At 32.5% G+C, this 72089-nt stretch overlaps 4 protein-coding genes across 4 annotated transcripts in view; 2 read left to right on the top strand and 2 right to left on the bottom strand.

The window, feature by feature from the left end:
• Window positions 1–2658: 2658 nt before the first annotated feature.
• Window positions 2659–10191, bottom strand: LOC134273276 (lipase maturation factor 1-like). The gene is made up of 11 exons (XM_062755464.1): window positions 9986–10191; window positions 8484–8793; window positions 8003–8013; window positions 7733–7881; window positions 7372–7437; window positions 6461–6628; window positions 5754–5925; window positions 5078–5231; window positions 4378–4558; window positions 3668–3780; window positions 2659–2977 (listed from the first exon to the last, which is right to left on the bottom strand). Exons 1-11 carry the CDS (start codon window positions 10164–10166, stop codon window positions 2788–2790), a joined length of 1695 nt encoding a protein of 564 aa, XP_062611448.1. The 5' UTR covers window positions 10167–10191; the 3' UTR covers window positions 2659–2787.
• Window positions 10192–14432: 4241 nt separating this feature from the next.
• LOC134273275 (dual specificity protein phosphatase 4-like) lies at window positions 14433–20886 on the top strand. The gene is made up of 4 exons (XM_062755461.1): window positions 14433–14899; window positions 17851–17990; window positions 18868–19087; window positions 20012–20886. The coding sequence occupies exons 1-4, from the start codon at window positions 14485–14487 to the stop codon at window positions 20386–20388; spliced, it is 1152 nt and encodes a 383-aa protein (XP_062611445.1). The 5' UTR covers window positions 14433–14484; the 3' UTR covers window positions 20389–20886.
• Window positions 20887–25341: 4455 nt separating this feature from the next.
• Window positions 25342–61618, top strand: LOC134273274 (BTB/POZ domain-containing protein 16-like). The gene is given in 19 exon segments (XM_062755460.1): window positions 25342–25624; window positions 26048–26114; window positions 33693–33849; window positions 35373–35513; window positions 36003–36116; window positions 39851–39877; window positions 41303–41504; window positions 41710–41843; window positions 51253–51367; window positions 51714–51783; window positions 52090–52152; window positions 52623–52690; window positions 53088–53207; window positions 53603–53694; window positions 55019–55101; window positions 57947–58024; window positions 58773–58871; window positions 59166–59354; window positions 59967–61618. Coding segments are annotated over 19 exon segments (1962 nt in total). The 5' UTR covers window positions 25342–25550; the 3' UTR covers window positions 60036–61618.
• Window positions 61619–65006: 3388 nt separating this feature from the next.
• LOC134273271 (M-phase inducer phosphatase-like) overlaps window positions 65007–72089 on the bottom strand; it is an 8468-nt gene continuing 1385 nt past the window's right edge. Inside the window, exons 2-9 of the mRNA XM_062755458.1 lie at window positions 67609–67660; window positions 67175–67342; window positions 66619–66816; window positions 66209–66370; window positions 65777–65875; window positions 65495–65628; window positions 65260–65377; window positions 65007–65144 (exon numbers count right to left, since the gene is read on the bottom strand). Of these exons, the coding sequence (XP_062611442.1) occupies window positions 65010–65144; window positions 65260–65377; window positions 65495–65628; window positions 65777–65875; window positions 66209–66370; window positions 66619–66816; window positions 67175–67342; window positions 67609–67660 (1066 nt within the window). The 3' untranslated portion in view covers window positions 65007–65009. The remainder of the gene's footprint in view (window positions 65145–65259; window positions 65378–65494; window positions 65629–65776; window positions 65876–66208; window positions 66371–66618; window positions 66817–67174; window positions 67343–67608; window positions 67661–72089) is intronic.

The following is a 72089-nucleotide window of genomic DNA, read 5'->3' as shown; positions in this document are numbered from 1 at the left end:
TAACACCATAACCCCTGACCCTGGGGCCATAAAATTCACAATTTATGTAGAAACATTCTTGCTCATCATAACTATGTCCTTAATTGGTTTATTTAATACTCAGAAACAGAGAAGAAGATTTTCAAAGATTTAAAGCATTTTCACTATATAATCAATAGAGCCCCGCCCTAACACCATAACCCCTGACCCTGGGGCCATAAAATTCACAATTTATGTAGAAACATTCTTGCTCATCATAACTATGTCCTTAATTGGTTTATTTAATTCTCAGAAACAGAGAAGAAGATTTTCAAAGATTTAAAGCATTTTCACAATATAATCAATAGAGCCCCACCCTAACACCATAACCCCTGACCCTGGGGCCATAAAATTCACAATTCATGTAGAGACACTCTTGCTCATCATAACTATGTACTTAATTAGTTTATTTAATACCTAGGAGCAGAGAAGAAGATTTTCAAAGATTTAATGCATTTTTCACTATATAATCAATAAAGCCCCGCCCTAACACCATAACCCCTGACCCTTGGGCCATAAATTTCACAATTTTGGTAGAAACATTCTTGCTCATCATAACTATGTCCTTAATTAGTTTATTTGATACTCAGAAACAGAGAAGAAGATTTTCAAAGATTTAAAGCATTTTCACTATATAATCAATAGAGCCCCGCCCTAACACCATAACCCCTGACCCTGGGGCCATGAATTTCACAATTTTGGTAGAGGATTCAATACTGATTACAATCATACCAACACTTTGGCTGCTTGATGTCCGGGAGTAAAGAAGAAGATTTTTAAGATTGCACTAATTTTTGTGGTTTTTGCCCCACTACCAGGCCCCAGGAGGGCAGGGACCACCCATAGATGCTTTATGCCAAAATTGGTTGAAATTGGTTCAGCAGTTTCAGAGAAGAAGCTGAAAATGTTTAAATGTTAACACATGACAAACAACAGACGACGACGGAGGAAAACAGATGGCAATAGGTCACCAGAGTTTACTCAGGTGACCTAAAAATACTTATTTATAGGGCTGGGCAATAATACCGATATTTCAATATATTGCGATACAATGATAAAAGATATCGTATTGCAATACAATTTTGTAATATCGATATATTGGCAATATGCTTTGATTAAGGAATTTTGTCATTAAATATGAAAATAAATGTATAAAAGTTTGATATTAAGCCAAACAGTAAGACAGAAGTTGTTTTGTGGGAACATTTCAGAGCATAACTTAAATGAAATCAACAAGATTTTTTTTTCTGTGTTGGTTATTTATCATAGTTATGTACAGTCTGCATGTTAATCAAAGTAAATATAGTAAGAAAATGCCATTTAAATTACAATGAAAATATTGAAATACAATATATTGCAATACAGTTAAAAATATCGCAATATATCGCAATACGAAATCTCGGGCCAATACCCAGCCCTACTTATTTAGATATATGCTTGTGTGTAAAACCTTCAATAGGACAAGAAACAAGAGGCCCAGGGGCCACAGCGCTCACCTGAGCACATCGACTTGGAAAAAGCACACATCAGATCAGAACTGAAAGTTTACTGAGGTTGGGAGGGGGGGGGCTTGAATTTTAACCCCCCCCCCAAGGGGATCATGATTTGAATGAACTAGAATCTACACTACCATTATGATTCCATATAAATATTACTAATCATGGCTTTGAAGTACTTGAAAAGAAGATTTTAAAAAGGTTTCCCTATATATTCCTATGTAAAACTTCGGTCTGCCATTTTAGCCCCACCCGATCCCCTGGGGTCATGATTTGAACAAACTTGAATGTACACTACCTGAGGATGATTCCACATGAGTTTCATCTTTCCTGGCCTAGTGGTTCTTGAGAAGAAGATTTTAAAGATTTTTCCTATATATTCCTATGTAAAACTTTGATCGGCCATTTTGGCCCCACCCTACCTCCGGGGGTCATGATTTGAATAAACTTGAATCTACACTACCTGAGGATGATTCCACATGAGTTTCAACTTTCCTGGCCCAGTTGTTCTTCAGAGGAAGATTTTTAAAGATTTTTCCTATATATTCCTATGTAAAACTTTGGTCGGCCATTTTGACCCCACCCTACCCCCGGGGGTCATGATTTGAACAAACTTGAATCTACACTACCTGAAGATACTTCCATATAAATATGACCATTCATGGCTTTGTTGTTCTTGAGAAGAAGATTAATATTTTTAATGACTTTATCTATACATTTCTATGTAAAACTTTGGTTGGCCATTGTTGCCCCGGCCTACCCCCAGGGGTCATGATTTGAACAAACTTGAATCTACACTACCTGAGGATGATTCCACATAAGTTTCATCTTTCATGGCCCAGTGGTTCTTGAGAGGAATATTTTTTTTAAAATGGCATTAATTTTTCACTAATTCGTAATTATCTCCCCTTTGAAGAGGGATTGGCCCTTCATTTGAACAAACTTGAATCCCCTTCATCCAAGGATACTTTGTGGCAAGTTTGATTGAAATTGGCCCAGTGGTTCTTAAAAAGAAGATGAAAATGTGAAAAGTTTAAGACAACGACAACAACGACAGACGACGGACGACGGAAAAATTTTGATCAGAATAGCTCACTTGAGCCTTTCGGCTCAGGTGAGCTAAAAACCCTTACATTGCAACAATGTACCAACAAAAGAAAAACAGGGAAGATAAAAGTCCTGGAGATACTAACAGATTCATATATGGAGCATATATGAAAAAATAAATCATTAATAAAAAAAGAATAATTATAACAGTCTTTATATAATGAGATCATGGCTTCCTCCTTCTACGTATTCTAGGATATTCATAATCCATGTTTTTCATGAATTCTTTAACAGAGTCCAATGATATAGGAGGCAGATAATTTCCTATGTGTCTCCTCTTCCACCAGCGGCCCAGCTTTGCATCCTTGCTTCCGATTTTTGTAAAGACATATCGATAATGTTCTACTCTTATGTATCTGAAAAGTTGAATAATTTTCATGCAACAGTATATGAAGAATTTATCAACTCAGAAAAGTAATCAGAATGTCAGAGCTTCTATATTTAGGAAAAACCCAGAAGAGCTACAGTCTTATCACAGACTTTTGGTTTTTAAAAGCGTTGGACATATATAACATTAACTAGTATTATTGAAAAAATTTTCTTGCTTAAGAGTACCAAATTCCAATCTTCCTGAAAATACTTTAACATGTATTTGAACCCCACAACATAAACCTATACTGTAGATTCCTAGTTATACGCGAGGAATTAATTTACGGGTAATTTCGCGAGAAGCATCACTCGCGAAAAAATATTACCATACTCGCTTTTATTTTTATGGTGCTGAAATCTACGTAAATTCTGTTGATCAACTGTCCATTCGCAAATTATAATTCTCGCGATTTGATGTCAAAGACCCAGTTCGCGATAAAAAGTACTCACGAAAAATAAGGAATCTACAGTAACACATTGACACTTATTCTTTAAATGGAATGCATCCATTTATATATATGGAGTGTGCATAAACAAAGAAATTTGAAGTCTTTTTAACTGAACTTAATTCAACATCTAATTTAAAGGTCATTTCGCAAGGAAAATATTATGTAAGATATTTATTATTCTAATGATCACTGACAAATCTATACTGCGTTAGACAAGCCTATACTCACTTTGGTGGATCTCTTTCATGGAATGGATTGTAAGCTATGAGAGACTCTGCTCCTGGATCATTTGACATCAGTTTAACAGCCAGATGAACCAGCCAGGGATTATACTGATAATTCTACAAACACACATAAAATACATGTAGCAGTCAATAAAGGATAAAAATTCAAAACCTTTCTTCTAAGATCTCTGAGAAAAGAACTTTATAGTATCTAAGTTGTTTTTTAAGTCTCAACAATCAAAGATTTGAAGGCATTTAGTCTTCGCCTTATACGTCTGTCTGTTTGTCCACAAAAACTTCACTTTTTGTCCATATCTTTTGCTTGGTTTGAGCTATGGCTTTCATATTTCACAACCATTTGACCCTTGTATAATTCTCAACAATCTCTCTTGGAAGAAGGCTTTAATTAACTTGAATCCTCAGTCACCCAAGGATACTTTGACAGACAGATAAAAAGAGGGATGCCAGATAAATTATGAACAGAAAAGCTCAAGTGAGCCTTCAGCTCAGGTAAGCAAAATAGGTCAACTAGTAGGGGAGCACAATTAGTGCCCCTGAGCATTCCAACAGTTTCTTGGAAGACCTGCTCGTCTCCAAAGATGATATAAATGTTTTTGAATGAGCAACTCCAGAATCCATTTAAAATCAACTAAAATAATTGTCACATTGTCGTCTGATTAAAATCATCAGACATGGAAAGTTTTTTTTTTTTACCTGAAAAGCTGCAAACCACAGCAGCCAGTCCAGTCTATAGTGATATGGAGAAATGAGACATGGTCTATTTGTAATGTTGCCTGGCTTGCATTTAAAATAATACTCTTCCCATTTTGCACTAGGTTCATAAGGGTTATCATAGGTTCCCTGAAAGATAACTTCTGTTCTCTCCTTTGTGACACTGAAAAAAATCAGGAAAAGCTCATTTTAATAGAGATTCTACATTGTAATACTTATCATATCATATTTTATTTGGGAAGTTACTTATTTGTAATTTTATGCTACATATGCTAACAGGTATTCAATTTATTTAAGTTTCCTATAATTGGTTTCTATTGAAATTAACATATTTAAAGTTGCGAAAATTTATGTCTAAAAGATTATCAAGTAACTGGAAAAAAATATACATCACTACTAGCATTTTGGAAGTGGATGGAACATGAATGTGTTCAGATGAAAATCGAAGAACAACACATACTGCATACAGGGCTATTTTTGCCCCGAGTTATTTTTTGCCTTTTCACACTTACAAACAAATTTGCCTCTTTTTAAATTCACCCAGTCAAAGTTTTGTTTAATAAATAATACTGAATTCTTTGAATTTGCCTCTCTTTAAATTTGCCCAATGTGGGTAGGGCGAAAGGGGAGAAAATAAAGCTGGGAGCGAAAATTTCCTTCAATACAGTATTCATTGACAAACCTTCCAAAAGCCCCATAGGTGTTTACGATTCTGAGGGGGTCAAACGAGGTATTCATGGCCTGGCGGGGAGACAGGAGGTTCTGGACTACGGGGATACTGAGGTAGGCAATCAAACAGCCGAGGCTGATGTTAAACACCCGTCTGATGTAGTTACCTGTGTAGAGAAATCTAGACATTTGATCTGTATGATGTTTACAAAATTTGTGTCTGTTCTTTTCACGAAGGATTTAGGTAAAAGAAAAAATTACACTGTACTAAGTAGTTCATTTAATTTTTCTTAACATAGCAATTTTAAAGGCAAGTAAAAATATTTTTTAAAAAAACAATCTTCAATACTATATGTGAATTGCTGTATAAAAGATCCCCCATTCACCCTTTCTTTGCTCTCAATCTCAGCATCACTCAATTACTTCTTTATCTCTTTCACATATTGTATATGTCACAGATGGTGAAAAATCAAGGTCTCAACCGAGACTCAAACCCAGGGCCTCTGGCGTACCGTGCCAGCACTCTAACCACTGATCTATTGAGACCCGATACATTGACTGACTTTCACACACCTGTGAATCTGGTCACATATATTTTAAAATATACTTGTTACCTGTTCCACTCAAATTTTAATCACTACAGGTACTCTTTACATCATATTACATATACACCTGTAAAATGAACTGACCCACTTTTAGTGTCGGCGTTCCCTTGCGTTGTAGCTGATACACCTGGTCCCTGACAGAACCCGACTTACTGGAGAATAACCAAGCCAGACTGGCATCATCAAAACACACCAAACTTGGTACAATGGTCAGCCAATTCAGGAAACTCAAGTTCCCACTGATGATTAGCACAACCTAGTTAATAAAATCATAATTCAGTGAAGAAATCTCTGAGACAGCTCTAAACCTGCAGTAGTTTTGCAAGTTGTCTCCCTTGGTGCATTAACTCTCTCTAGTGCAATTTGCTTACAGCATAGTGAGCTGAAATAAATGCTCTAAGAAACGACACAATACTGGAGAAGAACAAATTTTCATGAGGATTAAATTCTGTTGATTTGTCATCTAAAAAGGTTTTGTGGGTATTTATTTTTGTAGTTTCAAAATAACCTTATTCAATATATAGTCAAATAAAATTTTCATGTGGGATTTAATATCGTTGATAATTGTTTAATAAAAACGAAAAACAATAAACAAAATTTAAGTCCAGATGACTATTTCTGCTTTAACAGTACATTATTAATTCATACAAAGCTGATAATTTTTGTTTGTATACCCACAAATAAAGATTTAAACTCTCACTTGTCTGAAACCCTTCCTTTCTCTAAGAAAGTATACGGACAACATTTTTTAAAAGATATATGATCTACAGGCTAAATCTTGGAAATTTTACCTGAAAGAGAATTTGAATGGCACCACCAACCATACATAGTCTTCTTGGTCCAATGAGGAACAATGGTGCCACCAGCTCCACAAAGTGATTGGTAAGTGTCTCAAATTTGTGAAAGATCTCAGGAGACTGATGCATGAAATAGCTGATAGGGTTAGGCACTGGCTGGGTCTGTCAAAATAAGGTGTCAAGGTGATTAATACAATTTTGTCATGTGTAAAACATATTCCTCAATGTTACATGTAAGGTACATTGGGGCCATCTGCTCACTTATATAAAATGTTGCTTTAACCTATATGTTTTCCTGAAAGAAAAATATTTTATAAGTAAGTTACAAAGTTACATCATTTATTAATACAATTTATGGCATATTAGTGTGTAGCTTAAATTCATCAGTATGCCAACAAATTAATACCCAGTGATTGTGCTAAAGATTTTGAATGGCTCACTTATGTACATGTACAAAATTTATCAAAATGTTGCAGTTTCTAGAAGTAGTTTAATATTTTAGTCTTCTCAAAAATTACCTTATGTAAATTCTGTTCATTGTACTTGTATATAACTGGGTAAGTAAAAAAAAAACTTATTATCCATATGAGGATTGTCTTCTCCAAAATATGACATTATTAATTCCAATTAAGTACGCCATTTTGTGTTACGTCACTATCTTTTTTGATAGATGCACCCAGTATAAACAATTGAAGACCCTGCTGTGTGATTGGTCAACTAATTTGATCAACATTGACATGGAAATAGTCTGTTGCATGAGCAAATCAGGGGTAAGAAGAAACTTCCAGTCAAAAAGCTTGCAGTTAGGAGGCGTGTACTATTTACCTTGAGCACAGCTGTCATCATAGGTTGTGACATAATGCAAAATGGCACACTTAACTGGAATTAATAATAAAAATCCTTACCTCATAATGGTAATTCATACAAGTTAAATCTCGCCAGCACTTGTCACCCCTTATCTTTATCAGTCCCTGCATAGAAAGAGAAATTTATAATGGTTAAAATTCATCCAATCTTCCGAGAGATGCTTGCCTTTTTTATTATTAATTGTTTGGCAGCTACCAAAAAACTTGATCCAAAACTTAATTCACTTGTTGAATAAAGAAATTAATAAAAATGATGAATGCAATTTTTCAGACATATGAATTTAACTACATGTATATGAACATGTGCTTGATTTAGCAGAAGCTACTTTCTGCAAAAAAACTACTAAAAAAGAATACACAGCCAAATGCTTTTACAGTAACAGTATATCTATGCACTCACAGCACCAATCATGATTCTAAAAATAAGCCATCTAAATCCCCAGATAACTATCATTGATGTGGGTGTGCCCTCTGGGACAGGACTGAAGTTCCAGACAGGACACAGAAAAGTGGCCAGAAACCCTGTTTCTAACAGCTGGGATTCCCAACCTGAAACAAACACAAGATTTCTTTCTTACTTTGCAATATTTTAAGATTGGAGAAGGTATAATTAAAGAATTTGAAACCAGTTGTGTTAAAAAAAAAGTAAAAATTAAATAAACATACTTACCAAAACCATACCTATATATGTAAAAAATCTCCAATGTAGTAAAAAAAAAACTATAGTCTTGAAGCATAACATTGTAAAATAATTAACACATCTGTAAACAAAGTACATATACTAGTAAGCAGTGTAAAACAGTGCAATCTAATTAAAATTAATTAGATGTTAGTTCTGCTCGCATACTCGCTACACTAACATCTAACAACATCCTATAGAGGTTCACATCAGAGTTCAAATTCTATCAATCAATCAATCATTCTTTGTAAATTCATTGTATATTTCTTGAAGCGAATAAGTCTGAAGTTGTTCCGAATTCGACCTCTGACATGACCCTCTATGGGATGTTGTTAAATGTTGTGTAGCAAGTTACGCCAGCAGATCTAACATCTAATTTTAATTAGATTGAGTGCACTGTATTGTACACATATCTAAAATAAGTTAAGAAAGTAGCAATAAATTAAGAAAATAACTTCTCATGCTTACTTACCAAGTGCTGCCAAGATTAACAATGGAATGGTACAGAACCCAAAGACCAATCATAATGAACCAGTTAGCCCCACCCACTACGATGACAAAGAGAGACAGAGCTAGTCCAGCGTACGCTGTGTAGTCCAGGAACTTGTCCAAGTTCTCCTCGTAATCTATCAGCCAAACCAAACTGGGGATCCTGGTAAAAGTCTCCATGTTGATGCCTTTTGTCTCTTGTTGGATTCTTTTCAAAAATTTGTGAGCAGGGATGAGACCTTGTTGTCCACATAGTTCTTTGTTTTGATGAAGAGCCACAAGAAAAGCGACAACTGAAAATAAGTGAACTGTCAGCAGATACAAGTTTATCATGATTTTTTTTTATTCCTTTTTAAATTTTCTGTCTCATACAGTCAAACCAAATTGTTATCTTGAGATTGATGGGATGAGAAAAAACTTCAATAAATAAGGTAGGAAAAAGCTTTCAATTGATTTATCTGAGGATTAAAAATACTTATAAAATGTATGGTTGGAAACTATATATCACTTATTACAAAGTCATGGTATTTGATGAGATATCTGTGCTCAGTTTATTAATTACAGCACCAACTGAAGTCTATATCTGACACATGATTATATTCTCCAATAAATAAGGTAATGATGTACTTCAATAATTATCCAATAAATGAAAGTTTTATGCTAACTTTGATAATTTTGAAATGTGTTGAATTAAATTCTCACGGCTATGTTACAAAATATATCAAGAGAATGTAGGCTTAATGAAGGAAAATCATTTGATTCTGGGTGAATGGATCATTTTGTAATGATTATCAATGGACATGAGTTAGGCATCATGTCAAGGGTGCCTGGATATGAAACATGTTGGTAGTGCAGACTATTGCCCTGTTCACACGACAAGTTTAATTCGCAGTAAATTAATGCGAAGTAAACTAATGCGAATCAAACTAATGCGAATTAAATTGCGTTCACACGACAGCTAATGCGAAGTAAACTAATGCGAATTAAAATTTTAAAGTCATGGAAGGGAAAAGAGCTATTATGAAATTTGCAAATCACGTCACTTTATGCAGAAGCAAATATATACATAATGCCACAGTGTCTGGAGACATATTTTAGTGATTAACATATTTTTTCTTAGAAAAATAGCACATTTGATGCTGAAACATGACGGATTTGACTTAATTTTGCCATTATTGCCCCAAAATTCTCACATGATTAGCTGAACACGGAGCTAATGCGAAGTAATTTAATGGCAGTAAACTAATGCGAAGTAAACTAATTCGCATTAAATTCTCCTGTGATATGAAACTAATTCGCAGTAAACTTACGTTTAATTCGAATTAAACTCTCCGTGTGAACAGGGCATAAATCTTAATTCCCTGAATGGTTTTATGTTTTAAATATTTGTTGCCATCTAGGAGGTATGTAGCAGCTAGGCTTGCAGTGATGACCTATATTTTGGTCCATAATAACTGATAACAGAATATTTGTTATTGTGTTTACAGTATATGAAGCCGATGTAACGCAATAAAACGATGCGTGTCAACCAAAATGTATTTGTTTGCAGTGGTTTCTCCTTCTCTTTGTCAATTTCCTCTGTTATTTTCTTGGAGTCTTTTTCTGATGACGAGATTTCAGCATTAAATCCTTTCCTTCTTCTCAATCCTGCATCACCATCCGCCATCTTGTCCCATATATCAAAGAAAATAAGCGGACATGTCTATCTACTTCGATACAGCATTGGAAAGAAACAGAAACTTCCTTTAAAATATTACATAACCGGATTTGATCATCACTACCTTGAGTTTTATCAGCTGAAAGAAAACGATAATTTTTTTTATTAATGTGTTAGGCATACTCTATAAAGGAGAACCAATTTATAATCGCTCAGCAGCTTGTATATTTCCGGAAAAAAAATCGAAAATTTTCAGATTAAGGTATTTTATGGGAATTTGGAGTATTCGTGGTATTTTATGTACTAATTTTTAAAAACCAGAGTGAAGTAGTACAGAAATATAAATTTAAGATTTGCTTCCGATGCTTTCATGAAAAACCGATCGATGAGGGGAATTATATTGAGATAACAAACAGTATTCCAGCTCAAAAGACCATAAAACAATACAAAATAGGAGCAGATCTAGAGCAAACTCGGTCCTCCAAAACACCAGAGGAGGGATCAGGTGCCATGGAGGAGTGAGCACAACAACCCCCCTGTGTGTTCCTTTTGATCTGGAAATAATGACACAAATATGTACTTTGTTACTACTCCCTTGCAAGAAAAGGAAGCAAGAAAAGATATTTTAGGAATTTAATATACATTTCATTATTTCAAACATTAATTAAAATAATAATTTCATATATTACAGGGTTCGACACTAACGGTAGCCCGCTGGCCCGGGACAACTGAATATTGAGGTTGGGCTACCAAACATGCCTTTAAACTTGCCCTGCAGGGCTACTGTTTTACTAATACTCACTCAGAGCAACAAAAATAATTATCAATTACACACAATGTATCTAATAATTATTAAATCTATTTTCAATTGTTTATAATTATTTTTTTGTATGTCAAAATTGTCAAATTTAAAGGTGATTTGAAATACCTTGAATGGTTATATATGTGGACTTTTTTGAATAGAAGAATGTCTAAGGTACAGTCATAGAGTGGCATAAAATTCTACCCAAAATACAGCCAGAATGCAGGATTTGGCATCTCTATTTTCAAAATTTTCCGGGGGAGGCCCCCCGTACCCCCACCAGCAGGAGGGGGAAACCCCCTCCCGCACCTATTGTTTTATAATATATTGAACAGGGCTACTTAGCCCTGCTGACACACTTTAAAAGTTACAAAATATTATATAAAAGTTGGTTAAAAATAAAGTGCAATAAAATATTAAATTTGATGAGAAAAATTTTATCACAAGCAGAGAGCCTTTAAATTTAGAATACATGACAGTGGTTGTTTTACTTGCAGCACTGTGCTGCACACTAACTTTATATTCATTAACATACTAGATGTATACTTTTCACTGTCAGTGTCAGTTGATCTAATTTTACTGTCAAGTTTTTTTTTCAAATCTAAACAGGAGGATTTTTGGACTGAACAGCATAGACATTGAATGTGATTGTTTCAAATACATTGTATGCACAACTTTGTAAACACACTCAAATACAAAATTATCTGTGGTAAAATGTAATAAAATTATTATTAATGGGGAGAAAAATTTCACAAAGATCCTTTCAATGCAGAGTAATACTATGCATAATTAATTCATTATTTATTTTTTAATATGGCAAATTAATTTCCTAAGATGACATTTTAATGTGAAACAATAATATATCTTGAAGATGAAGTCCATAAAAATATATAAATGACAAAGACTAGCCGGTACAAACTGTTTTGTCATCACGTAACATTTTGATAAGCTACCCTAAAAAATAAATATCTTTTTTCTATATCGGAAAATAATCTCTCTCTCTCTCTCTCTCTCTCTCTCTCTCTCTCTCTCTCTCTCTCTCTCTCTCTCTATCATCATCATCATTGTGTTTACTGACGAAATATATTTATTGTATGTATATAACTTGTAATATATAGATAGATTCTTTTATTTCCAAATCAGTGCCCTTGCACGATTTATACAAATATAAACAGCACAGACAAATGATAATATTTCAACCTCATTTGCGTTTGCATTTGTCCGTATGTATTTATAAATGTCAATTTCTTATATATGTTTCGTAAATAACAATTACCATAAAAATATAATGTACACATTGAGCATTACTTTACCACTGAGTCTAGGGGATTTTTTAAAGTGAAGGTGATTAATTATTCATTAAAATAAAAGTTAAAATCGGCAAGCGCCTGTGAATAAAAAAAATTGGAATTAGGACATGAGATACTATGAATTTACATCGTGTTTTTGAAATAAGCTTTTAGGCTAATTTTTTTCTAAAACACACTTTTTTTGTACTAAATTGCCTTTGAAACCATCTTTATTTTTGCATGCTAACCAATTGTACACATTTGAATCCATATCAAAATTTCATTGCAAAACAAAAAAAAAATTATAATATGGATCTACATGTATATTATATTATTATAATTTAATTCTGGTTGTAACGCTGTATTTAAATGGATAAAAAATTACTTTATATCGTATAAAATGGGTTGCCTACGTCACAATGACTTGTGTCAAAAACGTATCAATCCGCCTGACGTTACATTCAAATTTTGTACAAATTAAAGTCATTTTGTTTGAACAATCATCTCTTACATCAAATGGGACATCTTACATCATTCTTACATCAAATGAATGAAAATTAAATTATAAGCAATGAATTTAATGTGTATTCTCCATTTGCAGAAGCGGAAAACTTGGCAGATTATACATCAGTCGGATATATTTAAAATTACATTTTAAAAATATGATTATTGACACACACCCGCACACACACACACAAAATTATGATTATTTTTTCTTAACTTTTTTTTTGAAATATCGATTTTATTCTTTACTATGACGTCACGATTTGCCGCTGCATTCCCCATTGTGACGTCATTCTATTATTATAATATATAAATTTGCAAGATGATTGCAACGACGATTCTTCTTTTCCATTTTTCTAAATGGGTATATCAAAAAATGAAACACGCCGGTAAGAAATGTTTGTGCTTCAAAAAGTAAGCGATTTTTTTTTTCATTTAGTTCAGAATTTGTCAAAATATTCAAGATTTTCCTGCATTTGTTTAACAGACACATGTCCTCGGCTCCGCGGAATGGTGATAATTGACCCTTCAAATGTTGGAAGCTCTGTGGACCTCCCAAACTGGCGCCACAGAGGCGGAGGAGACAATTAAGGTATGAAAAATAATCAAAATTATCGGTAATACATTTCCCATTTCAATTTATAAAGATATTTTTTTTTATGTTTTGATTAATTGCATTATAAGAGAGGTTGGAACAAACTGAATTTGGCATAGGAAGAACCAATAACTTTCCCTTGAATATTGAATACACAGAATGTTTATTGTAAAACTTTAACCAGTAACAGTTTACTGGATATAGAGTTTTTTGCGAATCACGGTTGTTTTTGCGCATGGGAAAATATGCAAATAACTATTTACAATACTCATACTTCATTCAGTTTCAACTTTGTTTTATACCACTTGGTTTATATAATATATTGATTGCAAGCTTATTTAACATCGGATTTAACTAAATTATATGCATGTTGAACACATACATGTATACTGTATAAAACTATTTTAGCTCACAATAGAAATCCAAAATTTATTATTAAAAATAAAGGATATATTAAAGGAAGAAAACCACGATAAGTTATTTGAAATGAGAGGTTTGATGCACCCTATTATTGATCCTGGTTAAATGACAGCGATAATTCATGTCACGGACAGTAAATAATTATCCATATCAGTGTGTGACCGTTCATTCATCCCTGCAATATTCGTGACATTTTCTGGGTTCCTATCGGGTCATTCATAGAAATCCCCGTGATCTCTTTTCATCGGTGATGCGGCCGCTGCAGCTGGGGATTTTCTCACACGTCGCTAAACAATGGCTTGTTTATTGATTTCCGTTCCTTCCGCTATGAATGGGGTGGGAATGAATGAAATGTGGGATCGCATGTCAATTGTTTACTTCCGCTCCGTTTGCGGTTTGATAATTATCCATATAAGGCTAGAAGGCGGGGCTTAAGTGATCTTGTTCTCAGGCTCTATCTTTGTAATATATGATTTTTAACAAACTAGAGAAGGTTCATAATATGTTTTTTAAAACTGATCTGTGTTGATTATTCCCTTAAAAGTCGATCTTTTCACGAAAAATCAAACATAGGCTATATTTGATTAGGAATATTTGTTGACCGCGTATTCTTATTTTTTCCTATAGGTTGACCTGAACGAATTTGATTGGTTGGGAAAGAGATTGAAGCGGATAAATATATTACTGCGCAAGTCAAGCTTTTACTATCATTTATGAATGGAATGCTCAATAGTACGCACTATTTTACCAGAAACCACAAACGGTGCAATGGAAACTCTATCTTTTAGTGATTTTAAGCAGATGTTCGTCGAAAACAAATTCAACAAATCGTTGCGTCTTCTTATTCTTGACTCGAGGCCGTATATTTCCTACAATGATGGCCATATTGTTGGTGCTAAAAACATGTACTGCCCTCCCATCTCTAAAAGAAGATTTGCAAATGGAGGAAAACTTCACCTAGAGAAAATGTTAGATAGCGAAACCAGACATAGACTGACGTCTGGCGGTTATTCAGATATCGTTATTTATGGAGAAAACGAAGAAGAGCTCCTCCACTCAGATAGCAATGTTAACATCGTCTGCCATTCCATACAGCAACTGGGATTTGGGGGCATATGTCAGCTTTTGAAAGGTATTTTTCCTTTTTAATTTTCTATTTCATTAATTACGGTTGATTGAGCGTCTGCTCAATATGTACATTTTTTCAGGTTTCCAAAGGTATTTTATATATTCAAATTGTGAAAACAATTCATTTTTGTTTTTAATATGATGAAATTTACGTAGGCGTATCGTGATACAGTTATGTACAACCGAGACTCTACATTTGTTATATAGACAGAGTTGCTTTGACCTAGCTTGTCAGAAATAATAAATGTTCACCGCAGAATGTGAAATTATTTCTCGTTTATCTAACACGAGGTTCACATTTAATGGATTTTTTCCAACCCTTATTTGGGCATTTCTTTAAGTTATTCATGCATTTACCGGTATATTTATTTGTAGAAGTTATTTTACGAATTTTTAATGGAGAAATACTTTTAAATTAGTGTTCCAGTTATTGTAGAAATTGGTGGAAAACCTGATATTTGCTTGTGGATAGTACATGTATTTTCTTATTTAAAGAGAGTTTTTTTTAAAAAAAAAACTAAAATGAATATATTTAACTGACAATTTATTGGTTGAATATAAACACTATTTTAGGATTTTAAAATCACGTTTCTTATCTATACGTACATGTATATATTACAAAAGAAAATATTTAGTCATAGAAACCATTTAAAAAATTTCCGGTAAAGCTAATTTTAGAAATGAATAGTCCCATTTCTAAATATACAATAGATAGAGATTTTGATTGATAGAAATAGGAACAAAAAAAAATACAACAAAAGAAGTGTTTATATATAGATATCAATTCTATAGATAATGACTTTTACCAATGACACATGCATATTTTGATTAGCTGATTTTTACGGAAGGAAATTGTTCGTGTGTATAAAAAAAATATTCAGTGTTTTATAATAAAAGAAGTATTATTCAAAAGTATGATTCAATGATGCATTCTAATTATAAGCTAAAAATTTTCATTTTATTTTATTTTTTTCCTTATTCCCGAATGTCCATTTTCGGAATGTTTCCAGCGTTTAATTATGTTTTGATTTTAATTAATCCATGTAACTTAGAGGAGTGATGTTTACATTCGTGTTTACTAGACAGTGTACGAAGTCATACCTTATATGGCCAGATTAAAATCTTTTGACCCCTGGCCAATTTTTCTGTTGTGTGTTTATAGTTCGGACCCGGCCTATCCCGTTATGGATACAATTAATTACGCTCGTATATATGTAAAATATCACGTGTATATAAGTAAAAAGATTACTTATCTGTTCATTACTTCCTACCTGTGGTTTTATATCCCGGGATCCTGAAACCACAAAGGCGTGATCATGCGAAAAGGATGTGTAAAACAAATATATAATGCACAAGAGAGTACATAAAACTTTCAACATAAATTTTTTACAGCAATTATTTGAAAATGTTTTTTTTAATTGAAATAAACTCAAAGTCATGTAATCCACGATGTGTAAATTTTTCGTGGAAAAAAATAACCATGTTGCACTTCTTGTGGCTTTATCTATTATATCAATTTTATTAAATGTCACTTAAAAAAATATTAATTTTCAATAAAGTTGTTACATGCAAAAGAAAAATGCAATTGATATTGCAATTTTTTTTTTGCATGATTGGATTTCTCACCAATTGCCTTCTACCTTTCAAATTTATAGACCAATTTTGCTCTCTGCATGAAGGGGCAAGGAATTGCCACAAATTATTGGATTTTCACCGGACGTAGCTAGGGGTTACAAATACCGGAAATTGATTCAATTATCGGGAAAAAATTAATTGTTGGAAACAGCTGTGAGGTTATGGGGCAGTAGAATCGTCGAAGAGAGGAAATTAAGGTTTCAATGTAATACGGTAAAGGCGTTTACAAAGATAAAACAAAAATACAAAGCGTGTTCTACACACCCCCTGAAGCTACAAGGCAAGGTGCAAATTTACGCATCCCGGAAATACTAAGTCGATTAATTAGATTTTTTCAAGAAAAGATATTTGTGAGGCATTAATGAATGTGGTTTTCGTAGCGAGGAAGAGAAGGGGGAGGGGGAGTCGGTGCCAAATCTTACGTTTCATGCCGACATCAATGGGATTTAAAATATCCTGAAAGTATTCCGTAAAGTACATGGGAATGGGAAAAATTACAAAGAACGTTATGGATATATTGTAACTGTATCTTGACATTGTTTTTCTCTGCTGAGTTCAATAAACAGATTATTACGCTTCTAGCCCTTCCTTTTATTTCGCTTTATCATTTATCCAAACACGAAGAGGAAATTTTTGCCCATTAATCTCGGAAGTCGATCATAAATGCGGATGGAACTGAAATTTACGGCTCAATATACAAAATAATTCTTATCTCTAGAAATTTCTCTTTATTTCCGTATTGTAATACTGGTTTAAAATTGCATTCATGAAAAAAAGAATATAATAAATGTGCAATTTAAACTCTTGAACCAAAATATAAACTTGTTCATACTTCCTTAATTAAAATAAATAAGATGAACATACATGTACATGTAATTAATAATTAAAGAGAAATACGTGACTTATAATCTTCAAACATATCTAATTTATGATTTCAATAGCCAGATTAAATTTAAAATGGATTTTTATAATAGAACATATGCTTTAATTAAATAAGGACCAAAATTCTTTATAATGTTGTTAATTTAAATTGGTATTTTTCCCCACTTAATAAATTAAAAGTTTATTCAATATAAAAGTAACCAATTTAAAAACTGAAATAATAAGTGCATGTATTGTGCTTTTTTTTATTGAGAGAGAGAGAGGGGGGGGAGTTAGGAGGAGAGAGGATGAGGAGGAAAAAGGAGAGAGAGAGAGAGAGAGAGCATTGTAGCTTGTTATTTTGCTGATGCCAGGATTAAATTTGTTCTTGAGTGGAATCAATTAATTTTGATGAGCAGGCCTATACAGCCGTGTGATTACGCTTCTGTTTTGTTGCAGGCGGATTTGCCCAGTTTGCTCAGAGATTCCCCCAGTTCTGTACGTCAGCTGACGATAACTCGATAAACAGCTACCCACCAGAACCCACCGCCCAGGAAAAATCTCAGAGGCAGGCACTGTTCAGAACCAATTCCACTCTGGTATGTGTAAAATAAAATTGAAAATAAATAATTTATAAGATCATCTTCTTAACCGAATGGTTAAATTTGTTTGACTTAACCTTAAAAATAAATGTTTTTTTAACTTCCTGGAAACGACCCCCTGTTTTTTTTTTTTTTACTGATCTTTATCATATCGTCAACATATATAATGACATTTTCTAGTAGAAAAAAATTCCTACCCACCTACCGACCCAAATTTCTTTCTTCTTTTTCCTGACTAGGGAGAGGGTAAGAAATATAATTTAAAAGATGAACTAAACCATTTAAAAAAAAACTTTGAAAATTTCACATTTCATCAAATGATTGGGATTAAGATCTTTTTCATTTTTGACATTCATGTATTACGAAATCTTCAATCTTTCATTCGTTTTAAAATATTCCTGTAAATGTTCAACAGGACATCATTTAGGAATTTATTTCATTGACCCCATTAAAATAAAGTTTGCGGATGTAACATATCAAAATTAAATGTTAGTTTATTTTTATGAGTATAACTTCATGCACTGAAAAGAAATCAATTAATAAGATATTTTCTCTGTAAATTTTATTCTGCTTATAATGGCATATACACTTGAGAACACAGAGAATCATATATAGAACTTATTAATAACCAAAGACACATAAAATAGCATCCTGGGAATTCACATTCATTTAGGAACAAAACAATATCGATTCCTTCATTTTGAATTAATTGAAGTACCTATATTCGAATTAATAAACCACACAAAAATTGATTAAAGTGATTGCGACACACCCTGTTCTAACAATACTTCGCCTGTTATTTCAATTCCTTATAGAAGCCACACAAAAGCCCCCTATATCCTTATTCATTGTTTGATCTTTTATTTCCCCCTAGACGGATCCGGTGGAGATTTTCCCCCATCTGTACATCGGGAACGCCCTTTCCGCTGCCAGCATGTCGGAACTTCAGCGACTGGGAATCACCGCCATATTGAACGTCTCTTCCACGTGTAAAAACCATTTCACGACGCATTTTGTCTACAAAAACATTCCTGTCGACGACAACCACAGTACAGAACTCTCCGAATGGTTTACAGACACCAATTCCTTCATTGGTGGGTGAATTTTTATTTAGAAATAAAAGTCATTATAACTGGTCGTATAACCTGACAGCTTAATGTACAACCATATAATCAAGCTGTATATAATCATTTGAAAATTCAGGACAGATTTCAATTTAAAAATTTCATGTTATCATTTTTAAACATGTACATTAGCCTATATATTCATTTGTATATCTAATAAAAAAAATTATATTTCGATTTCCTAAAAAAAATGCATGTCCAGATATTTGAAAGTCACCATTCATTGTTTGTCATCATAAACTTTTAGGGAAAAAATATACAGGGTTAATTATTATTATTAATTTAAATTATATAAATGTTCCTTTGTTTAAAGAAACCCTTCATTACCACAAAAACAAATTGCGTAAAAAGTTTCTCAGTGAAATCACATCTTTTAAAGAAGAGAAACATCGTTAAAACCAACTGATGGATGCACTTTGTTATAAACCAGAAACAAAATAAAGCTCGATGTTTTAATGATTATCTTTAAAACTGGTTGGTGAATGGCATCATTATGACGGTGAATCACTCAATGAAAACATCGGAATCTTGTACTCGATCATTCAATGAAAAAGCATCAGAATGAATCTAGTACTCTATCTCATTAAGATGTTTTGCGTTGTGCTCCAAATAATGGACTGCATTGTACGCGCCAAAAACCAATACACAGCATCAGTCTCTCTATTTTTTGCCTTGGCCATCCTAAATCAAAATGTAATTTGTATTATAGTAATTATAAACCTAGATGAAATCAGGAATTCTGTTAACAGTATTGAAAAGAATTGAAAGAAGTAATAAGAAATTAGTGTCAGTTGACACATCATCAAACAAACGTTGATGGTCTGCGAAAAAAAAAACGAAAAGCTTTTGATGATTGAATTTGCCAATAACAATTTCTGTTTTTTATATTTATAGATGAAGTGAAAGGTGCGGGCGGGAGAACTTTGGTCCATTGTCATGCTGGAGTCAGTCGATCAGCAACAATCTGTATTGCTTACGTCATGTACAGCCGAAACTTTTCATTGGATGCAGCTTTTGAATTCGTCAAATCCCGTCGGAGCGAGATTTCGCCAAATGCAGGTTTTATGCACCAATTACTGGAATTCGAAAAAGAACTGGAGCAAAAGAATCGTCATAGCTCCCCTCTAACGCCCCCTAGCTCGCCTCCATGTCGATTTTTCTCTGTATCTTCCAGTTTTTGTAGTTCTATGGATACGAGTGTTTCCTCGCCATTTACCACGCCATTTTCATCGCCAACAGCTCTTTCTAGCCCAATGGTAGCATTTACCTGAGAGATGAAGTGAGAAATTCTTGGAAATGTCTACACCTCCCCAAGTGGTGATGCGATTTTGCGAACACTTTCTGGACAAGTCGACTACTCTTGTTGAAGATTTGGGTCTTATGGTTGTGCTGATGGCGAAACTCTGCGTTTAAATTGCATGCCGATGTTAGCGGTACAGCCGACGACAGTCAACTTATGTCGAATTACAAAGACTCAAGGGAGCAAAATCTGAAAAGAGTTCGAATTTTTACTCTTTGTTTTCAGACAATCGAACTTTTCTCCATTACATATATGCACTGTACTTGATTATGTTTAATTTACAGCGACATGATTTTTCTTTCTTTGTGCATGTCTTATGTTACTTTTATGTATAATTAGTTCATTCATATTGTTACTGTAAATATGGGGTTTTTTGTACAGTATACGAGCATATACCAAAAATTGTCTGATTGAAATACAACTGTGATAAAACACTTTGTTATGAAATGATTAAAAAATTGAAACGAAATATTGTTCCACTAGATACAAGTTTACTGAAGCAATTATTCCTCCCACGCATCCTATCAAATATGAAAGTGACAATTAAGGCTGTATTATCCTCTTTTGTGAGTCACACTGCATTCTGTTTTAAAACGCAACCACGACTCAGATGAAATTTACATCTTAAATTGAAAAGAAGAGTAAGTTCTCTGTTTTATATACGTGCATATGTACAGCACTTGACATTTTTCCGGACGATTATACGGTTTAATCGGAGACTGAGAGCTTTCATAGAAGTTAAGAAGTTAAAAATGTTTCCGCGATCACTTACATTTTCTATATAGGATTAAAGTACTTTGCCATAAGTTTGAGAGGCGGGAGAGATCAAGAAAATCAAAAAGAAAGGGGTTGGAAAGACACGTCTTTTATTTTTCTGGTACTAAGTATTATTATTTTTTTTATAGACCGGAAATTTTCTTGAACAAAAAATAGGCTATACAACCTTAATTGTTTTAGTTAACAATTTACATTAAGTAGAAACTGTACTCATTCGTGTTACAGATGAAGATCAACAATGTGGCCTATATATTCGAGTCAAAGTGACTCCTTATGTTTTTCTTACTCCAATGTAATTTCAAACGGTTCCATCTTCAGATGGTTATTTTCTGCTATTCAAGGCGTAAAAAGCAATTGAGAAAAAGACAAAAATATTTATGCAGCGGAAATGTAGAAAGTGCTCTTCCCTCCAAACATCCTGTTCATCTTGTGTTATAAGAATGTGAACAGAGACGATAGACAAGTGTAGTGTATCTTAAGGCCACCTACATATCTCTCTCTCTCTCTCTCTCTCTCTCTCTCTCTCTCTCTCTCTCTCAACCAGGGATTTCTGTAGCTATCTCGGGAATCTATGTACACTTGTTTCATGTACAGGGCATCCGCACTTATTTTTACTGATGTAAAAATAAGTAGGAATGCATTTAATTGTATACGAAACAAGTGCCTGTGGGGTATATTTCTCTTTTTTCTTCTCATTCTCTCCAAAAACCTTGGCACGTGGGGGATCGAGCTCTCTTTTCTAGAAGCCAGTTTTTTTTTTCCTCTCTCTCTCTCTCTCTCTCTCTCTCTCTCTCTCTTCTAGAAACCAGGGATTCTGTTTGCAGTATGTCGACTACAAATCGGCGTGGGCGGAGGACTATTGATTTTTTTCCAGGAGAATCCAAATAAAAACAAAGCTGCTCACATTAAATCGCGTGCCGACAAGAGCAAGTTGTTATTTGGCCTTGTTATAGGATAATTCATGCGCTCACGTTCAATACTACAAAATCACAAGAAAATAAGAATAGGCACTGTTTATATAATTAAAATTCTACTGAAATACAAACAAAAAGCACCCCTCTCCCAAGAAACATACACACAAGAAAAATCTAAATTGTGATGGAGGAAATTTTCATGAAGTATCTTATATATAATTTGCATGTTCATCCAATTTCTGTTACACATGTACATTAACAAAAATTGTTCCAAATTGTGTCAACACTCGTTTTTTCTACCGAAATACTGAGATAGGCATTGCGAAGGATTTAGTTGATTTTTATACAGCATAGGCGTCGGAATCGTGGAGGGGTGCTACGGGAGGGGGGGCTTAATTAGCCCTCCCCCTCCTCACTTTTTTGGCAAATATACATAATATAGGCATTGAAATTTGGGGTTTACCTTTTTTGTTGCTTTTTTGCTTCCGACGCCTATGTACAGTTATACCTTAACTTTCACAAGGGGGCTTTCGAGTCTTTCACAGAAAAACATCAAATTTTTGAATTCCATCAGCTCTCTGCTCCAACCTTTTGCTCTTTAATTTCCCCAGATTTGTTTCTAGGTTTATTATTTCCATACTGCGTCTGTTGTTCTGTAATGGTACGGAGAAATATGTAAAAGTATTAAAAAATTAAAAAAGACAAATGTCTATAATGAGTTTTATAATCTATATTCTGTATTATCATGGAAACATGCAGAGAGTTGGAAACTTAGCATATAGCTGAATATATTGATTTTTTTCTCACTTTTAAATTCATTAAATTTCTTTTTATATTAATTCAAATCATATCTGAAAAAAAAATTGCTGAAATAATCATTGTAATTTTGAAGGTAACTGATTATTCTTTCGCTAAAATGTCCATGTACATGTACTATACACATTGCTACTAATGCCCATAGATTCATATGCATGTTTAGAAAAAAAATCTGCAAAAACTACGTCCTCCAGGTAAGCTGCTCACCAAATATTTATACATAAATAAATGAATTTTTAGCTCTGGATCCAACAGTAAATGCACACACAGAATACCGTACACGAAGCTCTTTGAAAATATCTAAATCATTAAGAGACCCAGAAACATTTCTGCTGAATCACGAATAATAAAATATTATAATCTGCGAAAACAACCAACAGTAGAGAAGATGTCAAGAGTTACATGTACAATATATTCCAATTTATTACATACATAAAATATACATGTAATATGTGCGTCATTATATCTCTGTCTCTATTAAACCAAAATAAAATCAAATAAAAAAGAAATAAAGGAGACATAAATAAAACACAAGGAGCAAAAAAGAGGGGTACAAGAAATCAATTTTAAAGTGATATAAAAACACATATCATAGACAGACAGACGTGTGTATATACCTGTCTGATCGATAGTTAAAAATCTATATGGTTTTATCAATTGTACAAGCATGTGTATACTGTATATACACATTATTTTCACAAAAAAGATTTTACTACTGTAACAGATATGGTATTCATCTTTTATCATCTATAACATTAGTACTTTGTTAACACTGGTATTTGAATCTCTAGAAAATTTAACACAGCGGGTGATTGAGAGATCGGGATTGATCGTGAGATTTGTTCTGATAGTCACAATTTAGAGTACATAAGTTTCCCCCCTTTTTTTAAATTCATAAATTGACTTGCTACTCCAAAAGTGCAGTCAAGCGGAATGTCGCGAATTTCATTTTTTCATTGATGAGTCACTGTACAATGTTGGAATGTTGCAATTTAAGATTAGAAAAAAGTTGAATGACCCCCCTTGTTTTCTTTTCTTAAAACCTCGTGAACAATAAATTGCTTGTAAATTAAGTGTTTGAGATTTTGAGGGGAAGTTTATCAATGTTTTTACCCCCTTCTCAACTCTGTAAACAATTAATAAAATTTGTGAGAGAAAAGAAAATACAACCCCCTGCCAAAACACTTAAGGTTGAATAACCTTGGTAAATTGGATCATAGAAGTCTATATCTAAGGGAAATGAATACTATAGGGACTCTAATAGGTCAATGTCCAGTCTAAGAACGAATTCAAATGCATCTACGTACACGGTGTCACTTTCCATGCAACTATGTATTACATATAAATTTATAATTAAAAAAATCATTCCATTTTTGTCTATGAATTCACTTGATGATCAAATATTCTTTTCATTTATCAACATTATCAAAGTTTACGAATAAAGCAAAACGTGCAATTTTTGCACACATAGCAAAAAGTGTACCGGTAATACATTCAGATCGAAATAGCTAATTGGATATGGTTTTAGTATGATTGACATAATTCCATTTTATCTGGCTTTATCACACTGAACAGGCCAAAATTCATATGCATTATCTACGATCTGATGATTTTTTACATTTTATACTAAATTAAGTCATGACAGCTGTTCTAGCATATTAAATGAAGTTGTTATCTCGTGTTGAATCCTCTCTCTCTCTCTCTCTCTCTCTCTCTCTCTCTCTCTCTCTCTCTCTCTCTCTCATTTTGAACAAGCTGGAATAAAACTAATCGAACTGTAATGTAAAGATGAGATCTACATGTAGAAGAAGAATGGAGCGGAGGATTTATGAAGACCATATATCTATCGACGGCGAAGAATCCCCCGCAATGATTGACAACGGTTTTGAGGCTTTATAATCTTTTTCATCGCCCTAGAAACGAAGATCGAATTTTTTCCTCGTCCGATTTCTTCGCGGCCTCTCCAACCACCCACGCATTTGGTGCGGACGTTGACTTTAGTGGCATCTGTCACAGACGATGCGCACATGATCAGCAAAATTAATGATAAAAAGCCCGCATAACATCCATTTTAAGTACTGTACTTGTAAATTTCTTTTACACAGATGTTATATTTATCAGCCCTTGAATTTATGCTTTATTTTGTTGATTTTAACCCTTGATAGGCGGAGACAGATTAAAAACATTGTCTGTAAGTTCCAGATCATCGTATTCAAACTGGGTCAAAAATCAATATTAAATTTCTAACAGTGCAAGGAGCAACGAATTCAGTGTGTTGAAATTAATCATGGGAAATGTAAATATTCAATCTTTTACACAATATTATCATGCAGAAGATAAAATACTAATACCATTTAAAGGGAAAGAACACGTGCTATTGTTTATACCGGTTGTGACGTCACAGAGCGTCCATAGTAACATTTGTGGAAATTGGAGGGGGAATAAGCGCGCCTTTTCTGTGCTGTAGAGATTAGAAACAACCTATTACTGCATTTGGATGTAATAATGTGGTTATAGCATATTTTACTCGTTTGTATGACTCATCCAGTGCTGTATTTATATTTTAAACTTACTTAAGAAGTGCTTTAACAAATTTGAAGACTGTCCAGATAAAAATCAGCTGAGAATGACAGAATCGGCGCAGTCCTACTTTCCATCAATTCCCCCCAGTGCACCAAAGGCAACTATATCATACTGCAGGTATTTTATTCACGATATTTACTGTGAGTGGTCTGAGCAAAAGCTTCAAGATATGCAAGGACGCACGTGAGATTATCTCCTTATTTCGAATTTCCTCGAGAAATCATTTAACATTTGCAATATTTACATGCATTAAAACGATAGGTTGGTTGTATACGAAAGTTAAAAAATAACCTTTATAAATAAACTTATTAAAAGTCTACATACAAACCCTATGTTTTTCTACTGGATCCGAAACCTGAAGCATTGCCATAGAAAGAAATACAAATCTGATCAATTTTTTTTTTAACCTTTAATTGTCATGTCATATTTGTCATACAAAGGTGCATTTAATATTTATCTTTTTTTACTTCTTACATGTTAAATTCCTTATTGGTAGGAAAACATTTTATAGTTGGAAAAACTTTTTTTTTAATTTTGTAGGTCTGTTCAAGAAGCACCATTTTCTGCACTGACAGGGGTGGTTGTGGATGCCAGAATTCCAGAGCGTGTAAGTGAAGATATACTTTTCAGTTATAAGCATACAAAATGTACTGTACGTGTTAGAGGACTGAAATTTTCACAACTTTGTCTTTAATTTCGGGCATGGGTATGTCACCGGGTTCACAGGTGTGTGAAAGTTAGTCAATAGATCGGATCTTAATACCTCAGTGGTTAGAGTACTGGCACGGTACGCCAGAGGCACTGGGTTCGAGTCCAGGCTGAGACTTGACTTTTCAACACCTGTGACATTTGGCGCCCTACAAAAAAAAACACTGTTCCCTTGGAATATGCTTCACGCATTTCCTTAATTTGTAGAATTCGAGGACAAATTTCTACAAAAGAGGGGGAACATGTCACCGGGTTCACAGGTGCGTGTAAGTCAGTCAATATATCGGGTCTCAATAGCTCAGTGGTTAGAGCCCTGGCACGGTACACCAGAGGCCCTGGGTTCGAGTTACGGTTTAGGGTGACATTTGCCATTTTAAGAGGCCCTGGGGCTACATATGGAGGTTTCTATGCAAAATATCTAATTAAATTACATAATTGCTCTACCTAACGCAAAGAACATGTTAAGACATGTTTTCTAATACATTCTTACTATTCACCACCTGTGACATTTGCCATTTTAAGTTCCTTGCATTTGAACTACCTCCTACCTAAATTTCACAGTCAGTGTAAATCTTTTTTGTTTTATTCAGTGTCCAGTTTCCTAAAAATTTTTCGATTAAGAAAGTTCAAATTAATAAACTGTGGGTACTTAGTATGTATTAGAAAATCAATTTGAACTTTCTCTGTACATGAAATATACAGCTTATGGATTTTGATTAGCTCATTTGCATAGAAATATCCATATTTAGCCTTAACTCACTTGCGTACCTCTTACCTAAATTTCACAGTCCGTGTAAATCTAAAATCTCCTTGTTTTATTCGTGAGAACTTTTAAATTATTTTACATCAAACTACACAAGACAGTATGCCCTTAAAATTTCATTCTTGCATATAATAGCATTCCATAAGATTAATGAGAGCAATAACCACAACTCATGAAAAATCTGTATCTCTATTAAAGAGACAATGACTATCTTGTGAAAAAAAAGTTGTCACAAATTTTAGTGACAAGAACAGTTACTTCATGTAGATAAATTTGGGCAATCTCCATTTCAACATTTTCTTGTGAGTGTTAAGTCCTACTAAAAATTCTGGTATCAATTTCTGCAGATTGGACATCACTATAATTGCAAATCAAATACATGTACCGTGAAATCACAAATTTTTGTGGGAGTTTAATTTCGTTGTTTTCAAGGTATAAAGGGACCCACAAATTCAAGTACACCACATAATATTAAATATGTCATATATGTAGCTACTTAATATTTCCCTAACCATGAAATAAAATCCCCTCAAATCAAAATTTTTTTTCAAACCTTGAAAATTTGATCCCACCAAAATATGTGATTTCAAGTTGTACCGGTATGTACCGGTACATGTATGATCATGCAATGCTGTCATTTTATATCTATTAGAACTGATTAACATATGTCCCAATCATTATTTATCTCCAACCTGCTCTTGCTACTCTTTCATAATCTGGAATCTCTATTAGTCTGCAGTTAATTAACGCTCCTTAAACTTTATATGGCTGAAATTCATTTAAATCTCATTTTCAGTGTTTATTTATCTAAGTTACAGCATGAGTAAATGTATAAAAAGTCAAATTCTTTAAGTATTATTTTATATTGGTTGAAAGTTTTTTACATTGTGACAGATGTGAGATCTGTGATAAATTTGAACCAATACTCCAAATTTCATAAATTTTGAACATTTAAAAAAAATTCAAGACTTGATGTTTATCCCCAATTTATATAGATACATAATAGATAACTCTCCAAACAAAATGAAGAAAATGATAAAATCAAAATTGCAGAATGATTTATTTATGATTTTACAAGTTTTTGATAATGAATATCACAAAGTCCTATTTACGAATCTACAGTTTTACATCAACAAGCTTATATTTGGAAATTTTGCAGTTTCTCAACAAAGAAAAGATTTTTCTGCAACTCGACCTCTGAAATATGTATTACGCAGTTTGTCAAAAAGTGTTAAAAAAAAAAAATTACTACCAGTTTACTACCACCCCCTCTAAATACATCATTTAATTATTTGAAAACACCACATAAACAATGGAGTAATTACACTACCCTGTCAGAAAAACATGAATGGAGAGAAAAAAAAATCCCTTTTAGCGTTCAGTCATTATAGTGCGTAATTGTAAGGTTTCTCTCTCAATTAATGGGAGTTGACTTCAATCACCATTTTAATGGCCGCACCAAATAACTTTTGTCATAGAAGGGATTAAACGTAGAATGTTGTGATGTTTCTGATTTTTCTGAAGTTTCTATGAATTGTTGATTGATCAGAATACTATCCCAGTTGTCAACAAACATTAGACTCATTAACTGTGAAATATTACACTCGTTAACTGGGAAGAAGGAAACAATATATACTGAATTTTTTTTTTTGAACCTAAAAAGGTTATGATAAGAGATATTGGATTAAAGTTTTCACTGGAAAGTCTAATTAGCGCGTTTTGTCATTCCTCTTTGACTTTTCCCCTTTTTAGTGCAGTTTTCTCTATAAAGTAGCTGATCAAGGATAGGTTCTCTCAGACACAACCTAGATATTATATTTATCAATCATTTTTATGGCTTGCCCGAATCAAATGATCCCAGGGGTATATTGTTTTTTTCCTGTCTGTCTGTTTGTCTTTCTGTTGTCAACTTTAACCTAGCCCATAACTATTGCGCTGTGTATAAAGTGTATATACCACTTCAATCTACGTCCCACTCCAGAATTGTGTTACAATCAGAGCACAGTGTTTCACAAACAAAATCTTGTTATTTATTTATAATTATTAATGAATATTATCACCATCTCTCAATGGCCAGGAATTAATTTTCTACTGAGAGAAATAGATTTGAACAATATGTCTTTATATTTGCACATTAAAAATGTTTTGATGAGTAAAAATATTTTTGCAATTATATTTCATCGAGTATTTCATCCTAAAAACCAATGTCTCAAAAAATGCCAAACAATCAAAGGTGATGTTGCTTAACTTTTTTTGAAAGTCATGTAGTACATGTATAACATGTTTATAGTATCAATTACTGTATCAAAATCAACAATATAAATTACCAGTGAGAAAAATTTAAGAATAGGTTTAATATATTAATTAACAATATTAACAATATAAATTACCAGTGAGAAAAATTTAAGAATAGATTTAATATTTTAACATAACTAAAGGTTTGAAATTTTTGAAAAAAAATCGGGGAATTAGAATCTTAATTTTTCAATAATTTTAACAGATTTCTTTCCTTTTAAATTTTCTCACAGTTAAACAGCAATAAATTATTATTATTCAGTCTCTTTAGGTATATTTTAACAAAATCATTTTTATTTTCAATGTGCGCAAATTATGAACAACACAATATATTTTTTCTCTTCAAACATATTATTGTTATACGAACAGATCTTTTTTTCTTTCTTAAATATTTGAATGGCCACTTTTTTAAAAGTTCTATGCCAGACCTCTATTCAACTTTCCTACATATCAGATAAAAGTTTTTTCTAAGCTTTTATTTATCTACTGGTATATTGAAACATACATGTATTGATATCTCTATCAGTCTTTGGTTGTTTAGCGGGAAATGTAATGCCCAATTGAACTTTAATCGATTTAACTGTAATGTTTTACTTCATGAAAAAACAAACTTTAGAAGCACAATAACTGGTTTGAAAGGATTAAATTCTAAATGTGTCAGGCAAACCAGCCAACACTCAAGAACGTATAAGTATTATTTAAGACCAGAGTAAATATTAAGCTCTTATGGTATTGATTTTTAACAGATCTCGAGTCTTGGAATAAAGTGCTGATCAGTTCTCTCAGAGTAAATTGTTTTAAAAATATTGATCTTAAGATTGAGATATCCAGTTATTTTCCAAAGAGGCTTTACGATATTAAGGCTGCAGATGCTAAAAAAAAGTCTTTGACATTTTCTCTTTGTACACCCAATATCATTGTCTGGCATATCCAATAACTTAATTCCTCTTAAATATCCAGTATATCAGGTACAGCTAGGGTTTATGAAATATATATAATTATATAAAGGTACATTATTAATTAATTTTGTCATGAGATGAATGAAAGCCATATTAAGAATTCTGAATGCAAATTTTTGGGTTGTTGAGAAAATGAAATTCGATCTCAGGTAAAGCAATTATATTCTGCTGAAGATTGGAAATATTACCTTTAATTAACAGATATATATATACTGCACAGCTGAACTTGAGTATCTTGAACTTTAAATACTATAAATGTCTCGAAATGAGGTGAATTAGTCTCACCCACCTCTTTACGTTTTTATGCGCCCGGATCGATAGATCCCGGGCGTATATTGTTTTTGTCTTGTCTGTTTGTCTGTTTATCTGTTTGTCTGTTTGTCTGTTTGTCTGTTGTCAACTTTAACCTTGGCCATAACTTTTGAACAATAAGAGATAGAGACTTCATATTTGGTATACATACTCCACTAATAAAGTCCTTTCAAATGACATCAAGGTCAATGACCTTGTGACCTTGACTGTGACCTATATGCTAAAAATAGCTTTTTCCACTGTTTGTCATAACTTTTTAACCATAGGAGATAGGGACTTCATATTTGGTATGCATACTCCACTAATAGAGTCCTTTCAAATGACATCAAGGTCAATGATCTTGTGACCTTGACTGTGACCTATATGCTAAAAATAGCTTTTTACACTTTTTGCCATAACTTTTGAACCATAGGAGATAAGGACTTCATATTTGGTATGCATACTCCACCGATTAAGTTCTTTCAAATGACACCATGGTCAATGACCTTGTGACCTTGACTGTGACCTATATGCTAAAAATAGCTTTTTCCACTGTTTGTCATAACTTTTGAACCATAGGAGATAGGGACTTCATATTTGGTATGCATACTCCACCGATAAAGTCCTTTCAAACGACGGCAAGGTCAATGATCTTGTGACCTTGACTGTGACCTATATGCTAAAAATAGCTCTTTACACTTTTTGCCATAACTTTTGAACCATAGGAGATAGGGACTTCATATTTAGTACGCATACTCCACTGATTAAGTTCTTTAATTACACCATGGTCAATGACCTTGTGACCTTGACTGTGATCAATATGCTAAAAATAGATTTTTTGAACTTTGTTGCCGCCGGGCGCATAGTGTTTCACAAACACATCTTGTTTAACCTGGAAATCTCAGATTCTTCAAAGCCCATCCATTTACGTCAAGGGAAAATCGAGCAATACTATTCATTTTCATCATACTGTTAAAATGTGTATTTACCAGAGAATCTTATGAAAATTTACATATAAGAAGTGTCAACAGAATTTAAAAACAATAGGGAGAAAGAAATATATAACATTGCAAGGGGGGAATGGAATAGATTTAACAGAGAAAGGAAGATAAAATATATTGTTTTTAAACATCTCAATTTCTTTTTGTCCTCGAGAAGTTCAAAATAATAAGGTTTGACTGTATGTGAACTGTACTGAATATTCTTTATTTGCCCCCTATCAGTGGAATCAGAGGGGACTTATACTTTCCTCCTTATCTGACTGTCTGTCTGTCCATCTGTCTCATATGGTTTTCTGCACATTTTTCCCCAAATTCTTGCAGGTATTGAAGTGATTGAATGAATGTTCTTTAAAATTACAGATCCAAAATGCATTCCATTCTGTTTTGGTGTTTGTTTTTTTTTTATTTAGAATTATGGGCACTTTGAATTTTTAAGGGGAACTAGTTTACACTTGCTGGTACTCTGGGGGTCTAGTATTGCTTAGGCAATACATTCAGAGTGCTTGCTTCATATTATATTTCATAAAATGATTATTAAGTCTATACTGAAAAGTGGGAAAGCCAGACACTATAGATAAGTCAAATTAAATCCAAGGTATTGGGTTGTACAATGCAAAAAAAAAGAACAGTTTAGGACAATTCATAATACTGTATATGAATTCATATACTATGAAATATACTGTAAGAGTATATACATTATTTGGGGAATAATATTAATATGGATGTCAAGGTTGCATACCCGATTGTAATCAGTTCAAGCAAAATATGCTTTTCAGAAGATATAATCTACATGAAATCTCTTTATACCTTTTATTATTTGCTTTGCACACCATTTGAAAGATGCTGAGTTGGGGAATTTTTTTTTTTTTTTTTTTTGTGCTAATTAGGCAACGGAATAGTCATTACATTTCTCTGTTCTGTATTAAGGTATTTTCACTATGACATTGCTGTCTCATATATGTATATGTTAAAGGTGGGGTCCAAAATCCTAATTAAGGCACGATTCTGATGCATTATGACGAAAAAGTGCGTCATTACGTTGGATGTGTCCTACATTGTTCCTCTACGTCAGAATGTTAATTCTATCACCTAAGCTTCCTTGCTCTGGATGGCTTATGAAGAAGACAGATTTCTTATTTGTGGACAGAATTAGTTATACTCCAAGAAGATCTGTATTTTCACGTTTCTAAGCCCAATGAGCTTTATTTGTAATGAATACGACTTTGGCATGCTAATGTCTTGTAACTGCGTGATGAAAGAGTCGTTGCCAGTTACATTGGGTGATGAATTGAAAGAAGTTATTACTTCCCCAATAAGATGGACAAAAATGGAAAAGCAGGGCATTTAGGAATGCTAATAAGTTATTCTGTTCTGATAATTCATTTTATTACGCCAAAGCAAAAATTTGATCACGTTGGACTATTATTATGCTGACCTAATTGCCATCTGCTTTTTGTGGCCATTTGCTGTCAGAATGGTCATGTTGACTTCCACCCACCCAATAATTTTTACTCAGCATTTTGAGTTCACTCATTGTGGTATACATGTAGCTACTCTATGTCCAATGCAGCCAGTAATTGGTCTTTTTTGAAATAACTAACTTGCTATAAAAATATTGCATTGATCTTTTCAGAAAAAGGTACTGAGCAAAGCAATTTTTTGAATCAGTTGATACTCATATTCATACAAAGGCCTTTTCATATGTTAAAAGTGGAATTAGACTATTATAAATACTATTCATATGAATGATATTATTACATTTATGCAAGCAGCTGTATTATTTACACCATAATTCTTTTTTATGCAAACTTTGATGAAGTTCTACAAGACAAAATCCTCACATCATGATTCCATGATGCATTTTTTCACAAGTATTACAAATATGTAATAATAAGTCAAAAAAAGAACTTTGATATTAAATGAAATTAAGAAAAGAAAAAAATATGCAACTTCTTAAGCTTTAAATAGAACATTGATATTAAAAGAGAAAAGAAAAAAATCCAACTTCTATAAAGCTTTAAAAATAGAATTATTATTATAGCAGATCTCACTTTTTAAATTTAATAGAATGAAAAGAAAATCTGTCACTGTAGCATTGATCCCACTTTATAGCTGCAATCATTTCTGTGAAGCACATGTATATAAAAACTTTTATTTTTTTGTTTTAGCACCCAGTGACTCCAAGATGTCGCATGAGAAAAAACGTGGGAAGTACGAATCGCTGGCGTCTCCCGGAATCCCTCGGGAGCGACCTGTTGGGAAGTTCCCAGGCTATAAAGGCGGTCCAGATGAGCTATAATAATAGCCTGGTCAATATCATCACAGGTCAGTGTCTCAACAAAAAAGCCTCAACTCTGGCAGTACATAGTGTCATTTTATCACATTCTGATACCTCCTTGATCTTTGGACCAGAATAAAATTCAAAGATCCACATGAATTCATATCAAATAAAAATGACGTAATTTTTTCTCTTGTCCATGTAAGTGAGCTTTTCATCATTTTTCAAATCTTGAAAATTGTGTCTGTATTTGAATAATTTGCATAGCCCCCAACCTCTGATCTAAAATGTTCAATTATATTATGAACCACTGTTTCAGATCAATTGAAAATTTTTTTTGGAATGGAATATATGGATATAACAAACAGTATTCTGGCTCAAAAGTCCTTTTAAGGACAGATGAAATTTTTTTACAGGAAATGAAAGCACTGTCTCTACTTTGTGTTGATGTTCTGGATTGGTTTATATTTTTTGGCCTAATTTCATTGCAAATGAAGCTTTAAATAATAAATTTCCAGAAAATAAAAAAATTGTAAACCTTACATTTTGTGATGTTCAAATGTCCATCTTTCAAGTCCTTCTGAAACCATCCTTTTTAATCTATACAAATATTTTTCATTCAAGTTCCATTTTTGTGCAAATTTGAATAATTTACCTATAATTATTAAATTTATGTTACTTATTATTTATTTTCATTTGTTGCATTGAATGAATAAAGACTATATGTACATTGTATTAATATATGTTTTATTTTTCCTCCATAAATTGTCATATAGTTATTTTCAACACAATCTTTTATTGACAAAATAACTTTTACAAATACTCACCACTGAATAAACCATCTGTTACAATAAATAGAAATATGAATGTGCTGTAAGTCACAACTAAACACATAGTCATAGCCGTTTGTCATAAGGAAAACATCAAATTGGTAAAAGCAAGAGTCTAACCGCAACGGAAAATAAAAAGACAGATTGTATTTTTGAAACGTTCATAATGTTTTATGGGCATTTTAAGGCCCTCAAACCCACATTTTTACTTAATACATTTGAGAATTTGCTTTATTTTTAGCTTTACAAATTTTTTTATTAAAAAAAAAGATGAAACATCTCATCCTTTTTAAAGGGGAGGAAATTAAAAACAGTTTAAAATTTAAACAATAAAAATCTTTAACACAGAACTGTAAAACATCAGAGGTGGGATCACCATGGAGGAGTCTTCCCCTTCTGCTGTTGAACAGGTAAAAATTTAGGAACCTGGGGGGGCACTTATATATTAAAACTTGATTTTCTTTAGATTAGCTCAGGTGAGTGATGTGGCCCATGGGCCTCTAGTTAAAGAAAAATTAAAACTACATTTTAAAAACTTGTTTTGGATATATTTGCACGCAGGCATATTTCAGGACTGCATTTAAAGCCAAGATTTGTGTGTGCAAAATTCTGATGTTAATGTACATGTACAGGTGCATATTCAAATTTTGTGTGATTTTTTTTTTTTTTACCTGTAAAATGAACATATGTACCAGTTTATGTCTGATAATAATCATAATATATCTAATATTTCTTTATAGCTGAAAGCCCTGTTCTTAATATGAACCTTGATGTTAGTAAACCATACACTTTCCGTCAGATAGAGGATCGTCCAATCACGGAGCCCGAGAGAAAACTGAGTCAGCAGAGACTGTCTGTGGACGCCTTAGCTATTCAGTGAAGTTCAGAAAGTAAATACAATAAATTTAAAAAAGAAGTTTTAATGTCGTATGGCTTTTTTTTTTCAATCATTAATTTATCAATTTTACCAAAGAATTTGAGATTGAATTGCTGCACTTAAATATGGAATTTATACAAAAGAGGGGGGATTTATGCAAATAAGTGATAAGATAGATCTCCTGAAAATCAACTCCTCTATACATATTTTGATTTATTAAGTTTAAAGAATAGAAAAGTTATGTAGTACTGCTACTTTAGGAAGTTTCCTTGCTTATATATCCCTTTACATTTGTGAAATATTCTACTGAATGGTATGGAATTAACTTTATTTCCAAACTCATAAGAGCCCACCTATTTCAAGGCAAATCCATTAAGAATTTTTTATTTGAACTTTTAGTAAGGAGAATCGAGATAAATATAAAAGAGAAATAAAGGAGAGATTGTCATGTGATCAAATTATTCACAAATTATTAAATGTTATAATTTTAGAGTACCAACTCCGCTTGGACCAATCAAAAAGTATGTACCATCTATTGCTAGGCCAGCCACACCTAAGGACATATTTCTTTACCACTCCAAGAAAAGCCAGAGTCAGTTTGGACCGGGTATTGACTTTTTTTCCTATTAAACCTTCAAGCCCATATTTTTTAATTAAGTTCATTAAGTTCATATCCATTAATTATAATTGCAAATTGTGTCCTTGAGGTTTTAAATGTACCATTCATAACATCTTTTGATGATGATACATTTGAAGATCTACGGTGCACATGGGAAATGTAAATCTACATTATTTATTGATACATCAGAATCATTTTGGGGAGTCTTTTTGATGTTTTGGTTAGGGAGAAGCTAATATAATGAATAGCTTTCCATACATTTCTGCAGCATTGCCTCATGATAAATATGTAGTTTTTAAAAATTCATGATGTGGGATCAGTTTTTGATTTTCAGGCCACACCCGGTTTCAATAATATATCAAGTTGAATCAGTACATCATTTCACAAACAAAATGGCAAATATAATATTCTTAAAATTTCCTCTTTTACAGTACATGTGTACTATGATGTAGATGTTGATCATCATGAATGGTCAAGTGGAAACTGAACTCCATTAACAAAATTTGGGGAGGGAATTTTTTTATTCTTTTTGAAGCTATCATTTAGCTATAGCCTAAGTAATTGGACTTATTTTATGTTATCAGTTTAATTAGCTTCAGCTCAGTGTCACCGGGTTCACAGATGCGTGAAGATCAGTCAATATATCGGGTCTCAATAGCTTAGTTGGTTAGAGTGCTGGCACGGTACACCAGAGGTTCTGGGTTCGAGTCCCGGTTAAGACTTGACTTTTCACCGCTTGTGACATCAGTATGTTGCAAAAATAATTAATATTTAATTACTGTTAGATCATAATAAATGTTAGAGTGGAAACTGAACTCCATTCACAGAATTTGGGAGGGACATTTTCTTTTCTTTTTTTTTTTTTTGAAGCTATATAAATTTAATTAGCTATAGCCTAAGTAATTGGACATATTTTATGTGATCAGTTTTAAGCCTCAGCCTGTTGCCACAATAATTAATATCTAAATACTGTTACACACATGTTTAGCTACCTAAGAACAGATAATTAGGGGCCTCACCTGGTCACGAATTATTGATCTGGGGATTTTTACGGCAATCCTTGCCGGCCAATGATTGACTGGCTCAATATACTCACGTTGTAATTCATGATTTTTTTATTTAATGCAATTGGGAAAGGACAAGCATACTGATGTTGGTTTATGTTTCTTATAATGTTGACGCATTTGCAGAGAAAAAAGATGCTGCATATTGCGACATCATTATATAAACAAATGAGTAAGCTGGGAAAGTTTTCTAGCTCACCTGAGCTTTTCTGATCACATGTGGTATGTTGTCTGTGTCCATTCATCTGTCTGTAAGCTTTTCACCCTTTCAAACTTCTCAAGAACCACTGGGCCAATTTTAACTAAAGTTGGTACAAAGCATCCTTTGGAAGGAGAGTTTACATTGTTAAATGTCTAGTCCCTTACAAGGGGAGATAATCAAGAAAAGACAAAGTAGGGTGGGATCATTAAAAAATATTCTTCTCAGAAAAGCTGAAACTTATGTGGAAGCATGCTGAGTACATGTTGTGTAGAGTATAATTTGTTCAAATTATGACCCCCCTGGGTAGGGCTGGGCAACAACAGGTATTAACAGAGGGGAGAAACCTGGTGAAGAGCAGCAGAGCCAAAGTTTTTCAGGTGAGCATTGTGGCCCATGGGCTTATAGAGACAAACTTTCATTCATGTACATGTAATAAATGAAGTGGTGTGATAAAGGTTTTTATTTGTTTGAATTAATGCCATCGGTTGGTTATTATGGGAAGTCAGAATAGAATTACATGAGAATTTCTCACACTCGATCACAAAGAGTTGTACATAACAACACAATATGAATGCTGAATATTATTGTATTTCAAACCTCTTTCCAATTTCTTTCCAAAATAGTTAATTGTAAAATTGTTCATGAAGCAATCACCACTAGAATTGTATATTTGTGAGCTTTTCATAATGTTTCACCAATTTCGTTTCAGAATCATTTGGTTTGAATGCTCTTCATTTGCATGTCTAAAAAATATTAACTGAATATTAATCGATGCCCTGCAGTTTTGATTGGTTCAATTTGTTTTTACAACTTTCAGAAAAACAGTGTATAGGCCTACGCAATAAGGAAGTCATATGTATGAAAAAATATGTACGTAACTTACCTAAAGCTGTGAATTATGATGGAGTTAATCCAATATAAACAGTCAGTGTGAAAAATTAACATGCCTCTCTCCATTGTTTTAAGTTAGAAATCATGTTTGCAGCATTTCTTTGGGAATTTTAGCAGTTTGATAAAGGAGTTACAGGGGAAAAACAGATTAGAAAAAATGATTTTCCATTTAATGAAAGGATGGAGCAAATTTTTTTTTCCGATTAAAACTATGGTTCACCATTTAATGAAAGGAGCAACAGTTTGTTCTTTTCTGAACAAAATTTCATTGTCTTCTATCATTATTCACATTTAAATCAATTAATGTATATGCATACCATGTAGGTCAAAAAGTTCCTGATTTTGGTAAGTCCAGTAGAAATTGCCAGTAACCATGACAACATGCTTTTCAATGTTTAATGAAAGTAACAATGCCAGTGTATCAGTAGTAAGAATTTCTTCTTTTAAAAACCCAAACCTGACCAAATTGATATGAATCTGTTTTTCATATCTTTTTATCATTGTTTTTATGGTCATATAAATTCTGGTCCACTGAGTTTCTGTATACTGTATAAGCAGAAATTTTAAACGAGGATTTAGTTTTGGCATTTTTAGCGATATAAAGTTAAGATTGCTGAAATTGCTAACAATTCATTCCTACGTTTAAGGTTACCGTTTTCTTTCAAGACATCATAAAATTGCTAAAATTATTCCTCGCTAAAATTAAATACCAATATTAAAAGAAGAATTGCTAAATCTGCGTCTCGCTAAAAATTCTGCTTAATACAGTAAATTTGAAATATTTACTGATGCAGTTTTTTTTCATATTAAGATAGATATACCTAAATATCAATGATATATACCCTCTAAAAGAATATATATTAGATATTTACATGGATGTAGCTCATATTATTTTATGATAATTAACATAGCAAATTAACAATTACAATTAAACCTCATATAATTATATGTATCAAGTCCCTCATTACTAATGTTCATACTCGTTAAAGTATAATTTAATTTTTATTAGTTTTAGTTTAGTATTTAGCAGTCTCTTAGTTTGATGGCTAGTTTTTTTTTTCTCATATGAAATATGGTGGTTATAAGGATATATGAATCAGCTGTCATGTATCACATATAGTGTTCCATATATTCTTATGTCATTCATATGAGTTTGACTTTTATTTTTTATTTGCATTCTAATAACATTACTCATAAATTAATATTTTGCTCATTTTCATTCTTTAAATCAAATTAATTTGAAATAATACATAGGATGAACTTATTTTGAATATTTTTCGGGACCAAAAATATATATATAATTATACTGATATTAAATGTAATTCACACTTTCACTATCATTTCATGCTTATTAAGTTACATGTTAGGTACTTGACATCATAATTTATTTTATTTATTGATGCTTTTGATTCATCATTTGATGCATCATACTTTGGACATTTCTTGAATAATATATTGTAAATTTTTAATTCTTCATGGTAAGCCCTTAATTTAATTATTAAAATTAATACCCCGGTATGTATGAAGATAAATTACTTTTTTTTTTTATTCCTATGCTGTTGTAGGATTTGTGGGACCATTATCTGAATTTGGTTTGTTCCTTACTTTATTTCAAAGCATGTTTAGTTTGGTTCATCTGAATTAACTCTATTTATATGAAATATATGGAATTTGGAGGACAGACAAAAAAATTGAGTGTATGTTGGGTTGCTTTGTTTTAAAGCATTGAGAGAATTCCAAATCATGCATATGCTCACCTGAAAATGACAATTTTTAATATATATTATAATATATATATTTTTTGGAAATTGATAAACAAAACTATACAAATAATATTAATTTAAAATCCCTGCACCATGGGAATTCTGTGCTGTTTTCTGTTACATTTCCGTCTATTTCAATTTTACTCTGCAAATCACAAATTTTTTCACACTTTGCCTAAAAATCTTGCCTACAAGAAGTAATAATATTATTATTTAACCACTAGCATGCTAAGTCTTGTACTTTTTTCATCAAATGTCCGACGAACAAGAAATTAAATTGGTGTGACCATATATAGTATATATATTTTTTTGGAAATTGATACAGTCAAAGCTCCCCCTCCCTCTGTATTTCAATTTATAATAACAATTAGGAATGATAAAAGAGTTATATTATAATGATATAAAAATTTAATGTAAATGTGAAAATAAAAGAGTGCTATAAAATTTGGTTAAAAAAAAATAATGTTTGAAAATGATTATATTCAGTGTTTGAAAAATAATAATTGGTTTGAAATTGTAATCTGGGTTATGTTACAAAGAAAATGTTGCAGGATGTGTGGTTTAAAGGAAAAATAAATTATTGAGCTTTTAATATTAATATCTGATTGCATGGTGAGGGACTATGTTATTATTAACAATTTATTGCAGTTTAAATTGATTTTAAGAAATTAAAAGATATATGCTTTTATCTAAGACAACATTTGAGTACAATGTGTATTAGTTTTCCTAAAAGTGATATTTTAAATGAATATTAATGAAGAATTGAAGATTAAGGTGCATATATTAATTGAAATCATGTTTGGATGAGAAATCAACCAGCAACTAATTAATTAGCTCAAGCAAAGTGTTTAATAAATGAAGATGTATCAGTGTTCACAAATTCATTACGATTGTTAAAATTCAGTTGAATAAATGTAATGCCTAGTGATTTAGTAACTAATAAATTATTTCTTTATTATCTTTTATCTACCCCCTGTTTGGTTGAACATTTAAATCTTTAATCTAATAGTATAATGATATATATTTTTTAACATTCAATTTTTACATTATCTTAACTTCAATGCTTTTAAGCATTTTTAATGAAAGACAATTTGAATTTCTTCTTCATTGCTGCAGCAATAGAAATTAAAAAAAATTTTGGAAAGAAAAGGCAGACATAATTAGGGGTATAGAAGAAGAAAGTTAACTGATTCGCTGTACAAATCAATTATTACCATCATATTTGCCTCTAACTCCAAAACCATTTTATTTAAGATGTGATACTAAAGTGCCTAAATATGGACTGGGAGCTCCATAGGCCATTCCTACAGAAGGCAGAAGTCCTAGCCAGCCTACTGAAGGAGGCAGATGATCCTAGATTCCAGAAATACTACAGGAGTCCCGCCTCAGAAACACTGGACACTTACATCAAGAAAAACAAGTTTTACAGCAACGACTACAAAGAAATGAGTAACAGGTAAACAGTTTACAGGATCAAGTGCATGTTACATGTACATAAAATATGCTAATATGCATGTCAATGTGTCTGACCGTAGCTCGAGATTTCTAAAACAGTGTCTGCTAAAGTTCATGTTTGTAAATCAGGGTTTATGTCAACCTGCAAAAATCAGGAAACTTGTTATGTACAAAATGAATAAACCATAAATTTTGGAATGTAACAGATTGAGTCTGGTGGCGGACCCAGAGGAAGACGAAGTTAAAGGAGTAAGTCATCCAGCCCATGTTTCTGAGAAACGAGTGAACAATGTCACCATTATAAAACTGGACTGCAAGGACCCCCTTATAACTAAGACAGGTAGGCCAGTAACTGTAGGTAACCCATTTTTAACCGGGTAAACAGTATCAATAACCAATTACCAAAAGTCAGGCAAACCTTAACCAAAGGTAACCTAAAGTTACCAGCTTAACAGTAACCAGAGGTAACCAAATGGTGCCAGTTACCAGGTAAACAGTAAGTAAAGGTAACCAAATGTTACCAGTTACCAGGTAAACTGTAACCAAATGTAACCAGTTACTAGGTCAAAGGTAACCAAATGTTACCAGTTATCAGGTAAACAGTAACCAAAGGTAACCAGAAAACAGTTACCAGTTACCAGCTAAATGGTAACCAAAGGTACCCAAATGTTGCCAGCTTCACCAAAAGTAAAATCCATGTACTTCATGGTAACCAAATTTTGCCACCTATCAGGTTAAAGGTCTATCTGGTGTACAAAAATTTACTTTTTTATGTTTGTTGGTTGTTTAACGTCCCTCTTGAAAATTTTTCACTCATATGGAAACGCCACCATTTGTCAGTAGACAGCTGCTAATTTTGACCTATGGTCAGCACTCAGACCCATTGGGCAGTGAGGGATGAGCTTTTTTTTCATGCCAGCACCTACTGCAACAAGGGACCTCAATTTTTACTGTCTTTTGATAAGGACTGGTATCCTTATCCACAATAAGATCTGAACCTTGTGACGTAACTCCTTACTCTGCGACTCTAGAGCAGACACTCTAACCACTGCACCACACAAGTGACTGTATGAGTGAGGTTTTAATCTCAGGTGAAATAATGTATAGACTGCTACAGATATCCTGGAGGGATTTGTGGCTACCTGAATTATGCAGGAAGTTGATGCTGAATTAGCTAGGAAAAGGGGATTGTTTTGCTAATAAGGATATTTTTTGGTAATTCATTTAATTTGTGTTTTGTTATGTTCCTAATATTCTTGCTTTTTTTGGGTTTGTTTTATTGCCAGAACAGGAAAAATCATTATTTTTCTCAAGTATACAAGCATCGTCTTAATGGAAAAGGAAATGTATTATAATAATTGCATGATTTATACAATTGATAATTTCTTTAATCTCATTTGAGAGAAAGAAAATTCATGAGGTAATACATTCTTATTGAATTGAACTTGAATTATCCATGTATTTAGAATGCAAATTTTCATATTTGTAATTGATGATGGGTAAATTACAGGGGTAATTGCTATTTAACTCACCTGGGCAAAGTTGAAGTTAAACTTTTTATAGGTAGGTCCATTTATCCTAAAGTAAGCCTTCCTGGGCCACACTTGACTGATTAAAATGCAAACTTGTTTTGGTGGTCCTTTCTAATGCCCAATACAGACCAAACCAGGGGAACCATACTAGGTCAGACTTGCTGTGGATGTTGCACCTGTCCTATACTATCTGGTTGAGTGAGCATAGGTTCGAGTTTCTGGAACAGTTCCCTTTCAAAAGTAACCATAGGTCCTTCCTAATGAACTCAAGTGATTATGATGAATTTTTAAATGTAACACCAGTAAACTTTGCTTCAAAGTCTATAATTACATATAACTTGAGATTTAGTCCATGTAACCAGATTAGTTAAGTGTGTCTCCAAGTTAAGAGAGTCACTGGTACATACTCATTTTGCTTCAGATGTTGCAAATGGTTAGCCGATTTTTAAGCCTTTTAAAAATCTTGTAAATTGCTAGCAACCTAGATATTCATTGATTGCTAATTGAATGATATTGATCATTATGCATCCATATATGTACATGTGATAAAGTTACCAAATAAATGAAATGAATGGACAAAATTTTGTTCCATTTTCAAGGTAATTTTAAAATTAAGTTACAGTAATTTAAAATTTAGTCTTAAGTCTGTTCTCAGTAAATGGTCTTGATACCATATAACATGTATCTCTTGAGTTAAAGAGAAAATTATTTTACTGATAAAGTCAATCAATATTCTGTTTGGTGACTTTGCAATTCCTAGTGAAACATGAATATTAATAAAGACAAAACAATTAATGCATGAAAAACTGGACCACACCACTGGGATTAATTGTTATAAATCCTCTAAGATTAAAAGTATGCAGGTTACACTAAATCAAGATTTTATGTTCGTTAACGAGAAAGATAAATGGAAAAAAATTACACATGTAAAGTCAGCTGGAAAATAAAAATTAGAAAAAATCAAGATTTCCCTAATTAAAAGACAGCTTGTCGGCAACTCCCTTTGATGACTCATTAATCTCTATTTTTTTTTTTTTAATATTGATATTTGTCATTCTAGTCAACTTCAAACTTGTGAGACAGCTCATTCTAGTACAAGGAATAAAATCAAACAATAGAACAAAGTATCAAAAATAAGGCAAAATTCTAATCATGGGAAATATAGGCAAATGGAACATTTTTTTTTCTTCAATCAGACTACTTTAGGGTAAGCCTATGTAATTTCAGTATCCCTGTTGTGTCATTTTACCCATAATCCTCTCTGATTAATGGTATCTTGGTCTGTAATCCTTTATAAATGACTGTATCTTTATATGACAAGTCAGGATCAGGCTTGCGTTTTGTTATGTACAATTTCTAAGACAAGATCTATAATTAGCAAAATATTATTTCCCTCCTAAGCACTAAGTCATGTGATAGCAATTTTCTCAAATGGGAAGGATGCGACCATTTTCTTTCATCAAGATAAGGATTTTTTTTTCTCTTGGTGATTTCCATCCCAAGATATAAATGACTCTAATAAGCTTTCCTACCAGAAAAACACACTATCTAATGACACTTTTCAAGGTTATATACAGCTGCTTCTCTCCGGCAATTTTCCCTTTTTTTCTGAATGAAAACCTAAAATTGGAAATCAATATATCTGTAGTGTTGGGAGCCCTCAAGCTCAAGGTTTTTCTGTAGTGCGTAGCATGAATTTTTTTTCACCCCTCGTTAAAGCATCTCCATTGATGTTCTTAGTGCATGCAATGGGGATTAAGACTTTTTTTAATCATTCGTCAAAACAATACAAAGTTATACTTTCTGGGCATGTTTTTTAAACCCTATGCAGATGCTGCAGAAACGTACTATAAAACACAAACAGTTGGGTTGGGTCATGTATTATTTACGCGATCTTTGTCGTTAAGTGACAATCCAATGAATGGAGGGTTGGGAAACAAACGTGAAGATGAATGAATTAATCTGTAGGATCCCAGCAAGATACGTGGAACTCGACAAAATCAATAACGTGAAGTGCATTCTAAGTTCAGCAGGTTAAGATGGAAAAAAGAAAATCAATTACATCTCTCGTTTTTCATTAAATTTTTTTTACACCATATAAAGATTTTTCTTAAATGTAAAAAAATAAATTAAAGTTTAAGAAATGATTTGGGGTGGGGGTGTGTGTGCACAGCCATACATTTTCAGTTGTTGGGCACCATCAACTACCAAATATTCTTTGACTGGCAAAAAAAAAAAAAAAAAAAATTAATCATTTTATTGAAGTACATAAGCATATACATGTAGTAGCTATAGTTTCTATCATATTCTATATATATTGACCAAAAGAAAATATGGTTTATTCAGTGTTTGAAATAACCATGCGCCCGATCGCCCGAGACGCACAAATTTTGTTACGGGCAAACAGATTTGCATGTATTGACGCCCGGCTGGACGTGTGAAATTTTTCTATAAATTAAAATTTAGATATTTGACAAACCTCTCTCAAATCAAATAATATTACTGGCTTCAAAGAGTTACAAGCAGTAATATCGTGAGTACCTTGCAGTTTTTAGCTCACCTGAGCCGAAGGCTCAAGTGAGCTTTTCTGATCAAAATTTGTCCGTTGTCTGTCGTTGTTGTCGTCGTAGTCGTTGTCATTGTTGTAAACTTTTCACATTTTCATCTTCTTCTCAAGAACCATTGGGCCAATTTCAACCAAACTTGGCACAAAGTATCCTTGGGTGAAGGGGATTCAAGTTTGTTCAAATGAAGGGCCACGCCCTTTTCCAAGGGGAGATAATCATGAATTTGTTAAAAATTAATGGCATTTTTAAAAAAATTTCTTCTCCAGAACCGCTGGGCCAGGAAAGATGAAACTCATGTGAAAGCATCCTCAGGTAGTGTAGATTCAAATTTGTTCAAATCATGACCCCCGGGGCAAGGGTGGGGCCAAAATGGCCGACCCAAGTTTTATATAGGAAAAATCTTTAAAAATCTTCTTCTCCAGAACCACTGGGCCAGGAAAGATGAAACTCATGCGGAATCATCCTCAGGTAGTGTAGATTCATGTTTGTTCAAATCATGACCCCAGGGGCAAGGGTGGGGCCAAAATGGCCGACCTAAGTTTTTCATAGGAATATATAAGAAAAATCTTTTAAAATCTTCTTCTCCAGAACCACTTGGTCAGGAAAGATGAAACTCATGTGGAATCATCCTCAGGTAGTGTAGATTCAAGTTTGTTCAAATCATGACCCCAGGGGCAAGGGTGGGGCCAAAATGGCCGACCCAAGTTTTACATAGGAATATATAGGAAAAATCTATAAAAATCCTTCTCAATTACCACTGGGCCTGGAAAGATGAAACTGATAGGGAAGCCATCCTCAGGTAGTGTAGACTCAAGTTTTTTTCAAATCATGACCCCCGGCCCTTGGGATAGGGTGGGGCCAAAATTGCCGACCCAAGTTTTACATAGGGATATATAGGGAAACCTTTTAAAATCTTCTTTTCAAGCACTTCAAAGCTATGATTAGTGATACACGGGGTATTTATATGGAATCATCCTCAGGTAGTGTAGATTCTAGTTTGTTCAAATGATGAACGCCTGGAAGGGGGGGGGAGTAAATTCAAGCCCGATGTGCTCAGGTGAGTGCTGTGGCCCTTGGGCCTCTTGTTTAACTTACTACCGCTCTTTTGCGGGGGAGTCGAGAAAGCTCTAAATCTCGTGAGATCACTTGGGCACATGGCATTGTTTACAGTAGTGACAATCAAATGATTCTACCAATTTTACGCCGAAAGTACAATGTATTTGCAAGAATTGAACTCCAAATAGTAAATTGTCAAATAAGGAAAGTTTAGAACATTTTATCAGCTTTACAATGTGACGATTTTCAATAAATGTTTAACAAAAAAATCCCACTTAGTTAAAAATATCGTAAAAAATGTAACAGTTTAAGATTAGCTCCTCTCAAAAATTAATTCGACTGGGCCAGCGATTGTTTAGCAAGGTATTCCACCAAGATTTTTTACTTATCTGTCCTTTTAAATTCTACAATGATCGATCATGTATAGTATTTAAAAGTACATTTTCCCAATCCAAGACGTTTCCTACCTCCATCGCGAAAGAGTTCCGCTATGTTTCGTAATCGCGATATCAAGTTATTCAATATATAGTGAGCTGGCCCCATTCACATTACTGTTAAAATGAACTTTTGAAAGACAATTGCTTTTTCCGGGCTAGTACATTTATGGCAGGGCTGACAACTTCCACTGGCAATCAGCCCTGCATGTCTAGCTAATTTTACAGCAAGTTTCAAACACTGGTTTATTGCCATAAGTGAGACTTGTCTATATTCAAATGTTGTGTAATCCAAGATTTTCTCTAATACTGTGTATCATACTTCAAGTCCCTTACAGTATATTCATTTGTATTGAATATTTCCTATTCTTGAATATTGTCTAATCAATCTGACCAATTCCTTTGGAACCTGAAAGGTGTCTGAATTGAACAAGTTTTGCAACTGTTTTTTTTTTTTTCATTTAAAATAATATAATGCCACTCCAATACATTTCATGGTAGAGACAAACAATATAAAGTAGCTATCTTTGAAATATTGAAATCGATAAAGATGTTAAGGTAATTATTGACAGGCAGGTTACACACCTGGATCATTAAGTGTGGGTGAGTTAATTAATTAAGACTAATCAATGAAAGATGAAAGCCACTACGATCATGAATTGGGACTATGATTCATCGGCTTCTGTAAACAATCCATGAGGATCGTGACAAAAACCTGACTTCAGACCATTATTAGTCTAGTCATTAATGCTGTGATCTTCTTTTGAATTTAATTAAAACAAAATGGAGATATACACACAAATAAATTAAGAAATTTTGCAAGTCTAGTCTTGCATGATTGTCCAAACATGTATTGCTGACTGTCCTGATAAGACAATTTAAATGTATAATACAGTAACATTTGTCTACTCCAGACACCACAAGTTCCCTCAAGACACTTTTAGTTCCATAGATCCAGGCACCATTAGTTCCCAAGATCCATACACTATGAGCTCTCAGTAGTTCATGTCACTATTAATTCTCTAGTTCATGACACTATTAGTTCCCTAGATCCAGACACCATTAGTTCTCCAGATCCACACACTATAATTAATTCCGTAGATCCATACACCATTAGTTCCCCAAATCCATACACCATTAGTTCCCAGATCCATACACCATTAGTTCCCCAAATCCATACACCATTAGTTCCCAGATCCATACACCTTTAGTTCTGTAGATCCACACACCATTAGTTCCGTAGATCCATACACCATTAGTTCCCCAGATCCATACACCATTATTATCCCAGATCCATACACCATTGATTCCCTAGATCTAGGCACCATTAGTTCCCTAGATCCAGACACCATTTGTTTTCCAGATTCATACACCATTAGTTCCCCAGATCCATACACCATTAGTTCCCTAGATCCAGACACCATTAGTTCCCCAGATCCATACATCAGTGATTCCCTAGATCCACCTTAAATTACCTAGAAGTGGACAACACAATTAAAATTGTTATTCCTTCTTTCTTATATACTTTTAAAAGTATACAAATAGGTTCTGGATTAGAAACCATTTCAAAAAATTGAATATACTGAAAATATTGATAAAGACAAAAAGTTTTCATTCTAACACTGATTTCTTGTGACACCCTATTTTCGCAAGATGGACATTTACTTTTTATTAGAAGACTGAATTTTCACAAATTGTGGTTACCGCTCTCTTTGATCTTCTGGAAATCAACATGAGAGTGATATTTTTTTTTAGATTACATTCTCTTGTGGAATTTCGTGACAATAAAAATTTTGTGAAGAAACAGTGATTTGCAGTAAGCAAAGTTTCAGAATCCACTGATCATTCAAATTAGATTTTAATGTAGCTGTAAAATTATCTGTGAAGCATAGGAAATTTCAACTCTTAAAATGAATCATTTCTTTATAAAATTGATATACCTGGTAAAAACTTATAAAAAATTCAATTGCCAAAGAATAATTGGTTAAGACTAGGGGAGAGAGATTTCTTTGTTTTAAATTAAAATAATTAAGATAAGTAATTATAAGTGAGCAAGGACAATTGAATATTTTCTTGAAGAAAAAAGAAGTCAATTACAATCAGTGAACTGATGGTGGTGTCCTGGAGTCAAGAAGATTTAAAGTTATTTTTAGATTTTTCTTATAAAATTTATCACCTTACTAAAACTATTTCTGTCTTGCTGATAAGTACTGAAGTAACAAAAGAATCTGTAGATGTGTATACTCACATCCAAATATAGAAACTGTTCTGGAAAAAGCTGCGTTCTATTTTAGGTAATCGTATTGGCACTTGTGGGTTTCCCTATAATTACTTGTGCACACTCTATGCTAATTAAATTGATCATGTGTGGGCACGTGAATGAAAAAGGAAAAGAAATTTGTGCCGTAGTAAATTAGATCTTTAAATGAGACACAAAATTATGCAGTAATCTGATAAGAGATGATGCTGTGATTAATTATGTTAACAAAGTAAATTGGTTCATCAATACTTAATTATACAGTTTAAGGCTAGTCTAGTATCAGACTGGAAATATGACAGAAAAAATATTTGAAAATTTATTTTATATTTGTTAAGATAAGGTTTAAATTTGAATATAAAGTACAAGGTTACAATGAAAACAGCCATGCATATTTGACCCTTTATTTCCCCCACGCCCCCCACCCCACCGGCTAGTAAATTTTGTTTACATATGTAGATTTATATCAATATGGCCATTGTTTGAAAACAGCTTTTACTGTTAACATATTTCATTCTGTTCTCTTTTCTGTTTAGTGATTTGGGCAGAGAGAAATTTCCTCTAATTTAGTACAATGCTTAATATTTTGCACACAAGAACATTAAATTAGAAATGGGCTAAATCAAATCTACACTAACATGTTCAGAAATCAATTTCCACCATATATTGTACACGCTAAATGTACAATACATTTACAATATTCCATACATGTCCATCTAATGAAATTTTATCAAAATTGGTACTTTCTCTTTTTCAAAACATGGACTTAAAGCAATTGAATCTGAGATTTTTATATGATACATGTTCCTGTAAATTTAGTAGATAAGCAAATTTAAGAATTTTGCTGTGATTGGCTTAAAATTTGATAAAATATTGAAATAAAATATGAAATTCAGAAATTTTCCAAAAAATTACGACCTTTCTGATTTTTTTTCCCCACAATATCTTAATTATAAAATACAATTGAATTAAATACTCATTTTGAAATAAAAGCATGAAAACTTTTTTTTTTGGGGGGGGGGGGTTACAAATTTATGCTGAATTCTAAAACACTAAAGAACAGAGACGAAAAAGGTCCTTTATCTTATCTTGTCCTTTTCCAGTAAAAATTTCAAAGAATTCAATAAACTTTGGATCCTGAAGGCGTTATTTAAAAAAAAATCACAGATAGCAGACTGTCGCACTAATGATATTAAAAGAATTCTCCCACTGCTTTATTTGTTGAAACAGCTTCATCAAGATTGGCTATTAATCAAATCAGTAAGAAATTGCTTAAAATGGAATTGGGAATGCAGCCTTAATGTGGTATTAATCCTCCTGGGTTTTAATAGTACAAAACACTTCAGGTCCTGTTTCTTGATTGTTTGCTGCACATGCAGAGTAAAAAAAAAATCAACCTAAAAAAATATTGTCAATCAATGATGCATTCATTAAGGAATTTGATTGTTTTCCTATTTAAATTTTTATATAAATTGTACAACTTGGGTTGAGATGTGTATTTCAATATTCATGTCTGTTTTGAATTTAGTATGTACATGTACATTTATGTATATGGTCTGAGAAATTTGTCAAATATATACATTCCTGTAAAATGGTACATGCACCTGTATCATGTCAGCTTTAAGCTAAATTCAGTATGGTTTCATGTGACTTTTTTTTGTTACTTTTATACTGAAAGGCATTTTATATGGCATCTTACATAAATTCTAAACCTATTAGCACCTAGTATTTGGGTTCCAACAAAATGAAACACTTGGTGACTGTTGTTTATGAATTGTTTCCGCTTAAAAGTCTACAGCAGTAGTAAAATTCACCCTTTATTTCTTTTTGAGTAGACAACTTAGTACACTATAAAACCTTTAACTTCTGTGACTTTTTCATGAAAATCACTCAACTTTTTCAGCAATGGCTGTTGCCCTGGGCAACCTCTACCACGATGATCTAGAAGTAGAGCTTGAAGAAGTTGCCAATGTATTGGCCTCGGCCTCAGTCCTCGGGTTCAAGGCACTTCAGGATGCGTAAGTTTTATGGAGCCTCATTAGTATTGTTTTTAACTTTTCCATTTAAAAAGCAAGTGACAGAGTTAAAACAGAAATTCCTGAATGCCTTAATTTACACAGAACTTTATTCATGAAAGGGTCTAGGGGATGGGAGAAGGGTAGTTGATGAGTCAGGAAAAGGATAAAATTATCACTGCATACATTTTGCATTTAATTTTTCAAATTCTTGAGTAATGCAGGCATAAAACCATAATGTGCATGCATGTACAGAAAAAGAGACTAAAAACTGACATTTAGATATTTAATTTATAAGGAAGACATAAAATATGTGGCATATTCTCATTAACACTTATTCCCATTTAAGGTGTGGTAGAATGATGCTGGAAAACATCAATTACAGAACTGTGTGTATATATCACCTGGCGGCCTCGAAGGTGAGCAAATTATCAATAATAAATCATAATGTCACTTCTATAGATACACAATTTTATTTCAAATATCATCTAAATTGTTTTTTAATTAATTTTTTGTCCTCTCGACTGCTAGATATTAATAAATAACTTCTATTTAAAGTGGTTGCTACCAACAGTGACAGATTCAGGGTTCAAAAAAAGGGGGTTACGAATTGGAGGTCCAAAAGGAGGGGGGGGGGAGAGCACCTGGAAGTGTCCCCACTAAATCTGCCAGAAAAGCAATGAAAATGAAAAACATTCCAAGAAGGATAACTTTTGTCTTTTCAGTATCATCAAGAACAGGTGGTGTTAGCTTGTGAAAGATGGCTGGAGCTGAATCTTATTCCTCAGGTATTTTTGTCAAAAGAAAACTTTAATGAATCAATCCCTCTGGTATCTTTGTCAAACTTAAACTGTCAAATGATATTCCTCAGGTAATTTTGTCAAAATTTAAGTGAGTTGTATATTTCATGGAAGATTGACAATGCAGGGTTGTCTCTATGAATTAAAACAGCAGGACACATTTAAAAAAGTAGAATGGGATTTGGGGTCCCCTCCCTAAACAGATGGGATTAGAGGTTTTAAGATAGTACCTAATGGATGACATTACTATTGACGGGGAAATTCCCCTGCATGGCCTCAAGTCTTATGGACAACCCTGCAATGCAACCTTAAAGCAAAGGGGAAAATCCCATAAGAATTATTTAGGGAATATACACTGATATACACTAATATACCTGGTATTGGGATATCCTTTCTGTCTTGCAATAATATGGTTGAATATAAATGAAGTAAATTAATCCTTTTTCGTCTGTTTATAGCTGTCCTCTCAGATCCAGTTACGAGAAGTTCCAATGGAGCTTATCCAGAAAACCCTCAAGTCAAACAGGTATGTATAAGCTTTCAAATCAGTTAATACAGTGAAACTGGACTAATCTGGAAGTTGTATATTCTAAAACAGTTGGATGATCCAGATGTTGTTTGTTAATAATTCCCAAATCTTACCTAATATGATTTTAACTTTAAGTCCTTTTCAGTAACTTGAATTGTTTATATGTTTTATGTTTAAATGTTGTCTAATCTGGAATGTTGTCTAATCCGCCCAATTTCATTGAAACCAGTCATGCCCAGATTGGTTAAGTTTTATGGTATCTGTTTTGAAGAGAAATTTCAGGATTTTGAATGTTGATTATTAGGCATTTAGTAAATTGAAGAACAAATTGTTTCAACTATTTGTTTACTTTTTCCTGAATAAATAGATAATGGCCGATTCTGTTTTATTTCAGATTGTTTACGTTTAACGAGTACAGTATTTATCGGCTGCTCTCCTATTGGTTATTCCTACAGCTTAATCCTCATATACAACTGATGCCCTCGCACAGCACTGTTCTCTCCTACTATAACAGGTAAAACATTCCGTCACGTAAATCTGTGGAAGTTTAGAAAAATTAAACTTTGGTATCTCAAGTATTGCTATCTCAAATAACTTGGATATTTCTTTGAAATACATACAAAATGCTTCTCCTCCTACAGTTTTGGTCTGATTTCAATATAACTTGGCATACAAATAGACTATGCTATTATACCTAACTCTGTATATGAAAATAAATCAGTAGAGCTACAGTTTTAACAGAGATTTCTGTTTTTTAACTAATCAGCATCCAAGTAGATTTCCAATGACTGAAAATGATAGAAAAGAAGGAAAGATAACTCAGAGTACAACAAAAAATACCTTAAAGAGATGTGTACCATATAATTTACTACTGTTGTATATATTTTATTTACTGAGAATTCTTTACAGTTTACCTAAGAACTGTGCCCTTGTGGAGAAAGATGAAGGTCAGATGTATGCCCCCCTTTTCTCAGCCGTCAGACTTACAGGGATCACTGACAGTAAGTACCTGTGTACCTTATTAATACAGTCTGTAAATCACTTTATTTTTGCATAATTACCTGAGACCATCTGCTCATGAGAATTTTGCTATCTATGATACAAATTTTTTTACCCACTTTTGATAGACCTTTTAGCTTGACCAAAAATTCCAAACAGTCAGTGCGAAGGCTTTAATATTTCATGTGTGTATTCTTATGTGGAAGTAGTATATTTTACCTATTGACCTAAGAGTTTGACCTTCTGTTGAAAAACATAAAATTTGGCCATAACTTCTGCATGATTGGTGCAAAGGCTTTCATATTTCTCATAATGTGTGTAACTCTTCTGGTAAGACCTTTTTGGGGGAGGGGGGGGGGGGTTGTGGAGGGGATAACGTTCATTTTTGACCTTATAGAGTTTGACCTACTTTGCAGCTGTCAACAGTGTTTTACAAACATTTTTTTGGTATCGTTTCTTTAGCATTGCCATTATCACCATTATTTGCATAGAGCCTGTAAATTCATTGATATATTTTCAACATGTTGTATTGTGTTTCTTTTTTGTGTTCTAGATGTCTTGGTAAGAGTATGAGTCTATCAAATCTTTGTTAATTAGTACATTTATTTTTAATGAACTTCCATTTCTTCATTCTTCTTGCATGAATGTAGATTTTTTTTTTTCAGTTACAGTCAAGCATTTCTTCTGTCTGACAATTAGTGAACATACTTTTTTCTGTTCTATGTAAATTGTAGAGGAAAAAATGAAATCGAAATGGCAAATGTAATATGATGAATAGATGAACAATATCTTGAATTTAAATTTGCATTGGTGGATGCTGAAATGCAAAAAATTAGAACAAAATTTATTTTTGGGATCTTTCTTTAAAAGTAGATACTTGTAGTAATTGTTTTTGTCTTTCTTTAGTATATCTTTAGAATCATATAGGGCCACAATTAATGTTAGCATAATTTGTTTTTAATGAATGATTTCAAGTTTCTAAACCTTTATTGAAAGTATATTGCTATATTTTATTCTAAAACATCTATTGCACCTAAGAAAAAAATTAAGATATATATGTACACAGAAATTTGCACCCAAAAGCTCAACACAGATCTCTTTTGCATGTACAATGTATTACCAATTGCATCATTCCTTTCATTCATGCAGTTCATTTTCAAGACTATTTCACATTTGATCACATATTTGATCACACATTAGATTTATTTATGCAAATTTTATCAAAGTTCTTGAGAGGGGAACGAATTTGATTGAGTCTATCAGAATTTTTTATGTAAATTCTTTAAAATTCCAGTCATTGTGTTAATTGTATGCTTTGAATTTCAGCCAATCATATTCAGGATATGCAGATCATGAATATTCTGCCCCAATCACAGTTGATTGACCTTCTATCTCAACACTACCATGCAGTAAGTACGATCATCTTTATATATGTACAAACTACATTTGTCCTGTCTTTCAGTAGACTTAAAGTTCATCAACCCCTTTAACAAGAGAGATAACTCTTATTGGGATAATTGTATTCCCATGTTCCTTAAATAATGTATAATTAATAATTGTGTACTGTGACAGTAAAACACATTTCAGTTGATAACAAAGTGATTTTCAGTCCCCATGACTAAAATATATTGGAAACTTATTGGATGTAATGAATAACACTTTTAATGAAGCAAAATTTTCCACCTCTGGCACTTTTTTATAAGTTTTGCCAAATATGCATGTAATCGGTAGGGATATGTGATGCACTGAAAACTTTGGTGTGTTGTGGTTCATACGGTTCAATTCGTGATTGGTGCATCAATCCGGAATTTGGGAAATCAGTTCGGTTCAGTTCAAAATTTACACAACACATTACCGAAAATAGTAGTCAATAGAAGATCAGGAGTGTTTATTTTCATGATTTTAATACCTCTTACACTGATTGTGCCAATTTGAAGTCTGTGATGTAGTTTATAAAGCAGTGATTATTTTCATTCATGATGAGGAATATTTGGACTTAGCTTTAATCAAGTGGAATAAAAAAAATGTACCAATGTCATTCTGAACCAAACTGATTGCCCTGATCTGTCCCAGCCCTAATGTAAGAATTATTCTTTTAAAAATTGATGGATTTAATTTCAGTGTTTATTGATATAATTCACATAAATAATTTTATGAGTTAACTTTCCTGTTTTGAGATTCAAAATGGCGGTGATTGTCCAACAGCAAATAAAGATCATTTTGCAACTTTGGCAAAAAGACAAGGTTTTACAATGGACAGTTTTGTAAGTTGATGATAATTCTTGAGTGACATGGTGCTTCATGCATACAAAGGAATGGATGGTTTTGGGGTGTAATAGAGTCATATAACACTATAGTACTGTTTAGTTTAGAATTTATAAGAATTAATGGATTTGTATGGATTAGTTTAGATGCCATATTTTTAATATTAATAAATGAGCAAGACTGTATCCTCACCAGACTATAGTACATCAATTGAATTACACAGGTACTGTTTGCTTGAAAATCTTTTTAAGCCTCTAGTTTATCAACTATAAGCAATTAAAGACTTTAAATCATGTGTCAAAAAAATTTTCAAGCAAGCTTAATGGCTGTTCACAGCAGTCATTATTAATCAGTCATTTTGTGGATTGCATTTTATGATATGCAAAATCCAAATGTGATACGTGAAAGTTTTGCCCTGTTTTTAAATTTGCTTTGTCATGTTTCTATTTAGTTGGCCATTAACTTTTCTTTCAAGTCTGAAATTCTCCCTCCCCCCAGAAAAAGCATTGAAAAATTCACTCTACAAAATGGCTGGCTATAAACTTGTAGGTAATGGTGCTTTGTATGTTTTGTTAACCTGGTAGGTAGGATCAAGGCCACACCAATTTAATTTTTTTGCTCGTCGGACCTGCATGCTTGTATTTAAACAAAACTATACAAATAATTAGGGATGTCAACGAGTACCCGGTTAACCGGGTACTCGATCGAACGTCCGAGTATCGAATACTAAAATCGGTGCTCGGTTACTCGGTTGTATATTTCTGGATATGTCTAAGCTTATTTATTAATGCATTAAACAATCTTTTTTAAAACGTAAAATACTCACTTCACTTGTACATATAGTAATTAGGGTTTCCTACTCCTCTAAATGACCGTTATCGCCCGTGGCAGTGTTTATACAGTAATTATCGTGACCAAGCACCTGTTACCTGGTTTTTCTCACCTGCGGCTGTCTTCTACCCTTATTTTTTGAATTTCCTCTAATTATTTGTTTTCACTGAACATCGTTTAAGGTCTTTTATGATTGAATAAATAAGATAATTTTGTCAATTCTCCGAGAAGCCGTTAATTCTCGGGAAAAGAGACAGAATGATGATATTACACGTGCGATTGTTGATATGATTGTGTTTGATTACATGTCAGTTCATGTAATGTTTGGTTGATGGCAAAGGCTTTAAAAAAAAAACTGATGTCCGTCATTGCACTAAACTACAAAATACCGTCCCGTAATACTATAAAATCTAGGATCGAAAAATATACGAAAATCCTAAATCCGCTCTGTTAAAACTTGACCAAGTTCAAGTAAAACTGTACGACTGATACAGGGACGTCAAACGCAACAAAGAGTTACATTACAATTAAGGAGTAGATTATTTTTTTTAAACAAAAACACCGTGAACCACTTTCGATATTATTTCTTGTGTTTATCTGATAAATAAATTTTAAAAAAATATGCTCATCATTGTTACAACAGAAATGCATTTACGGGTAAACCTCCTATCAGGGCATGTGGTTTTATCTCTACAAGAGTTTACAATGTTTTAAATTCATCAATTTACTTGTTCATATTTATTTACACTTTTACCAAGTACCCGGGTACTCGATTGGAAAAACGTCCGAGTAACCGAGTATTAAAAATTGACCGATTTGACATCCCTACAAATAATATTGATTAAAATTTACACAGCCATGAAATGTTGTTCTAATCTGCTCTATTTCTTCATATTTGTATTCTATTTAATCTGCTTACTCTTCAAATCAAAAAAAGTAGAAAAAATATAAGTGTTGGCTAAAATTTTTTCAATAAGACATGTTCTGCCTAAAAAAAAAATTGCTAACATAAAAGTAATTATTATTTAATTGCTCGCCCGTTCATACTTTTTTCATCAGAAGTCCGATGAACAGGAAATAAAATTGGTGTGGCCTAATGTTGATGCTGTAACATTGTGTGTAATATATGTAACTGTGAAATGTGTGTGATATTTGTAGCTACAAGGTGGTGGAGATATGGGCTCTCTCAGAAACTTCAACGCTTACTCCGTTCGACAGGGCTTCATCATAGATGATGTAAGGATCTTGTCCTTATATATTTACACTCTTAACCTGTATTTTTAATTTAATCAAGAAAATCTGAGATTTTTGCAAATACTATAAAATCACTCTCATTTTTGTGGGGTCAAAATTTCATAGTTTGAAGATAAAAAAAATGGTTCAAGATGATTTAATTTCGTACAATTTTATACCCGGGCTAAAATACAAAAATAAGATTTAGATATATGTTTGTGTTATGTCTGTACCATTTAGTTCTTGTTAGAAACTTATACTGTACATGCAATTACTAAGATTATAGTTAGAAATAATCATTACTAATTAATGTATTATTATCATATTTTATTTCCCTTCTAGTCCTATCAAGTCCTAGTTGTTACAACATGATTTTAAATAGCCAAGGGTCAATGAATTTCAAGAAGTAAAAAAAGTAGTTGATAATGAAAATAAAAATCTGTTGGTCTACTTTATAGAATACTGTAAATGCATTTAAATCAGCATGTACAATATTTGGTGGAAATTAATTTTGGAACAAGTTAATAGAAAAATGATTTGATTTAGTGCAGTTCCCTATGTTCTTATTCATATCTTCATTTGCAAAACATGTAGCATTTTAACTGAATTTGCAGAAGCTGCTTTCCGCAAAAGACATTAAAAAGAATACACAGCCAAATGTAACACATTTACAGTATGCATGTAATTAATGAATCATACATTGTCTAAGCCCATTCTTATCATTGTAAAAAATACTTGTTTTTGGCTTAAGGAACCCCACTATCACTCCGAAGTTCTCTCCCTTCACGGATTCCATTTTGAGCTGAAGGCCATTAGAAGCAGTGCAGGTTATGTGACATTCTTTATGCAGGTATTTATACAAATTTTATCTTGAATCATGCCAATTAATTTATGAAATAAGTGTTAACTGCAAAGTTAAATGTATATTTCAGTTCAGAAACAAATCCATCTTCAAGGATTTCAAAATTATTTGAAAAAAATTATTGAACATTTCTTGAACAAGGGCAATTACATGTATGCTTATTAATGAAATAAAAAGTGTTAATTGCAACGTTAAATGTAGATTCCATTTAAAAAACGCATGTGTCTTCCAATTTTTCTAAATTGTTAAAAAAAATTTAAAAGATTGAATATTTTTTAACAGAGGCTTCGCCCTGGTGACCCCATTTTGAGTTTCCGTCAGTGCGAGAGACACACGTTCTCCATGAGGCCAGACAGAGAGGTGCGTTACTGTATTACGGTACAGCAGTACAACAAGGGAGATAACTCAGTAAGAACCACAGGCATCGTCAGCCAGAAATTCGGACTGGGAGACAAAACAAGCAGAAGTGAGGTAAGAACTTTTTAAGGCCATAAAAAATTTATTTCTTGGTTCTCAGGCCCTTCCTCAACTCTTCCAAGGGTGCCTCATTGACCGTTTTTATTGCTAAATCAATAAAATAAAAAAAATTCCTCCCTCCCTCATCATATTTCTTTAAAAAAGGCCTGAAAACCAAGGAATTAACTTTGCATGGCCTAAGATTTTTTTTTTCAAGTGAATGTTATAGTCTCTTAAGGCTAGGGCTTACATGTACAATTAGCTTCTTGTTGAAGGGGGGGGGATAATAAACTTAATTTAACCAAACTGAATTTCATTTATTGCATAGCCATTTCTCTAGAAATTTGTACTAGGGTTTCTCCCATGCACTAAATAGTATCAAATGAGAAATAGATTGAATCTTTAGTATCCTGAACAGTGTGACTAATACCAGGGATATTTGAAAGCATGCATCAACAGCTTTGAAGTTTCAGATATCTTTTAATTTTTTCTGATATTTTCATCAGATTTGAAAAAAAAAAGAATTATGCTGCTTTTGATGTATGAATATACAGTATATTGTATTTCTTTTATTCTGTTTTTTAAATACATTTATGCTGTCATGTTTAATGTTTTCTCAATTGACAGTGCTTAAAGATGGAGAAGTTGGATTGCCCCGCGTACGTTACTTTTGCTGTGATGTTCCCATCTTCTTGAGAGTTGATCACTGCAAAATCCGAAGGAAAAAACCTAACTGTGACTTTAGAAATATTTGCTCAAATATTGGTCCTTAAAAAAAAAGCTAGCTTCCATTGCCTTCTATCAATACTCCTTCTAAGAATTTTAAGTCAAATTATTTCCTATTCTTGTATTCATTGTTTTGATATAGTGTGGTCATTTCCTATTGCACGTAAATGAAATATTAATTTTTGTTGTCATCACATTTACCTCCCTTTTATGTGCCATTATCAACTGTGATAAAATTGTTGTTAACTTTGTGTTGTTCTTGATATATATACAAATATATAATAATTATATAAGTGCTTATATATATCCTATTGTTGCAAGTGTTCAGTACAGTACAACCTCATTTGCTCGATTCCAATAGTTGTTTTTAATTGTACTGTAAGGTTGTGATTCTGTGAATGTTACAGTGAAATTGATGTATTAAAAGGCATTTTATATAAATCATTAAGTTGATTGAAATATAAACAATCGAAAATAATGCTAAAACATTGAAAGGTAAGAGAAGAAATGCTTAAACCTGCCTGTCAAAATATGAAATAAGTCTTTTTGTGCCAAGTTTGCTTTAAACATTGTATGTGCATAATTTTGATATCAATATTTCATATAGAGAAAAAATATAATATCTTTCTTAAAAAAAAAAAAACAATAAAAAGTTTTGTAATATATATATGTATTGAATTTTCCAAGCATTATTTCTCTGTGTAATATTGAATTGAACTCGGCGTTTGCCCTCAGTAAAGAACTGTTTCTGGCTGTTTATTGGTAATTTGTTGTGTTCACACTTCCCACTTTGAATATGGTATTACTATAGTGTCGGTGGCACATCCTGTTGTGTGAGTCAGTGCTTTTTACACTTTTCGTTTTATTGGGATAGGAGACAGTTTGTTCTTGATTTTTATAAAATGTGTTATAAACTATATACATGTATGTATATTACGGTTTTGTATTTATTTGTTAATGATGATCTTGTATGACGTACTACATGTACTTTGAGCAGTTAGAGTATTAAGATAAAGGCCAAAAAAGACTCCTTATGGCCAAAAAATAAAAAAAAAAATTCATGAGAATAATTTTCAAGTATCTACTTTATATTTATTTACTGTTATGAAAATGTTTTAATATAGATATATTTATACAGAATATATATTTTTATTTTCTTCATGAGAAAATGTGCTACACGAACTTCAGTGCTGAACAAATATTTCTATAATTCAGGATTTGCTAAAATATGCTTTTTGAATTTTATTTTCATAGCTTTTATGATTAAAATCATATTTTTGAATAAGATTTAACACCTGGAACAGATATATTTCTTCAAAGCACTTTGTACTTTGAAATTCCATAATCATATGGTATAATTTTAATTTAAAATCAACAAATACAGAAATATATCAACCAAGCAGAGAGGAATTCAAATTAAAATGCAGTATATAATATGTTTTTTATTATTTTTCTTATATATACATGTACCTGTGATACTTTCAAGTGGCCATTTTGTTGTGTATTTCTATAAACTATTTCTTTGGTTGTTGTGAATAAATGCTAAATTAAAATATTTTCTTTTTGTATTTGAAGAAACATGCTTATTTCTAGATTGGGCATGAATGTAGAATTTTCCAAAAAGGAAATTTAAGAATGCAAAAGAAATATGATAATAATACCATATAAGCAAAACTTTGGTGAGGATTCAATTTTGGCAATGTTACCAAGGATTTTGAGATCACTTAAATTGAATTTCACTTACAAACTGTATAATTACTACCACCTTTCTAATTTTCATGAATATCACTTAAGTCACTTTTGCTATATATTTTGATTTTTAAGGAAAAATAGCTAATTGCATCTTGCTAGAACTTCCACTAAATACCGGTATACAGTTAATGTATTACATATATTTATATTATTGTGGTACCCTTGAATAAGCAAGACTTGGTGAATCAGAATGAAAAGCTCAGATGTCTTTATTGTTACTAAAGAAGAAGCCATAATTAATTATCTACAAGGTAGAAATGAGCCTTGCCTTTTATTGAGATAAAGGAATGATAATATGCAATTGTTGTATCAAAAACAATAATGTTTTAATATATGATTCAATGATTAATTGATACAAACTCATTAAGCACTTTATGCCACCTTACTTGTTTACATTTTCTGAAGCATTAGCCAAATGCATTAATTTGGATTGATTAAAATCTACTTTAGTTGATATCAAAATAAGAAATGATATTGGGTTCTTTTATTGGAAAATTTTGAAAAAGAAAGGGGGAAAAAAGAAGTAATGTCAGACTCTTTTGTAGGACAAATTTTGGAATAAAAAAGGGGGATGGGGTATTGGGGAAAAAATATGTAACAGCTGAAAAAAAAAATTATTAGTCTTCACGAAAAGAGAATTCTCTTAGCTGTAGATTTTGTTTTGGGGATGGGAGAATAAGGTCAATTTATTGGGGACCAGCCTTCCAATGGATAGTTTAAGTCAAAATAAAAAGTTACGTTTAGAATTTTTTTGAGGGGGAGTGGTTCCTCTGCACCCCACAACTACCCCATCCCAAATTATAATTTCACTGATGTTATTTTCACCTGTTTGGAAGTCCGTAGCCAGTGAAAGGGAATTCTAAAAGTAATTGTATCAATTAGGAACTTCCCAATCTATTTTGGACGTATGTAGAGGAAATTAATCCTTATATTTACCTGGAAGGTCACGTTCAGGTGAATACAACGTAGTATTTTGTCTACATTGTTGGATCAGTCAATCGGAGAGATGGAAAAATTCAATCGTATAATAAAATCTCTTTGTATACTTCACGTATTCTTCAACCATATTCATTTTATAGCACCATATTGCATAGGCATTGTCGTTCTTCTCATGTTTAGTTATCCTCATATATCTCACTCCTATGTGTTGTACTCACATTCTCACTCCTATGTTTTGTTGTACTCACATTCTCACTTCTATGTTTTGTTGTACTCACATTCTCACTCCTATGTTTTGTTGTACTCACATTCTCACTTCTATGTTTTGTTGTACTCACATTCTCACTTCTATGTTTTGTTGTACTCACATTCTCACCTCTATGTTTTGTTGTACTCACATTCTCACTTCTATGTTTTGTTGTCTTCACATTCTCACTCCTATGTTTTGACCTCACATTCTCACTCCTATGTTTTGTCCTCACATTCTCACTCCTATGTTTTGTAGTTCTCACATTCTCACTCCTATGTTTTGTCCTCACATTCTCACTCCTATGTTTTGTCCTCACATTCTCACTCCTATGTTTTGTAGTTCTCAGATTCTCACTCCTATGTGTTGTAGTTCTCACATTCTCACACCTATGTTTTGTTGTCCTCACATTCTTACTCCTATATTTTGTAGTCTTCACATTCTCACTCCTATGTTTTGTAGTTCTCAGATTCTCACTCCTATATTTTGTAGTTCGCACATTCTCACTCCTATGTTTTGTAGTTCTCACATTCTTACACCTATGTTTTGTAGTTCTCACATTCTCACTCCTATGTTTTGTAGTCTTCACATTCTCACTCCTATGTTTTGTCAATTCTCACTCCTGTGTTTTGTTGTTTTGTTGTCCTCACATTCTCACTCCTATGTTTTTTAGTTCTCACATTCTCACTCCTATGTTTTGTAGTTCTCACATTCTCACACCTATGTTTTGTAGTTCTCACATTCTCACACCTATGTTTTGTAGTTCTCACATTCTCACTCCTATGTTTTGTAGTCTTCACATTCTCACTCCTATGTTTTGTAGTTTTGTCCTGTGTTTTGTTGTCCTCACATTCTCACTCCTATGTTTTGTAGTTCTCACATTCTCACTCCTATGTTTTGTCCTCATATTCTCACTCAAATGTTTTGTTGTCCTCACTTCCTATGTTTTGTTGTCTCTCACATTCTCACACCTATGTTTTTTGTAGTTCTCACAATTTCACTTTTGTTATCCTATGTTTTATATTGCATTGTTTAACATTTTTCACAGCAAAATTTGGGTATGTTTAATTCCTTAAACTCTGCACACATCACCTAGCACAGACTGACAATACTGAAGAGTTTGTTAAAAATGCTTTCTCACATTTCTACTCTGAATTTCCTATATATTAAGTTTTAATATTTTGAAATTCAAGATCATGATAAATTTACTTTGTGAAATTCAAGAATGTTTCAATCAAACACGTCCACAATTTTGCAGTTTCAATAATTTCCAGATAAATGATAAAACAGACTTTTCACAGTATGTAGTATACCCCGGTACAACGATGAAATTAAACGGAAATAAAATACCATATACATGTATAATGCAGAAGCAGTTGTCTTCAAATGTCAGGGTCCCTTTACTATTTAATGCTGATCAACTTGCAGTAAGAAAATGTTCAGCTGGATCTTTTATTCTTATTTCCTGAAAAGATATACCAATATGATATTTGATAATTTTTCATTTATAATATTATTAACTTTGAGGAATACAATGCGGTAAATGCGCACTATTTTGTGAATTTGGAGAAATTTTCTGTGAGTATTGTTAATTATCTGATTGCTGATTACCAGAACATGTGGATTAGACCACTTTAAATGAAACAATCTCCATTTTCCCGAATGTTTTACTTGTTGTCCCTGAAACTTTTAAAACTTTCTAGTCACACATCCGGTATTTTACCCAGGTACAAGCTCAAGTATGAAGCTGATTTGTACCATTAAATTCCTTCCAAACGGAACTGAAGAAATAACAAATGTCAGTAGTGATTTTCATATTTTATTTATCTCAAATATTCTATTCACAAACACACACACGTGACAAACACGCTTCACATTCATACAATAAATTAGATAACAATGCGGAACACACGATGGTTCCAATAAATAGACTATGGACAAATCAACAGATAAGTGAAAATAATTGAAATCAAAATAAACATTGTATAAATTTAGCACCAATGTCATTAAAAAGAGAGACGGCTAGCTTTCTTCCTTTTCTCTCCAGCAGCGAAGGACTTGGATTTGGCCCGGAAGTGACGTAAGTCCTGAGCATGTTCCTTGTGAAGCATTGGCTTGTAGTCTTCCGGCTCACAAAAACTCTGCAAGAAAAAGGTTCAGTTGAGTTTTTTTCCGAATTATTTTTTTTATTTCGCAAATTAGTCTCCATTAATGAATCACATTTTGAGGAAAATATACGTATAAACGAAGACTGACCTTTTGATTCTCAAAGAAGCATTTATATCCATTATGCATCAAGTACATTTCTGGAAAGTTAAGCTTCGGATATTGATCCTGGTTTATGGCTCTGTCGGCTTTCCTTACGTTTCTATACCTAGAAAAGAAAAATGTAAATGATTAAACAATATATATACACGTATTATGTATTGCAGTCAAATAAACCTTGAAATAAAATATCAATTTTTATATATGTACAGATTTTTAAAATTACATTTTTGGGCCTCTTTCAGACGAGAACTCGCAGTAAAATATCAGGATTTGCCTTTTTCCTTCATCGTCTCCTTGGTTCTCTTTGAAATTAAGAATTGTCTCCACGTCACTTTCCTTATACAGATTCAAGGCGTTCTGAAAAGTATAATTTGGCATTTTAAATGTACATCTGTGTTAATAAAATATGGATTATTTTGCTGCCATTGATATGGTATCAGAATTAAAAAAAAATTTTTTTTTTACAAAAACTATGTAAAAATTAAACAACATCATGATAATTTACCTTAACATGTCCAGCCTCGTATTCATATGGATAACGGCAGTCTATAATCTGATAACTTTCAATTACGTCGTCAAATTCCCCATTCACTAATTTTGATACCTGAAAATAGATGTAGAATATTGAGCACAAGAAAACTTTTAATGAGAGAAATGACAAAAAAGGTGAAAAATACAACAACAACAAAAGTCAACACCACGATTCTTTCCTTCATTTTTGGGGGGCATGTGTATTTCAATTTTCGTTTTTCGTTAGATCTGAAAATCTCATATCATTTAATAAAACCCATATTTCCTTTCGTTTTAGAATAAGAACAAGGACAATGTTATGGAACTTATTAATTTACAGTTTTCCCCAAACTGTGATAAACGGACACTATTTACATGTAGTCTGCACACACAGTTTAACAAAAGAAACAATCGCATTGGCACGTACCGTCTCATTTGTTACGCTCTTAAGGTCGGCATGTTTGCCAGGTATTGTACGTAGAGAGTGGGTTGCACTTCCGTCGCCAACCAGATCTTCCTCCTGCGATACACGTTCAACAAACTGTAACACTTCACTTTGGTCTGTAGATGGACTCTTTCTTGGGCAGTCCTGAGATAATTGAAATATTTGAATAAGCCACAGTAAATTTCATTTTATGAGAATCTATGCATACATGTACCAAATACAAGTGTTATGAATTTTTAAGGTTATTTTCTATATTTTATGCAGTAACATTGTCAAGATTTGTTGCCAAATTGAAACCATTTCTATAAATTTCTTGATTAGTCAGCGGTTGCAAAACTGCAATTCCATCCACCCAATTCTTTTTAACTTTACTGACAAATTATAGAACCTACACCAAAAGACAGGGATTTCTGGATGCGCTTCCTGCTAGGGGTCACGTGCTTCCGGCGCTTGGTTAAGGGGGAACCCTTACTGTCTCTTCGATGGCGCTTCTGTAAACCAAACAAAGATCTTCTAGAACATGGGGTGTCTGTGATTTGTTTAGCGATGTCAAAAGACAAGTCTTGATCTGTGTATTCTTCTTGTATTGTCTGCCGTAAGAGAAGAATACATTTAGGGATGTGTAACATTAAATGTTTGGACTTTGTCAAGTTAAACTTATCTACATGTTTATACTAGTAGATATATTTAACTTGATAAAAGTCTAAATTTTTAATGTAACAGATGTATTAAAAATGTGTTAGTGTATGAAAAGTACCGGAATGCGAAAGTTAGTGATGAATGGATAACATATAGAAAGGTTACGTATGTTTGTTCTGATAAATATTACAATTTGTTTATATGATTTTATGTATTAACAATTGATGCTTAAGGTATTTCCACCCTCTTGTGATGTTTAATTTCGAGGTGTTGTTAGTGTCCTTGTTCACTTTAATTGTGTTGACTTACATCAAACGTGTCCATTCCTAGACCGGAGTCTTCGTCCACCGGGAGGGGCCTCATTCCTTTCTGTTTAGGGGTTATAATCTGAAACACGTCCGTGGAACTGAGGCTGAGGTCATCGAGGTCAAACGGAAGTTGCTCCAACCGGAAGGGGGACATCTCGTTCATCGTGGACTGTAAATAAAAAAGCAGAAATTTAAGATGTTCTTCAATGTCTTATTTTTGATGGATTTAGAACACGTCTTTATAAATAAAGTCAAGACACATTGTTCTCTTCAAAAAAGATTTTAATACTGGTTTTTTTAAAATAAAAGTTCAGTAGTGTCCATATACCTTAGATACTTAAAAATTCAATATCGCAAAGATGTCATTAAGGTAATGACTTCAAAGTTTTATTTTAGTTATGACTAAGTAGGAGGAAATAATTCCATTCAACTCACCTGATCCATTCCTCTGGCTCTCTTGGTAACGGGTGTACTGGTTGTATGGAACCTGTTTTAATAAACAAAAAATTTTAATCATTTAGCATTTATCAAGTAATTGGCAGAAGAATCTTATTGAAATAGCAAATATCTCTGATTTTAAAACCTTTATACATGTATTATTTAGAAAAAAAGTTATTAATTCAGAAAAAGATTAACAAATTCATATGCTTTTTTTTTTCAAGTAAAACAATTAAGTCTGTTTTAAAGTTGATAACAACCATATTAGTATATTATTTAGGACAAAATAGTTAAATACATTTTAAAGTTGATAATCCTCCTCGCGAGACTAAAGATGAACACGGACACGCGTAGAAACACTGAAACTCTATATGGAGAGGACATGTGCATTCTTGGTTTATATACTGTGCAAATTGTTGACATGTTATCTGTTCATCTTTGTTTGAAAATTGACACTCCGATCCGCAAAATACACTTTCATTCAAAATCATTAACTGTTAAATTTGCTGCTTTTGAAAAAAATATTTTTATAATATTTTGTCATAGATTTGGTGATAAGAACTTTAAGCTCTTGCCTTACGGTATACCGTTACTGTGCCACTGGCAATATGTCAATACTTCTAACTAGATATGAAAGCGAATAGCGGGTATGGACAACCTTGTTGAACACCAAAACTGTCGTGAAATATCAGAAATCGATTATTACCCTGCCTTTCAGGTATATCTTGATGATTAACATCTTGTTCGTCACAAGAAAGTGTAAATTTTCAATTTTAAGAACTTTGCATTAAATTATGACTAAATTTTTCTTCATTTCGATTTTTTCTTTACAATATTCTTTCATTTTACAGTGAAGATACATAGTATATTATTCATTTTTCTTGGTGATTGTATAATTCATTAAAAAAAAAGTAGACCACTGAATTTTTTATCATATGTATGTTTTTTTATTTATTTTTAAATCAATCAGAGCTACGAAGTCAAACATTCTGTTCATTTTTGTATGGATTCCAGTGTTTTATGTTAAAATCATTAGTTTTAATTTCCTAGGAATTTCAATATTTTGAATTTGTGTTTACAATTTTACGCATCCTGCAACATGACCATTTCATACAATTTATTGTCATAATGAATTTCAAAATTTCTAAGACTTGAAATTCATAGTTTTCTTCTTTTATTGAATTAATGAAAGTGTCAAATTGTAATTATAAGATGTTACATTTTTTATTGAACCCGACTATGCAATACGGTGTGTTCCCATTTCGCCTTAACTGTGAAATTCAGGTAAGAAAAAGTTAAAAAGTACTAAGGCGAAATGGGAATTTAAGTATTTGCAAATACGTGTTAAAATCTTTTGTAGTTTGGGCCGGTGACCTTTAATTAATACTCAAATAAATATAATTCTAATACTTATTACCTCTATACATGTATGTATGAAAAATTTAAAAGCTAGTTCATATAAATGGTTGGTTTATTCAAATATTAGAACATTACATTTCAAGTTGTATGTACTTTGTCCCAAAAGTAACAATAACCCTTATTATAATATATATAATATATGTATACATATTTTGGTCCTGTTCTGAAGTTTCTACACTGATCCATCATTTTAGTTTTAGTTGTTTGGTTTTTTTTTTTAAATAAAATTTCATCAAGTATGTAAATGAATTATGTAACTATTTTTTCAATTTAACTTTTAAAAAGTATGATCCTTAGATCAAAACTGACATGTTTATGATGGTCGTTCATTTAAATCTACACGTTAAACAAGAATTTCTACACATTTGAAATGTAATCCAACGGATTAACAGAATATACCAGTCACAAAAAACGTGTTTTTTTAAGAAACTGGTTTAACAAGACTACAAGAAACATTCTTGAGATTTATTACACGTACATGTAATTTACATGCATGTAAATTTACAGAAAGCATGTTAAAGTCTCCGTTTTATTACTGTTCAGGTTTATTGCTTTTATAATATCCATAGTTATCTATTAAGAAGCAGAAACTTTTGTAAAACAATATCGATAAACTTTTATGCTAAATTTGATCCTTTTTCTAGACACAGAACTACGTATAATATTGCGGTTTTTAGTGGATTTTTTAAAAGCAAAATAAATGGAAATAGAAAATAGAAAAATCTTACCTTTGTAAATGGGTTTGGTAAATCACTTGATGTTGCTTACAAGATTTGAAACTTTTACCAAAATTGATATGATCGTCTTTGCTATTGATTTTCTACGTAGTTGTAACTTTATCTCGGTCGTTGACCAATATATATATACTTAAAATTCCCTAATTATTTCAGCAATGGTTATGAAAAAAATAATGATAAGTACAAAAATACCAAATTGCGACAATTTTCGTTGACAGGACAGGAAAAACTCGCGCTTTAATTTTTAGAACCTCCACACCTTGCCAGAAATTATTCCGCTTGGGGTACAAATCTCTCCCCAATTCCTGAGACCAAGGTGTCAATTTCGTACCGTTAATTGTATTAACGAGGTCATCAATATTGCTTTGTCTAATCATTTAGAAATTTAACGATTTCTTTTTCCAATTTCGTCACTTAACCTGGTGTAATTGGATAAAACCTCCTATTTCTTTGTATAAGTTGACACAATTTGGGTAAAATTGAGATGATTATGCAACCTTAAAGATTTTTTTCTTATAGGGTGTCAAAAATCCATTTATTGTGGAGAGTACATTTTTCTTGTGTTTTTTTCTCATGGACGACTTATTTGGAGTGCTCTTCCAATGTCAATACTTGGAAATGTAAAGAACATTTATTTCACATTCTATTAGAAGCAGGCAGCATATTTTTAACCTTTATTGAAATCCGAAATCAAAGGTGAATGAACTTGTATATATCATTATTAAATTACATAATAAATTCGTCAATGCCAACAGTTACTATATACACATTTCACATAGATAATCATTTTAATATTTTATGTCTTCAGCATTTTTAAATATGTGTCAATTTCGTAGAATTAATATATAGTTTTTTATACATCATAAATAAAATATGTGATAACATATAAACCATCTGGTGAGTACTGATTTCTTCTAATTGAAAAAAATGAATGTTTTCATTTTTACCATATACTTTAAGATAATTTATAATTTCCATTTACATTTTATTTGTTTATTGTACATGATGTTAACCGATTTATCATGGAAAATCATTCTAATTGCAAGTGAAATACATGTACTTTTGTTTTGCGTAAGACATACGGATCTGAAAAGATGAAATTGTTCTTTTAAAATAATTTTTTTTTTGGGGGGGGGGGGTAATTCTAAATATTCTTATTTTACAAGTACATTTATAACATATTTGGATCTAATTTGTTAATTATTTAGCACTTGGAATCAATTAATTCACAACACTCCAAATATACATTGTACCTCCATTACCTTTGGACATAAAAAAGAAATACATAACGGGACGATGCGGAAAATTTTTTTAAACCTATGTCCTTTTGTAAAGAATTTCCTTGAATTTTTATTTTTTTTTTCCCCCTATTAATTATAAATTATTACGAATATAAAAATCTTTTTTTTTCCGTGATAACTGTGATAACAAAATTTGAACATATGATTTTAATTAATGTTTGTTTATTATATCATATTTTAAGTGAAGATATACTTAAGATTTTGAACAAAAAATCTGGGCCTTTTTTAGGGTAATTAAAAAAGAAGTATTCAACCCCCTACTAAACGTAATAAACAGGGGTACAGGAACAACAATCGGACCGCAACAGGCTGATTGTAAAAACAAAGAAAGTTAATTGGTCCTCAACAATCTGTGACTACCGTTTACCTGTAATTAACGATTAAAACCTGCACGTGGCGCGGTTTCTTTGAAGGGTCCTGTAAAATCCCGCTATAAAAACTGTCCCAGTCCTTAAAATAACAAAATTTACGTTCGCGGAAGCTCCACTGAAGGAAGTTTTTTCGAAACCGTTTAAACTCTCAAAATTAAGATCTCCCTATTTTGTATTTGTAAAAACTTTCCGGAGTTCTTTTGAAAATTTAGCTATTTTTGGTTATTCTCCAAGCGGTCTTTTGGTGGGAAAGTTGTCATAGAAGTTTCACGTCAAGTCTCCTGTGGTTTATTCCAATAACATCGTCTGACCAGATTTAAAGGTAAGTCTGATTTTTAAGTCTTTAATTTAAAAAAAAATCATTTGAAAAAAAAACTATTTGATAAAAAAAATATTTGTAGTTAGAAAAGATAGAACGGGTCTTATGTTGTTTTTTTTTTTTTAAAAAGAATGGTCACACGGACGTGTACTTACTTTTTTTTTAGTAAATTAAAAAAAGGTTTCACTGAAAACTAAGTAAAATCTATACACTTAAAAATTATTATATCATAATAGATTTAAGGCCCTATCGGGTTTTAAAGACATCATGTGTAAGTGTGTGACGTGTTTTTTTTTTTTTTTTTTTTTTTTTTTTAATAATATTAGCAGAT

The sequence above is a fragment of the Saccostrea cucullata genome, unplaced genomic scaffold (genome assembly GCF_032062105.1).
Source record: "Saccostrea cucullata isolate Sc308-1 unplaced genomic scaffold, CSIRO_AGI_Scuc_v1 ctg2262, whole genome shotgun sequence".
In the NCBI taxonomy this organism is placed as follows: domain Eukaryota; kingdom Metazoa; phylum Mollusca; class Bivalvia; order Ostreida; family Ostreidae; genus Saccostrea; species Saccostrea cuccullata.
This window is presented reverse-complemented; position numbering and strand designations above follow the sequence as displayed.

Bases quoted from the DNA above. Each gene is read 5' to 3' on its own strand.
- LOC134273276 (XM_062755464.1), bottom strand. From the start codon at position 10,166: ATGGCGGATGGTGATGCAGGATTGAGAAGAAGGAAAGGATTTAATGCT. The intron at 6,629-7,371 runs GTAAGGATTTTT...TTATTTTGACAG, and splicing joins GTATGAATTACCATTATGAG to ACCCAGCCAGTGCCTAACCC. The intron at 5,232-5,753 runs GTCAGTTCATTT...TTCTCTACACAG, and splicing joins AACGCCGACACTAAAAGTGG to GTAACTACATCAGACGGGTG.
- LOC134273275 (XM_062755461.1), top strand. From the start codon at position 14,485: ATGGAATGCTCAATAGTACGCACTATTTTACCAGAAACCACAAACGGT. The intron at 17,991-18,867 runs GTATGTGTAAAA...ATTTCCCCCTAG, and splicing joins TCAGAACCAATTCCACTCTG to ACGGATCCGGTGGAGATTTT. The intron at 19,088-20,011 runs GTGGGTGAATTT...TTATATTTATAG, and splicing joins AGACACCAATTCCTTCATTG to ATGAAGTGAAAGGTGCGGGC.